General features: G+C 37.3%; 5 protein-coding genes and 1 pseudogene across 6 annotated transcripts in view; 2 read left to right on the forward strand and 4 right to left on the reverse strand.

The window, feature by feature from the left end:
* Positions 1-1873: 1873 nt before the first annotated feature.
* LOC308350011 (olfactory receptor 52D1-like) lies at positions 1874-2850 on the reverse strand (the record flags this gene model as incomplete). Its single annotated transcript, XM_080815013.1, is given in 2 exon segments — positions 1874-2832; positions 2835-2850. Coding segments are annotated over 2 exon segments (975 nt in total).
* A 10850-nt stretch (positions 2851-13700) lies between these two features.
* Positions 13701-14636, forward strand: LOC308350125 (olfactory receptor 52E2-like; the record flags this gene model as incomplete). Its single annotated transcript, XM_080815129.1, has 1 exon — positions 13701-14636. One exon carries the CDS (start codon positions 13701-13703, stop codon positions 14634-14636), a length of 936 nt encoding a protein of 311 aa, XP_080671255.1.
* An 8124-nt stretch (positions 14637-22760) lies between these two features.
* On the forward strand, positions 22761-23696 carry LOC308350126 (olfactory receptor 52J3-like; the record flags this gene model as incomplete). Its single annotated transcript, XM_080815130.1, has 1 exon — positions 22761-23696. The coding sequence occupies one exon, from the start codon at positions 22761-22763 to the stop codon at positions 23694-23696; it is 936 nt and encodes a 311-aa protein (XP_080671256.1).
* A 10834-nt stretch (positions 23697-34530) lies between these two features.
* LOC308350103 (olfactory receptor 51G2-like) lies at positions 34531-35472 on the reverse strand (the record flags this gene model as incomplete). Its single annotated transcript, XM_080815107.1, has 1 exon — positions 34531-35472. One exon carries the CDS (start codon positions 35470-35472, stop codon positions 34531-34533), a length of 942 nt encoding a protein of 313 aa, XP_080671233.1.
* An 8053-nt stretch (positions 35473-43525) lies between these two features.
* Positions 43526-44473, reverse strand: LOC308350067 (olfactory receptor 51L1; the record flags this gene model as incomplete). The annotated part of the gene is made up of 1 exon (XM_080815067.1): positions 43526-44473. One exon carries the CDS (start codon positions 44471-44473, stop codon positions 43526-43528), a length of 948 nt encoding a protein of 315 aa, XP_080671193.1.
* A 6916-nt stretch (positions 44474-51389) lies between these two features.
* Positions 51390-60082, reverse strand: part of LOC308350878 (matrix metalloproteinase-26-like) — a 9264-nt pseudogene continuing 571 nt past the window's right edge. The window contains exons 2-9 of the transcript in view: positions 59902-60082; positions 59702-59791; positions 55339-55461; positions 53806-54026; positions 53114-53262; positions 52210-52333; positions 51566-51731; positions 51390-51488 (exon numbers count right to left, since the gene is read on the reverse strand). The exon at positions 59902-60082 is cut by the window's right edge and continues 19 nt beyond it. The product of the transcript in view is annotated as a matrix metalloproteinase-26-like (transcript). The remainder of the gene's footprint in view (positions 51489-51565; positions 51732-52209; positions 52334-53113; positions 53263-53805; positions 54027-55338; positions 55462-59701; positions 59792-59901) is intronic.

Consider the following 60082-nt stretch of genomic DNA (forward strand, 5'->3'; position numbering starts at 1 on the left):
TGTTACTAAGAAAGATGATATTTTCAATTCACATCTTCCATGTCTTTCTTCAATCTCAATCTTTTTAGGAATCATATGGAAAGAAAGGATACATTGATTCTGTGCACCTCTCAGACTCTGAAACTGTTTACATACTTTGCTTTAGTCATTCCTATATCCCCAGTGAATTCTGTTCCACAAGTAAACACTAGCTAAATGGATCTAAATTGAGTGTGGTTATGAAGAATGCAATGACCAGTAGCAACAATTATGACAGCTCACCTATGAGAAGCTGTGTTCCTAGGAGTCCCATTGAGTGATCTGGCTGCATATGGAACCATTGTGAGATTATAAGAAAATTATGGCGTTAGAGCTAGACAGACTTCTAATCCTAGCACCTCTAAACTAGCCATTGAATGAGTTTGTCGAGTTTACTTATCATGGGAGTATTTATGTTAATTTATTCTACAATATATTGTGAAGGTTATGTATTAAAATCCACAATAAAGAGATTAGAATGTAGGGGTGCCTGGGTGGCTCAGTGGGTTAAGCCTCTGCCTTTGGCTCAGGTCATGATCCCAGGGTCCTGGGATCGAGCCCCACATCGGGCTCCCTGCTTGGCAGGGAGCCTGCTTCCCCCTCCCTCTCTGCCTGCCTCTCTGCCTACTTGTGATCTCTCTCTGTCAAATAAATAAATAAAATCTTAAAAAAAAAAAGAGAGAGATTAGAATGTAGTAAATGCTTAACAAATGTTGATTCTCTTCACAATTCAGCTTGAAAGATGAAGTACTTGACTGAAATACTCCCTCTGTGGTCAACTAATGTCTCTGTTCCCCAACTTACACAGCCAACAGCTCAGTTTTAGCTGCATTTAAGAATCACCTACAGGACCTTAAAACATGGATGCCTGAACACTATCTCCACCCTACTTTTCCTTCCCTAGAGTTTCATTTAAACAGAATCACAGGTATGTAATCTTTTCTCCCTTGCATAATACCTGTGAAATTGACCCATGTGAAACTACAGAACACCCAAGAAATCAATAGGATCTAATGACAGTCAGACAGAAAAGATAATTACCTACAAATCAATGACAATTTGGCCAACAACAGTTTTCTTCAAAGTAATAATAGATTCTAGAAGACTGTAGGATAATGTCTTCAAAAAACTAAGGAAATGTTATAACTGGAGAATGGAACGTGTAGCTGAAAGGTATTATCATGAAGACGTAAAGAACTCATTAAATACAGAACACCGAAGTTAGCATCAAAAACTTTCATTAAGAATGTGGTGAAGGGGCGCCTGGGTGGCTCAGTTGGTTAAGCGACTGCGTTCAACTCAGGTAATGATCCTGGAGTCCTGGGATCGAGTCCCGCATTGGGCTCCCAGCTCCACAGGGAGTCTGCTTCTCCCTCTGACCTTCTCCTCACTCAAGCTCTCTCTCAAATAAATAAATAAAATATTAAAAAAAAAGAAAGTGGTGAGGTATGTACTTGAGAAAGAAGGACATTTAGTTAAGAAATATGACTGGGGCAAAAAAAAAAAAAAGAAAATTTGTAAATCTGGTAGTAAGTCTTAACTGGTAAACCAAAGATAGGTAATTATATATCATGTTAATTTTAAATATCTCTTGTTTTTAGCCACAGATGATTCTAAATTTTGTTTGCTTGTTTTTTGTATTTTAGGAAATAACATTCCAATATTGTAGTAAAGAGTCATACTCAATAATACGTAATTATTGTTACCACATAAAATATATTTTTATGGATGAATTACTTCCCACAGAAAAACCCATGCCCTCTGACCATTAAAAGAGGAGCCTCATGAAGAAGTCATTCATTCTAAGATAGATGATATTTGTTCATATATTACTCATCAACCCAAAAGACATAACTCAAGGCTTTGAAAAACTGAAAAATTTAAGGAATCTGTCCCTTATCTTCTTGGTCCTTACCCCATAGATAATAGGGTTCACCATGGGTGGGACCAGAAGATAGATGTTGGCCACAAATATATGGACATGGGGAGCCACATGGTACCCAAACCTGTGGGTGAGAAAAGAGAAGAAGGCTGGAGTATAAGACACTAAAATGACACAGATATGGGAACCACAGGTGCCCAAGGTCTTGAGTCGGGCCTCCTTGGATGGGAGGTGGAAGACAGTGTGAAGTATGAGAACATAAGAACAAATGATTAATATGAAGTCTACCCCACCAGTAAGGAAGGCAACAATGAGGCTGTAGGCTTTACGGATTCTCGTCTCAGCACAGGCAATCTTGATGAGGGCCATGAACTCACAGTAGGTGTGGGAAATGATATTGGTTCTGCAGTAGGGAAGCCAACGCAGCAGGAAGGGGTGAGGACTGAGAAGTGCTATGCCCCGGAGTACTATACCTAGGCCCATCCCCCTGATCACAGCATGTGTCAGAATAGCTGAATGTCTTAATGGGTTACAAATGGCTACATAACGGTCAAAAGCCATGGCCAGGAAGAAGCCAGATTCCATGGTGGAACAAGAGTGAATCAGGAAAACTTGAGTGAGGCAGGCTTCAAAACGAATCTCTCCATCATGGAACCAGAAAAGACTAAGCAGTTTTGGTACAGCTGTGGTACACACAATAAGGTCAGCCAGAGCCAGCATGCAGAGGAAGAGGTACATTGGCTCATGGAGGCTGGTGTCTGTCTTGATGATAAACAGAAGAGAACAGTTTCCCAGGAGGGCCAAAAGGTAGACCATACAAAAGGGGATGGAGATCCAGATGTGGGCAGTCTCCAACCCAGGAATGCCAATGAGAATGAAGGTTGATGGATGGACATTGGTCTTATTGTATGCTGACATAACAGGTGTCACAATTTTAGCTTTCTCTTCATGAATTTTTCTCTACACCAAGTAAAAATAATAGCTTACAAATTTTCAAACCTTTGATGAGTTAAGTCAACCAAAATGCAGAGAATTGTAGATCAGGGAGTCATTACAATATCTATCAATATTTATAAATTATTTCACCATCATATCTGACTGTCAGATCTTATTTCACAGTTGTAATTTGTAATATGGCTGATCTGTAGATGCCAAATGAGGGAAAATACGCAGGTACCAAAAATCGGAGCTAAATGTATGAAAATCCAGTCTTCTATCCACTGAGAAGAAAATAACACCAACTGAAATCTAAAAAATGTGTAAGACTCTCAGGTGTATAATTCAGTGATTCAGTATTTACATACAATACTTATACTACATTGTATGTTAACTAACTGGAATTTAAATAAAACCTAAAAAATAAGGTAAACACAAGTGTAGATGCACAGTGGAATAGCTGTATGCTTAATCATAGAAACTTCACTGTATGTAATGAATATCTCCTTCAACTAACTTCTTTCATTAAGATACATGTATTTGTAAAAATTTACGTAGAATCATATGGGAAAATGTGTAAGAGTCATGGGTTTGCAGGACATAGAAACAGTTGTAAGACATAGATTACACAGAGAGAAGGAATGACAGGAAGCTTTGAATAGAAAATGTACCTTTAGAAAAATATTTTAGTCATCCTAGTCTGGGACATGCAAAGATGCCAGGTTATAGGGTGTAGCATTGAGAATGAAATGCCAAAGTTCGGAGGATGTGTAGCTTGCTTTTGAATGACCAGAAGGAGGTTATTCACATCAACCTGGAACTCAATCGGCGTGATGACAAGAGTGGGGCTGATAACAGTGTGTCAGGAAGTGAACACCTCATTGCATTGTTTGTGACTCTCCGTTGGTGACACCTTTGTGTTTACTTTTGATTTCACAGGCAAGAATTACAAAAATGTGATTATATCCACTAATATAAATTTCCTTCACTTCCTTACACGCATCTAGTTAGTCAAATTACTCTATGACTGGCTTTCCACTGGCTCCCTTTATAGGCTAATTCATCCAAACTTACCCTTGTGACCTTTCCTTTCCTCTGCACACTTCTCTTGCATTGGCCGACCCCTTCTCCACCCCATGTTTGTGATTTGCTGATGACACTTCTTCCATTTCTTAAGATTAGTAGAACATTTTGAAAGCCACACTGGTCCCATAATAAACAGATCTTTTTCCTTTCTTCTTCTTAGAAGCACAATTGACACCATTCCACGGACACTCCTTTTACCACTATTATAGACAGTTGAAGATTAAAGAGTGTTGTGATCAGGAAAAGTAATCCTTAAGCCAGTATCCACTGAAGCTGGGATTGGAATATGTATAGCACACTGGGCATCAGTCTGGAGTGAGAGTGATGACATGTGTTTTGCTCTTACTCTGTTGAAGTTTCATACCCAGAGTTTCTGCTTGCTGGGGTTATTTGGCATTCCAGAGCCTTAGAGGTGGATATTCTCTTTTGAATACAAATACAGCAGGATAGGTGGGTCAAGGAACCATGGGACATTTATGTAATGACATTTCTGTCTGAAGCATGCTATGAGTTGGGACAGAAGATAAATCCAGGGCAACCAATCCATTGGGGAGTTATATAATAATGTAATAGTTAAACATTTTTAAATCCTTGATGTGAGTCAGTTCTTTTCCTGAAAACATTCCATGTATTAACTCATAAATATTATTAGGTTTATTAGAGTGGAGGGGGAGTGGGAAGGATGGGGTCCCTGGGTGATGGACATTGGGAAGGGTACATGTTATAGTGAGTGCTATGTATTGCGTAAGACTGATGAATCACAGACCTGTACCCCTGAAACAAATAATATGTTATATGTCAATAATAAAAAAATGAATTTTATGTCCATTTTAAAATGAGAATAATTTAAGTAACTTCTATAATTTTAAATAGCTGGTAAATGATAGACCCTTTTCTAGCCACACACACTGATTCTAAAGACCTTATTCTTTTTGTTTGTTTGTTTGCTTAAGAATTTATTGGTTTATCCGAGAGAGAGAGAGATCACAAGCAGAGGAGGGGCAGAGGGAGAAGCAGGCTTCCTGCTAGGTAGGGACCCTGATGTGGGACTCGATCCCAGGACCCTGGGATCATAACCTGAGCCAAAAGCAGACGCTTAACCAATTGAGCCACCTGGGTGCCCCTAAAGCCCTTATTCTTAACTGTAGTGATAAAAACTGCCCTAAGAATGTGACAGTCTATTTGCAGTTGTGCATATAAGAAGAAGAGGAGGACTTGTTCTGTACCTAACAATAAAGAAAACCATCACCATTAATTTGATTACGAATACTGTTCAAAAGTCCCCAACTATTATATTCCATAAAGGAACTGGTCCAAATCCAAGGCTTTCTCTTCTTAACTAACCCTCCTGCACTTTCAACAGATGACCTCTCAGCGGGAAAATTAACCTCTCAACCTCAGAGACAAAATTAACATTTGCCACCAGACAGGTTTGCACAAGCAGGGGAGCGGCAGGTGGAGGGAGAGGGAGAACCAGGTTCCCCACTCAACAGAGAGCCTGATGTGGGGCTTGATCCCAGGATTCTGGGATCATGACCCGAGCTGAAGGAAGATACTTAACTGACTGAACCACCAAGGCACCCCTCTCCTTTATTTGTAATTTATTTATTATGTTTATGTACATGTAACACATTGAGCTAGTACATTTTCACAGACTCTCCTTCCTTCATCCTGAAATGAAACTTCATGTCCTTTTACCCATATTTGTAATTCCATCAACATTCTTATCTTTCTCATGCACTTTTCCTTCATTTCTTCTACTTGCTCTATGCCATTACAAAATTGAAACATATTTTACTGACAGAAAACATGTGGACAGGTGTGCCTGGGTGGCTCCGTTAGTTGAACATTTAACTCTTGATTTTGGTTCAGGTTATGACCTCAGGGTCCTGAGATGGACTCCCAGGTCAGGCTCCATGCTCAGTGGAGAGTCTGCTGGAGATTCTCTCCCTCTCCCTCTATTCCTTCACCTCTTGTCTCACTTTCTTTCTCAAAATAAACAAATAAATATTAAAAAAAAAAAGAAACTCTGTGGACAGATTATGTAGAGCAAACATTCACACTGAAGTAAATGCAAATGTTCAATCACATAGGCTTATTCTTACTGGAAATCAGGAAATTACAAATTAAATGAATAGATACAATTCATACAGTATTATATTTTTAACCAACAGAATTTCAAGATGGATGATGATAAGCATTAATGAGGTTTGGGTTAAAGTGTGATTCTTATGCCCAATTGATTAGAGAGAATTACTCTTGGAGGAAAATTGCATAGTATTTTTCTCATTAAAAAGAAAGTTCTGGGCAGAGCAATTTAACTACTTGCCATTTAGGGAATAATGTTCACAAATACATATGGAAGTATATACAGTAATTCTCATTGTAAAAGTGCCTGTGATAGAATTAATAGTGAATCATTCAAAATGTCCATCAATAAAGTAATACTGAGCTTACAAATCTGTGTTATCTCTATATTATAAAAGAGCTTAGAATAAGTAAGGAATATTTATATAAACTGACATTCAAATTAAAAAAAGAAACAAAAGTTTGATTTTTCCATTAACATTGACAAATTATGCAAAAATTAAGAGCATACTGTATGTGCATACATGCACATTTATAATGCAAATTTTATAAACATAAGAACTACCTTAAAAGTGTACATAGCCAATGGAGGAGAGATCTAAAATGTGGAGTGTATGGAAAGAGGTATAGACTGTATAATTGAGCTGTATCTGTAAAGCTTGACATTTTTAAACAGTGCCAATATATTTTACATATTCATGTATTACATGTATAGTTAAGGCAAGTAAATAAATAATGCCATTACAAATGTTATTTACCAGAAAATAGTACAAACCAAAAAATTACAAAGAAAATGTGGCCTTCCATGTCTTATAAAATATTAGCAAACTTTCTAACCTCTTGAAATATGTTGTCTATATCTCTCTGCATATAGAGAACTGGTCACCTACTCAATTCATGAAGGTAGTAACCTGTGTCTTTGTTTGTTATGGCATTTCTTCACACATGCAAACCCTAGGCAACCTAGTTAGCGTTGAAGATTCTGCTCACATATCAGCTCTTGAGAGAAAATTTTTCTAGGAACTTTGGACCTTCATGGATATCCATCCTCAAGTGTTCCACTGACATGTGTACTTACCTATCTTCTATATCTTCTCATATTGCATTTTATATATCTGCATGTTTTTCTCCTTTATTATATTGCAAGTTCTTACTTGGCAGAAGCCATGTATTCTCATATATCCATTTGTTCCAGTGAATGAATAAAAAGAGGAAAGGAGAAGACAAAGGAGTGTTCTTAATTTTCTGGTAAATAATTTCAGCATAAATTTAAGACAACCAGGGGAATCACTATAAATTTATTATAATCCACACTATCTCCAACACTACAGTGCATTAATAGTTTTTCTGATTCTAATATAAAATCTTTAAGACATACCCAGGGATTAGCTTCTAGCAAAATCAAATTCTCTCAGCATTTGATTCCTTGTCTGACTACACAGCATGGAAAACAGGAGGGACTGGAAGGGGAAAAAAACCTCACATCTGCTTTTGGGGAGGAATAAAATGGAAAAAGAAAACCCTGTAACGTTTTTGGGCTAAATTCTACACCCCTATTCATCCCTTTACAAAAATACAATAGATCAACATGAACTGGCATATATTAGGTACATATAGTATTTATATTGCAGACTTTACCAGGTGTTCTGGGAGGATGAGGATGAGCACCTTGGTCTGAGGAAGACTTTCCTTCTCTCAAGACTTTTAAGGTTTCTAGATGAGCCCAGTTATAGACATGTCTGCTGATTTCTAAGGCTCTCATGGGCATAGAGTGGGGACGGTCCCCCACCTGTCAAGAAACCACTGGGGGTTAAATTTGAGTTCAGAACTCAGGTTCTAGGTCTTTAGAGCTAACCTTTTAGTAACAGGGGAATCCCAGAAGGGTGAGGGGAAGGCAGGAGAGTTTTTTCTGAACCGTCTCTGGGGCCTTCCTCTCAGCAGGATTGATTGAGTCTCAGAATTGATTGTTCTTAAATATATCAAGTGTATGTATGAAGTAAGGATAGATAAGTGTCTAGTTCCTTCATTTTAAACAATGCCTTTTTATCTTTATTTTTATTTTTTTTAAATTTTATTTATTTATTTGACAGAGAGAGGGAGAGAGCACAAGAAGGGGAGCGGCAGGCAGAGGGAGAGGGAGAACCAGGTTCCCCACTCAACAGAGCCTGACGCCGGGCTTGATCCCAGGATTCTGGGATCATGACCCGAGCTGAAGGAAGATACTTAACTGACTGAACCACCAAGGCACCCCTCTCCTTTATTTGTAATATAGGAAAATATAAATTAAAAAAACAAACAACCATAATGTCACTTTGATATTTGGTTTATTTTATTCCATGATTTTCATATTCATATAATTTAGAATATTTAAATCATATTAGACTTTAACATTTATTTTATTTATTTATTTAATATTTTATTTATTTGACAGAGAGAGAGAGAGATCACAGGTAGGCAGAGAGAGAGGAGGAAGCAGGCTCCATGCTGAGCCAAGAGCCTGATGTGGAGCTCGATCCCAGGACCCTGAGGTCATGACCTGAGCCGAAGGCAGAGGCTTTAACCCACTGAGCCACCAAGGCACCCCAGACTTTAACATTTTATCTCATAGTCTAAATTTCATATTGTGACATGTACTGCATTTTTTCATAATTCATCAGAATAAATTTCACAGAGAATTTAATTATGTGAAATTAATCAAAATGGGATTTTGATGAAAGTTGAGTTGCATCTAAACATTACTGTGGACAATGTGACATCTTTAAACATGCAATCCTTTCAGCCATCTAGATTTATTGTGTTTTTACATGCATTCCAGCCTCCTTTGAGAGCTTCGAACAGTTTTTAAGTCATTTTGGGTCAATCTCACCAATATTTAAATTGTAGAAGTTGGAATTCTATCATATTATTTTTACATTTATTTATATGCTTTATGTATGATTTGAGTATGAATCTTATATATACACAGTGGGGCTCTATCATATGTGAATTCCATATTTACTAGTTTGCTTACTCCATAAGATTTATTTGTAACCCCAAATAAATTCTCATGGCACTTCAGCAGTCACTTGCCAGCGTGCAAAGAGATGTGAAAAATTTGAATTGCCAGACAATCACATTCTCAGCTGAGGCTAAACAAAGTGAGATTCTGACTTCTCATTTCAGCTATAAACAAGCATTTTTACATTCAATTTAAGGCCAGGTTTTTCTTATTTTTTTCTGCTTTTTGTTGATTCCACTGTTTAACATGGCCCTCCAGGATAGTGCTGAAGTGCAACACAGTAAATAAATATCTTGTTATTTATTCATGGAGTGTATTGCAGTTAAATAATACTTTTCTAGTGTTCCTAAGTGCAAGATGGTTGTATTATACTTTATGGAAAAAATAACCATGTTGGATAAACTTCATTCAGGTGTGAGTTAAAACAATGTTGCTTGTGATTCAAAGTTAATGAATCAAAAATAAGATACACCCAGACAAAGGAAGAGGAAGTTCATCTCTATATGAAGCCACTCTGGAGAGTCCTAAAGTAACATTTGTAGCATGTGATATAAATATGGAAAAGATGAAAAAGAGGAAAATTTGTGGAGTCATGAGATGACAACTAATAAAAAGTGCAATGGACAACATTGTGGTGAGCTCAAAGATGGTTACAGTTATATCACCTGGGGTCAGAGAAAAAAAAAATCAAGCTCTTGTTGGATAGCACTGGGTTTGCTAGTACATTTCAAAAAGCAACGAGGGATATACAATATTAAATTTAGAGTCAAGGCAGATTCTGCTAATTAGGAGGCTGCAGAAGAGATTTTAAAGTGCCTACAAGTGTACAGGAAAAGGATTATGTAGAAATCAGGTTTTCAACACTAATGAGACTCTCTTGTATACAGATGTTGGTGAATGAAACACAAGTGGCCTCCAAAGGTCCTGGCTTTCGATCATTTAAAGGCTGCACGATTAATCATAAGAGCCATGACCAACCTGTAAGAACTATGTATTACAGAAGTGTCTCTCACAGAAAAACACACATTAAAAAAGTTATGTATTGATTGTTTGACAAAGATGTTGTGCACTTCCCCTAAGAGCAAAGGCACCAAATTTCCTAATTCGGTGTTCAAGGTGAACTTTATAGAACACAGCTACTGAAGATAGTGAGGAATTCAGGGACCGAGGGAAGCTCTCCTGGGGCAGAACTGTGCCAGGCTCGGGTAGAGGGGATGTGGGTAAAATCAAACTTTTCTTCGTATCCTTTTCAATTTGTCTTTTCTTATATGTACTACCAGGGTCCTGTAATCTCTCGTCCAAATTCTGGAACTCTCATAAAGGCCTTTCCATCCATCAGTGCTTGTTAAATCTGTGTTTTTGTACTGGGAGGCGTACTGGGTCCTCCTGTCATCTTGCTGACCTAAATCTCACTCCACTGCCTTCATTTCTTTCCAAGCCAGGGACCCCTAGTGGTTCTCTCTTTTTGAATCAGGATTAGACACCAGAATCCTCAGAGACTTTGTGTCTTTTACCAAACTGGCTCCAGGGAATGTCCTGTTGCAAGCTCCTCCCAGGTAAAGAGCAGCGCCCTCATAAAGACTGAGTGGGTGAGGATTCCATGCTGGTGCTCAGTCTGGTGAGTCTTCCCCATCTCCCAGCTCACGGAGCATCCTTACTTCACAGTGAGGGGTGAAGGGAAAGAAGGCGGATAGGGGAAGAAGAGAGGAGACACGGGAAAAGTGTGGGGCAAAGAAGACTAAGACTGGTGCTTAGAGGAGTAGGATCATGTTAGGAAAAGCTATCCAATCCTAGTGAAAGCATTTGGATTTTAGCCTGAATCCAGTCAATGTGCATTTTAAAAATCAGTCTGCTCAAAGATATCTAAGGAGTGATGGACATCCAGTCTCTTTGGAACATGCTTCAAAGTGCTTTAAAAAATTATCAGTTTAAATCTAACAACATACTTAAGGTTTTTATCATATTACCTCTATTTTATGATGAAAATATATTATGATGAAAGGTACTTGTTATTTATTTTCCTTTGATTACAGAGTGAGTAATATATGAAGCTGGGTTTCAACACAGTTGGTCGGACTGTAGAGCTCTTGCTTTAAAGCAATGTAAAGTACTGTGCTGTAATCAACCTCCCAAAGGATCCCATTAGGATGGAGATAAATGTAAAGATTTTAAAGATATTGAAAAAGTAGAATCAGCATTTTTGCTTGTTTGTTTGTTTTGTTTTTATGTGTGAAAGAGAAGGAGGGTGGTTTTCAGACTTTTTTCTTTTTTCAATTTTTTTTTAAATTTTAGAGATAATTGACATAGGACATTATATTAGTTTCAGTTATACAACATCATGTATAATTGGTAAATGATCACCACAGTAAGTCTGGTTAATATCCATCCCCAAACAGCGTTAATCAGATTTTTGATCTAGTGAGTTCACCAAGTGGTAATGATATAAGCCAGACAACTACAGAATTTCATTGCTGTCTATGTCTTCTGACTATTTCTACTAGGCTATTTATATCACAGCCTCTCTACTTCGGTACTGAGGCCTCATGGTAGATTATAATTATCTGAGTTGAGAAAAACACTAATTTGTTTGTCTCACTATTTTATTCTATTTTTTTTTTTAGATTTTTATTTATTTATTTATTTATTTGACAGACAGAGATCACAAGTAGGCAGAGAGGCAGGCAGAGAGAGGGGGGGAAGCAAAGCAGACTCCCTGCTGAGCAGAGAGCCTGATGTGGGGCATGATCCCAGGACACTGGGATCATGACCTGGGCCCAGGGCAGAGGCTTTAACCCACTGAGCCACCCAGGTGCCCCATCCCACTATTTTATTCTTAAACAAAGAACATAATACCATCTGTCTCTCTATCAGTTTGAGGATGAACTCTATACTATGAGCTAAAGTAATTTTCTTCTTTACTGAGAATCTATTATGTACGGGTGTGATGAAAATAGCAAAGCATTGTTTTTATAGCTTTCCACAACTACTGTGTACATTCCTAATCTTCAGAGATGTTATTGAGGAGTACAAAAAAATTTTTAATAAAATAGTCTGCCATTGGCACTTCACCAATATTGATAAATCACAGAAAATTAAGCCCCCATAACTGAATTCTACCTTTTATCCTTGGGCAGGTCACATCATACCTTTTCAGACTATTCACTATTCCACTACCAGGCCAGAACATTATAGAAGAAAAACTTTATTTTTATGGTCATTTTGCAGTGTCTCCTACAAAAAATATCTGTTGTTTTCAACTTCCTTTCTTTTCTAATGTCTGCCCTTTCTTCCTAGGACTTCCAGCTTTCCCCATCCATATTGTATTACTCCTTCTAGTACTTGTTTATCACGGACATGACCCTCTTCTTTCTGGCTTCTTTCCCCTATTACAGTGTCTGGGAAAGAGCCTAGTTGTCTTACTGAAAGTGTGATCATCATTAGTAGTGCTCCCCTGGAATACTCCAATGAAACAAAATGATGAAAAGATGCTTTTCACTACGAAACAATTACATATAATGAATGAGCAAGTGATTTGAAAATACTATAACAAATGAAGTAAATAAGGTACGTAAAAATATATTACAGTTTGGGGAACTTTGAAAATGATAGATTCAGCTCACTCAGAATATGCTACCTAGTCTTTTCTTCAATATATTTGTCAGGTATCTTCAAGTCTTAAAATTATGACTCCCTCAGATTCATAATGAAAACACTGATATCTTTTATTCTGATGGATGTGAGTTTAAAAGAAATTATGTTTGTGTGACTGTGCGTGGACGAAGGGAAGCTGTGTGTGTCTGTCATGACTGAGGCATGAATTAGCTTTGCCTTACTATCCGTTCTTTCCATTTCAACTTTATGATTTCTTCTCTACTTTCTTTCTGTCCTTCTGTAATTATAAGCACTTGAAGCATTTGGTGAGTGTGTTAAACTATTTTCGGTTCAGACCCATATGTGAAAACATGGTAACTGTTTCTCTCCATGTGTTTATAAAGATCTGAGCTGATACTTGCTCAGGTTCTGACAACGTGGAAAGAGTCAGGACCTTAATGAATGGCAGTTGCTGCTGTTTTGATCAAATTTCTTCTTCTGTGAGAAGAATAATGAATGACTGCTAACTAATGGATTGATTTTAATCCCATAGACTTATTTTTAATAGTTTAGACTAATTTTAATGAGTCTGTGTTCACTAACACTTGCTACCTATCTTGTGTGTTAATACATATATGTTACCATCTAACCAAATAAAACCAACAGAAATAACTATTTACAGGGGCTGTCATACCCTTTCATATGCCAGAATGGAAAGTAAATTATATGGGTGATGATAGAAGGTAATTAATGAAGTAAGTAAGTATTAAGGCAAAACCTTAGCATGATTCTAGTGGTAAGACACTTACAAATTAAAAGATTGGGGTTGACGAAGATGAATATATTATGTAAGATGTTTATTGCAATCTACTGATTTACTTCTTCCAAAGGCTTCTTGCTGAGAATTCACTTCATATTTTTCTGTATGGATTTCTGTTTGTACATTTCTAATTATATGGATTAACTGAGGAAGAAAATGTACACAATTGTATGATGTTTTTGTTTTTCTTAGGTTTAAAACGTTGCAAAGTTTTATCCAGGGTCCCACAGATTAGCGAACACACATCTATAAGAACATGGACTTATGTATTACCTAGCAGGATGTCCCTTCCCAATGACACCCAGTTTCATCCTTCCTCCTTCTTATTGTTGGGGATCCCAGGACTGGAAAGAGTTCACATGTGGATTGGCTTTCCCTTTTGTGCTGTGTATGTGATTGCACTCTTAGGAAACCTCACAATTCTGTTTGTGATCCAGGCTGAGAACAGCCTACACCAACCTATGTTTTACTTCCTGGCCATGTTGGCTACTATTGATTTCGGTCTGTCCACAGCTACCATCCCCAAGATGCTCGGGATCTTCTGGTTTAGTCTCAGGGAGATACTCTTTGATGCTTGTCTCACTCAGATGTTTTTTATCCACAACTTCACTGGTATGGAGTCAGCAGTCCTGTTGGCAATGGCTTATGACCGCTACGTGGCCATCTGCAACCCACTCCGATATAGCACCATCCTCACCAACAAGGCTGTTTCTCTGATTGGTGTGGGTGTGTTAGTGAGATCGTTCATTTCTGTGATCCCATTTGTATTTCTTATCTTGCGATTGCCCTTCTGTGGGAATCATGTTATTCCCCATACCTACTGTGAACACATGGGTCTTGCTCGCCTCTCTTGTGCCAGCATCAAGATCAACATCATCTATGGATTGGGTGCTATTTCAATCCTAGTCTTTGACATCATAGCCATTGCCCTGTCTTATGTTCAGATACTCCGTGCTGTTTTCCGTCTTCCTTCCCGTGAAGCCCGACTCAAGTCCCTCAGCACATGTGGTTCTCATGTTTGTGTCATCCTTGCCTTCTATACACCCGCCCTCTTTTCCTTCATGACACATCGCTTTGGCCGAAATGTCCCCCGCTATATCCACATACTCCTGGCCAATCTCTACGTCATAGTGCCACCAATGCTCAACCCTGTCATATACGGAGTCAGGACCAAGCAGATCTATGACCGTGTGAAGAAAATATTATTGCAAACATAAAGAATTTAAAAGGAATAGCACCTAATGTATATGATATGGAACTTCTGAGCAGAGAAACACCTTGTTATATTAAGTAAATGTACTTGACAATAATGTTCATTTGGGGGGGTTCTATAAATAGTTTGATGAATTCAGAGAGTGAAAGCTTAAGCTTGGCTATCCAATTCGTATGGTAAGTGATGGCCCATCCATCTTTATATGTGATTTTTAATCTCTGGTGTCAGTAGAGGTAAAATAGAATTTACAGGGTGTGCTGCCTTTTTTGTGTGCTAGTGACCTTACCTCACTCACAGGCTTTCTGGATGATTCTTCTTCTTCTTCTTTTTTTTTTTATCTCTAGGCATCCTTGTCTCTTTCTCTCTTCTTATTTTGCATCCCCTTCTTATCTCTCTTTCATTTTCTTTTTCCCTCTCTTCAGAAATTAGTCATTTTCTTTCCATTATAAGAACTATATTGTGATATCCTGTGATTTCACCATAAATAGTGTAAACATCCAACATTTTGTAGATTGAGTCCTTATTTTGTGCAGAGAGAGGGAGCAAGGAAATGAATGGTGCTACAAAAAACTTCACCCTAAATTTTTCTGTAGAGTTTGTTACAAATACATTTCGGTTTTCATTGACCCAACTCTGATGTACACATAAAGGAAGATACTGCCTGCAGCCTGCGGACACTTCTTACTGTCACCTTGGTTCTATTGGTTTCCTAACTTACTTTTAGACTCATTTTGTAGATGTTTCCTTTGTCCTGTTTTTGCATATATGATTTTCACAGTAAACAGAACTTGAGTATATTCCTGGTTCTAACATTAATATATGTATTTCAATGATTCTCAATTCCTTTACTATCTAAATATAGTCATAGTTTTATTTCAAAGGATTAAGCATGAAGACTTAAATTATATGATGTTTAAGTCATCAGCATAGTGCCCTGGATGTTGGTTAGAGTAAATACAAAATAATTGTTAGTTGTTAGTATTACCATCATTATTTGTATTACTGTGCTTCATTTATTATTCTCACCCTTGACAACAGTGCTTCTATTAGAGCTGTTTATGGGTTTTATTTTAATAGCACCCTTGCAGAAAATACCCTGAAGCTGAAGTGACATAAATTACAATAAGTCTCAAATATAATATATACATTATATATGTACATTACACACACACACACACACACACACACACACACAAGATACTAATGCACAGCCAATTAGTTGACATTTTATAAAAACTTGGTTTTCTTAAAGTTATTTAAGGGAAATTTAAAAAATGCTCATTTCCCCTAAGTCCATCACAAATGACCTTTACATTATTCATGTATATATTCAGCAAATATGTCTCAGTCTTTAAAACAGAAATCTTTAATTTGGAAATAATTATTCATATCTTTTATTCTTCTCTTCCCCTGTGTATAACACAAGGGAACTAATTTCCACAATCTTGTATCATATCAGCTCATATTTATTAATCTCACTCATGTTCCTTTTCCTATCTGTAGCCTGATCTCTTGCACCAACCACATGATAACTCCTCTCTCTGAAGTACCTCTATTGCCAGCCAGCTCCAGTCTTCCAAACTAGCAAATTTTATTTTATAAATATCTTTCAGATATTTTATTTTCTGTTTCCAATAGTACCATCTTTACTTAGCATTTCTAGTGACCAGCATGTGATCTTAGGAATTTTGCTATGTTCCCCATGCCAGACATCCTCCTAACTTCAGGTTCCTAATCACAAGCAACATCCTTGGTTTTTGTTTTGTAGAGCTATGGCTATTCCTTGATAAACTCCTCTCTGATGCAAATACACCTACTTCCTATCACTTAGTGCCTTTCTCTCCCTCATTCACTGAGCAGTAATGGCACATCAATTTTCTGGTATTTGAACTTGTATTTTTAAAATCTACTATTCAAATAAAACCTTATTTCAGGGAAAGGTAAACATTGGTTCACACAGGAGTGAATTTTTACATATCTGCAAATTTTAAGGAAACTTCTCTCACACTGTTGAAGGTAGAGCAATACTTACTTTTCTTGGTTTACTTAGTTTTCTTGGCACTTATGATCTGTTCTCTTACAACTTGATATTATAATGACTTGTAGTGAGTGCATTTCATTTTCTCTCCTCCTGGGTCATAAAGAAATTGATCTTACTTTATGTATCCACTTAGTTATTCACAGGGTGAATCACTCATTTACTCAATAAATGTATGCTGAATGAATCAATCTAGGAAAGGATAAAATAACTTATGTGCTTGCTATTAATCATAGTATAAGAAAGCTGTCATTAGATGTATGTGGTGGTGTAAGCTACCATTGTGAAATTTTTTAAAAAAATGATATAACTGATATATTCAGTGAGAATATCATCTCCCAGTCAATGGTTTCCCTAGTGCATTACCATCCTAATAGAAACTATGGTAAGTAGTGTTCTTATATTTTTCTATGATTAAGTAGTGTAATTTCACGTCTATTTTTTATTCATGATGTTGAAGAATAAATTTTGACTTATTATTTCATAATATTAGAGTAAAATCTTTCCTTTCTTTGACGTCCATGTATTTCATCTCTTTAAGTATATTTTATGTTATTTTATTTTTGTGTTAAATTAATTTTTATTGACTTTTACTATCCAGCAAGGCTGTCATTCAGAATAAAAAGAGAGATATAGAACTTCCAGGACAGACAGAAACTGAAAAAATATGTGACCGCCAAGCCAGCCCTGCAAGAAATATTAAGGGGGATCCTTTAATTGAAGAGAGACCCCAAGAGTAACATAGACTAGAATGAAACAGAGACAATCTACAGAAACAGGGACTTTATAGCCAACTCAATGGCACTAGATTAATATCTTTTGATAGTTACTCTGAACGTAAGTGGGCTCAATGCTCGAAACAAAAGACACAGGGTACCATATTGGATAAAAAAGCAAGACCCATCCATATGTTGTCAAAAAACTCATTTTAGACCTAAAGCCACCTCCAGACTGAAAGTGAGGGGATGGAGAACAATTTATCATGCTAATGGACCTCAAAAGAAAGCTGGGATAGCAATCCTCATACGAGACAAAATAACTTCAATCCAAAGACTAATAAGAGATGAAGAAGGACATTATATCATACTTAAGGGGTATATTCAACAAGAATATCTAACAATATAAATATTTGTGTCCCAACATGGGAATAGTCAATTTTACAAACCAATTAGTAACCATAGTAAAGACACACATTGATAATAATACATAAATAGCTTCATGAATACATGAATGACTTCAACATTGCACTCATACCAATGGACAAATTATCTAAATTGAACATCAACCAAGAAATGAGGGCTTTTGAATGACACACTGGACTTGATGGACTTCAAAGATATATACAGAACATTCCATCCTAAAACAGAAGAATACTCATTCTTTTTGAGTGCACATGGAACTGTCTCTAGAATAGATCACATACTGGGTCACAAATCAGGTTTCAACTGATACCAAAAGATTGAGATTATTCTCTCCATATTTTCAGACCACGATGCTTTGAAACTAGAACTCAACCAAAAGGAAAAATTTGGAAGGAATGCAAACACTTGGAGGTTAAAAAGCAACCTGCTAAAGAATGAATGGGTTTTTGATTACTGCTTCCATTTCCTTGCTGGTTATTTGTCTATTCAGATTTTCTATTTCTTCTTGTTTCAGTTTTGGTAGTTAATAAGTTTTCAGGAATGCAATCATTTCTTCCAGATTATCTAATTTGTTAGCGTATAGGTAATCTTAATATGGTCTTAAAATTGTCTTGATGTTGATCATGATCTCTCCCCTTCCATTCATGATTTTATTAATTTGGGTCTTTTCTCTTTTCCTTTAGATAAGTTTGGCCAGAGGTTTATTGATCTTATTAAGTCTTTCAAAGAATCTCTTCTAAATTCATTGATCTATTCTACTTTCTTCTGGTTTGTATTTCACTGATTTCTGCTCTAATTTTCATTATCTCTCTTCTCCTGCTTGGTTTAAGCTTTTCTTTTTTTTTTTTTTTCCTGTTTTTTTCTCCACCTCTGTTAGGTGTAGGGTTACCTTGTGTATTTGGAATTTTTTTTAATTTTTTGAGAGAGGCTTATATTATTATGTACTTCCTTCTTAGGACAGTCTTTGCTGTATCCTAGAGGTTTTGAACTGATTTGTTTTCATTATCATTAGTTTCCATGAATTTTTAAAATTCTTCTTAGGAATAAACCTAACCAAAAGGTAAAGGGTCTATACGTGAGAAACCACAGAACACTTATGAAAGATGTTGAGGAAGACACAAAGTGATGGAAAAATATTCTATGCTCATGGATTGGAAAAATAAGCATTGTTAAAATGTCTATGCTGCCCAGAGCAATCTACACATTCAGTGCAATCCCCATCAAAATATCGCTGGCATTTTTTACAGAACTGGACAAACAATCCTAAAATTTGTATGGAATCAAAAAAGATTCCAAATCACCAAGGGAATGTTGAAAAAGAAAAACAAAGCTGGAGGCATCACAATGCCTGACTTCAAGCTATATTACAAGACTGTGCTCATCAAGACAGAATGGTACTGGCACAAAAACAGACAGATCAATGGAACAGAATAGAGAACCCAGATATGGAACCTCAACTCTGTGGTCAACTAATCTTCGACAAAGCAGTAAAGAATATCCAATAGAAAAAAGACAGTCTCTTCAATAAATGGTGCTGGGAAAATTGGACAGCCACATGCAGAAGAATGAAACAACCATTCTCTTATACCATACACAAAGATCAACTCAAAATAGATGAAAGACCTGAATGTGAGACAGGAATCCATCAAAATCCTAGATGAGAACACAGGCAGTAACCTCTTTGACCTTGGCCACAGTAACTTCTTGCAAGACACATCTCTAAAGGCAAGAGAAACAAAAGCAAAAATGAACTTTTGGGACTTCATTAGGATAAAAAGCTTCTGGACAGCAAAGCAAAAGTGTTGCAGAAAGGGAGGTGGTGAGGGAATTGGGTAACAAGTGATGGGCATTAATGAGGGTACGTGATGTGAGGAGCACTGGGGTGTAATACAGAACTAATGATTTATTGAATACTACATCAAAAACTAATGATGTACTATATGTTATTTAATTAAATTTTTTAAAAGATTTTATTTATTTATTTGACAGACAGAGATCACAAGTAGGCAGAGAGGCAGGCAGAGAGAGCGAGAGGAGGAAGCAGGCTCCCCGCGGAGCAGAGAGCCGGACAGGGTACTTGATCCCAGGATCACGACCTGAGGTGAAGGCAGAGGCTTTAACCCACTGAGCCACCCAGGGGCCCTATTTAATTAAATTTAAATAAAGAAGAAAGCCAGTAAGGCTAGCAGTACATAGAAAAGAAACAAGAAATTTTGTCTTATTTGCTAGCTATGATATATTAATAAATTATTGAGATTCCTAAGACACAGGTATGGAGAGGGGAGATACATGTATTGGTCATTAATGTTCTAAATCTGCACTGTTATAATATCTAATAAAATCAAGATGCAAAATTTATGCAGTAAGAGATTCTGTTCACTTCATATTCCATATGAATATATTTGGTAGCATTCGTTTTGCCCCTCTGACTTCTTACTGACAAGAGGTAGGTGGAGAAGGTGGGTGTATGTCTGCAATCTCTTTATCTCAGGTGCAGAGAATGGGATCTTTCTCAGGAGACTCTTGGGTATTAGTTCTGGTTCATGCAGGGAATTTGAGTTGGCTTTGTTTTCAGACAGGCCCCCAAGGACCCTAAATATGGGTAGTATAAAACCTTTTTCCCTTTAGTAGATATACTGGAGCTCTCTAGCCCTATTACTGCTGGAGGTGAGTTTCCTATTAAATGTGTGATGGAGATGAATAGTGAACAGAGACTCTTGTCTAACAGTTAAGGAACAGACTACAGTTAAATTTATTAAGCTAATATATTTTATGTCACTACTGTAGAAAGATCTTCTGACTGAAAGAAGTCTTACTGTATTACACTGAGGCAATTTAAACTTTTAAAATAACCCTCTATAGAAGGAACTTAAAGTTGTGGTACAAATGATCTCAATTCTCAGTGATAATTGTGTATTAGGGCATGGTCTTCCAAAATACTAATTTAAAAATAGGCTCTTCAAGGGCCCAGAGTAAGTCCAGATTTATAAAATTGATTGCAAAGAGGAAAGCAGAGACATAAGCAGCCTGCAGATGAACATTATGTACAGTCTTGCAGGACTTACTTAGTTGGGGAATCTCTGTTTTTTAAATGTTATTAATAAAATATTTCCCCAAATTTGGATGTTTCTCTGTCACTTTTCTCAAGAGTAAATTAGAGTTGAGATGACCTTCTTTCCTACATTCGTTCCTATCTTCTTTCCCTTATGATTCCTTATGTTTCTCTTTCTTGTCTTTTTTTTTTTCACTTTTCCTCCCCTCTTTTCCTGTATTTTTTATACTTTCCTTTTTTTTTCCTATAGTGATATCTTAGCTCTGCTTTTTTTTTTTCTATAAGGAGAAAGAAAGAAAGAAAGAAAGATAGAAAGAAGGAAGAAGGATGGATGGAAAGATGGAGAAAAGGAGAAAGAGAGAGGGATCATAACTACAGTGTGGTAAATCAGGAGCATGTATTTCTTAAGCCTGATGTTGACCACCATGATTGTAATTGGAAACAAATCTTTACTTCTCTCAAAGCTTCTTCTTTCAAAATAGATTTTCACTATTCTTCCCCCAAATCTCCCCCCTCCCCACACACACTACAAGGATGGGTAGAATTGTTGGATATATGGGGACATTTTTGAAAGTTTGGCAACCAACAAAGATCTTGGGATTCTTTATTAATTCCAATGAGAATGTTATAACAAAGAGATGTGTTTCTCTCCTGGAGGTAATTTCTAGCTGTGGAATTTTATTATTTTTGTGTGTCTCTTTTCATATCTGATGCACAGTACAGTGTACGGTGTGTCTATCCATCTTTGTGCAACTCTTATTATATCTGAGCTTCAGCACAGCATGTCTGTGGGGGCATCTGAGTAAATATGGAGAGATCCAGTCATCAAAATGACCATATCATTTTGGATCTGGTTTTCTAAATATATATCAATGTATACTGAATACTGAACAAAACGGTTGGTGAAATCTTATTGTATTTACTATCATTCTATAGCTCTAGGTACACTTATATTCCTTTTATATTGTCATATTCTGTGTGCAGTGGTCTGTACTGTTGCTTGGTGATGTTGTGTTGATGTGTTTAGGTAAAGTGAACTTTGTCTTCGAAGAAGATTGATATTTCAGTATAAATATAAGTCATTTTATGTTTTTAAAATTCATTCCAGGTTTTATTTGGGGCTTCAGCAAAGGAATATAAGATATTATTGTCCAAAACTTGAGAGGATGGGGGACCTTTTATGAAGTTAATGATCCTTCCATTTGAAGAGTGCTAAGTCTGTTCCCACGTATTACTTTGAACTCCTTTTAGCTTTAGTTTTTTTCTTTTTTTTCCTTTTCCTTTTCTTTCTTTCTTTCTTTCTTTTTTCTTTCTTTCTTTCTTTCTTTCTTTCTTTCTTTCTTTCTTTCTTTCTTTCTTCTTTCTTTCTTTCTCTTTCATCATAGAGAGAGAAAGAAGAGAAAGGGCAGAGAGAGCAGGAGAGAGAGATGCTTAAGCAGGCTCCATGCCCAGTCAGAGCCCAATGTGGGCTCAGTCTCACAACTGTGAGATCAGGACCTAAACTAAAATCAAGAGTTGGACACTTTAAACGTTTGAGCCACCCAGGCACCCCAGCATTAGCTTTTTTTTTTTTTAAACATTTTTTAAAAGGTTTTATTTATTTATTTGACAGACAGAGATCACAAGTAGGCAGAGAGGCAGGCAGAGAGAGAGAGAGGAGGAAGCAGGCCCCCCGCTGAGCAGAGAGCCCAATGCGGGGCTCGATCCCAGGACCCCGAGATCATGACCTGAGCTGAAGGCAGAGGCTTTAACTCACTGAGCCACCCAGGTGCCCCAGCATTAGCTTTTATAATAAGAAAACTACAGATAAAAATTAAGCCTACTGGAAAGTTTTGAGATATGCTCTTGTTTTTCCTTCTAGAGTAGTCAACTGCTTCTCATCTCATCCGTGGCAAGATGTTCCACACAAACACTTCCACTTTCCACCCAGACACCTTCTTTCTTACAGGCATCCCAGGACTTGAGAGTTCCCATGGCTGGATCTCCCTGCCTTTTTGCTCCATTTACTTAATGGCTCTGTTGGGCAACGCTACGATTTTGCTGATCATCTGGTCTGACCGTACTCTGCGGGATCCTATGTTCCACTTTCTAGCCATCTTATCAGCCATAGATCTGGCCCTCTCCACCACCTCAGTGCCCAGAATGCTGGGTATCTTCTGGTTTGATGCACATGAAATTGGTTTTGGAGCCTGTGTGGCTCAGATGTTTCTGATACACACCCTTACAGGAATGGAGTCCGCTGTTCTGCTGGCTATGGCTTTTGACCGCTATGTGGCTATCTGTGTGCCACTCCACTACACAACCACCCTGACGCCCCGAGTGCTAGCAGGCATTGGTGTGGGTATTATAATGCGCCCTGTCTTGCTTATGTTGCCCATTCTTTACCTAACCTATCGTCTGCCCTTCTGTGAGACTCGAATTATTGCTCACTCCTACTGTGAACACATGGGCATCGCCAAGTTGGCCTGTGCCAGCATTCAAGTTAATGCCATTTATGGGCTTTTTGTGGCTTCTTTTCTTATTTTAGATGTGGCATTGGTTGGAGTCTCTTATGCCTACATCCTTCGTGCAGTTTTCCGCCTCCCATCTCGAGATGCTCGTCGCAAAGCTCTGAGTACGTGTGGGTCACATGTTGGGGTCATGTGTGTTTTCTATACTCCTTCTCTCTTCTCCTTCCTCACCCACCGATTTGGCAAAAAAATTCCCCGTTATGTCCACATCCTGGTTGCCAATCTCTATGTGGTTGTTCCACCTGCCCTCAATCCTATTATCTATGGTGTGAGGACAAAGCAGATTCGTGAGTGTGTGATCCGTGTTTTCACCTCAAAATAGAATCCCTTGTTTCCTTAGTTCCAAACTTTGGAGAATGCTTTCTTTTCTTAAATCTCAATATTTCCTCTCCTGGTTGGTGTTGAGTGCTTATTCCTTTGAATATAGGGTTCGACTACAGTATGGATAACAACCAACCAAGAGCCTTTTACCTTTAAAGTATGGAGATCTAGTGAACCTCCGTCTCTCTGTGTTTGAAAATAGGATAGTATTCCAGCTGGCACACTTAGTTTAAGATCAATCGCCATGCTTTCCTGAAACAAAGAACTAAATCTGAGTGTAAAATAAGTAAGATCCTCATGGATTTCTGTTAAAAACTTAAATATAACTGATTTCACTGGGGAAAATCCTGGGATATTTAGTGTAGTTTAAAAAAATGACTCCAGCTTTAACCTTTCATTTTAGCATCTTTTCCCTTATTTTTCATAATACCCTGTAGGTACTATGTGCCCTCACTGTGCCACTACCACCCTTTCTGAAGAAACGTGAAATGAATGTACCTGAAAACAATACTTGTGTTAAGGAAGGAAAATCCTTGTTTCTAAGAGAAGAAGGTATAGAATTCTAACAGTGGTTTTCAGTTATGTTTCATTAAATTGTTTCCTTGAAAGAGTATATGTTGTGTGTGTGTGTGTGTGTGTGTGTGTGCACGTGTTAAGTGTATTTAGACAAACTTCTGTCTAAAGGACATTTCTGGCTCGCCAAAGCCCTCCTTCTTTGTGGACTGCAACATACATGCATCCTTTGTGACTTCAGGCTTTGCAAAAGTAGATGAATCTCAGACAAGTTCAGGTAGAAAATAAATTTTCAAAATCTCCTACTTTTACAAGAATTTGTTGGATATCCTTACAAGTATTTTCTGTATTCCTATAGGGACATATCTCCTCCATGATTCCTGGGGATCAAAGATCTATTATTCTTCCTGAATTTGTTGTGAGCAGAAATTGATGTGTACATAAAAAAATCATGAGAAAGAACATAAAAGCAACTGCTCAGGAGGCTAGGAATGAGTTTCCCGATATCATGTTTGCCATCTGATGGTACAAAAATGACTGTACAACTTTGCAACATGGCTGAGCCAGAATATGTACCTTCAGGGTTTGGAAGTATGGAAGGTCATCTTTCAGCAAGAAGCATGGACTAGAGATATTGGTGAAAACTTTCTGAAAGGAATTAATGGAAGGTGACACAGGGATATCTAAATACAATTATCTGAAGAATTTACCTCCTGGGAACATCTTGAGCATATTAAAAGCTCTTTTCTCTTAGAGACAGAAAGATGTACATTCTAAGTTATTGATGGCCTCTTTTTTTCAAAAGAACAGCAACAGTGTTCTTCCCAGTGTTTACCTTAATTGGATGTTGTGTTTCATTTTAAGCACAACTCAAATTTAGTATTATTTAAGAACAAAATACATAAAATAAAGATTGATATCTTTCTATTTATAAATTATTTTTATAAGTTGATTTTAAGTCTCCATCCACGATGAGGCCACCTATCTTGAAAGCCACTCAGGATTACTAATAGGATTCCTCAAAGAAACTAAATTCAGTGTCCTACCTTTTGAGGGAAATTTTGTACATATTTCCAGTTGTCTCACTGATAAGATTCAGATATGCCAATCTGTAAGTAATGATGTTTGCTATTAATTTTAACAGCTACTAATATATATTTATGTTCTAACCATGTCTTTTATAGTCCTAATGTTCACTGTCTACAACCATCTCCCAAGGTTCCTTTCCATAAATTCCATACAATTAAAAAGCCAAGCAGAGTTTTGCAACAACAGCATTGAAAATATCTTTAAGTCCTACATATAGGGTCAGCACCCCCAAACCCTATGTTGGTGGGTCTTGATCCCAAACAACACAGAAAATGGAGCACTGTTCCCCCACCCCCATGCAGTCAAAAATCCACTTATAACTTTTGACACCCCCAAAACTTAACACTAATAGCCTACTGTTGACTTGAGCTTTAATATAAACAGTCAGTTAACACCTATTTTTGTAAGTTATATGTTTTATATATGTATTCTTATGATAAAGTAAGGTAGAGAAAATAGAATGTTATTAAGAAAATCTTAAGGAAGAGAAAACACATATATAGTATTGTACTGTATTTAAGTGGATCCGCATAGTTCAAACTCATATTACTCAATGGCCAGCTGGATATATACAAATGATATAAAGCCAAGAGAAGAAAATTTGCAGTTCTAAATACCTAAATATCTCCATATTTATTAAATAAGTTGCATAACTAATTAATAACCTTCCAAAACAATCAGGTTCTGAGGGTTTCACTGATGAATTCTATCAAACACTAAAGAATGAAATTACATCAATTCTTTAAAACCACTTCCAGACTACAGAAGCTAAAAAATACTTATATTATGAAGCTGGACATACCTTAATACCAAAGTCACTTAAAGATGTCCAAAAAATATACATAGAGACTATATCTATCTATCTATATATAGAGACTATGTATCAAAATTATATATCATGAATAATTTCAAAAATGCTCAATGAAATATTATTAAATTAAGCTAACAATTTACCAGAATAAGTAAGTATACATGGAGCAATCATGTTTATTCTTAATATGCAAGATTGATTCAATGTTCAAAAACAATGTAACCTAGAACATCAGCCTAAAGAAGAAAAGTCATATTGATCATATCAATGGTTAAAAAAATATATTTTCTTGGGGTGCCTGGGTGGCTCAGTGCATTAAAGCCTCTGCCTTCAGCTCAGGTCATGATTCCAGGGTCCTGGGATCGAGCCCCACATCAGGCTCTCTGCTCTGTGGGGAGCCTGCTTCCCCCTCTCTCTCTGCCTGCCTCTCTGCCTACTTGTGATCTTTGTCAAATAAATAAATAAATATTAAATATATATATATATATTCTTAAAAAACATGACAACACACAAAAAATGACAACACATATTTATAATAACACACAGCAAACAAGGATTGAAGAAGAACTACCTCAATTCATGTGGTAACAGATTAGAGAGTATGTTTAGATAGATGATAGATGATAGAAAGATGATAGATAAATAGATGATAGATATTTATAGATATGTATACATACAGAGGTTAACATTTCCTTGCTTTTCCAGCTGAGAGGGTCTTAAATGAATCACACCCCAGTAGCAAAGTACATCCAGCACCCAAAAATTTGTTTATAATACCATTATCCAATTAAAGGTATCAGTAATTTTCAGAAAAATATCACATCTAAGATTGAGGCACCTGGTACATGGGATATGCCTATAGCAACTTGGGGTCCCAGAAAGTAAGGACATGACCCTTCCCACCAAAAAAAAGGATACACAATTATGGGGGTAAGTAAAGGGACACAAGAGGTAACTGAAAGAACTCCCAATAGCCAAAGCTGTTCAATGTGACAAAACAAAGGAGTATTGGATTACAACCTAAAGTATGAAATAAATATTTGAGTCCATCTGGGTAAAAATGGAATACATAAACAAATGGGGGAATAGATTATCTCTCATGCAAAAACAAATACCAAAAGAAAAAAACAACAACAACAAAAAAAACAAACCAACCAAACAATATACGAGGATGTTCCATGTCCAAGGAAGAGGAGCGTAACTACTCACTGTTTAATTTGTGGGCTATATACTGTAAATTAGTTGCAAAGAGAAAACTTGGAAATGGAGGAGAAAGAGACCCCTGACATGACCTCAGCAGGTGATAAATCTGAATATCAACAGTGATAAACCATGTTGATAGTATGTACTTTTGATATATTTTGAAATAAATAGGATTTTACCTCATTGATCTTCCCCAATCAAATAACTCTGGTCTAGTCATGGGGGAAATAATCAGACTAATTTCAATTGAGAGATATTTTACAAAAACCTGACTAGTACTACTTTAACAGAAAAAAAAAAAAAAAAAAGATTTATTTGAGAGAAAGAGTGTATGCACAGGGACGGGGAGGAGAAAGGGCAGAGGGATACAATCTTCAAGCAGGTTTCCCCACCAAGATGAGAGCACACTGTGGGGCTCAATTCCAGTACCCATTCATGAACCTGAAATGGAAACAAGAGTCAGATGCTCAACCAGCTAAGCCACCCAGGTACCCCTAAAACCTGACTAGTATTTCTAAACACTGTGAAGTCATCAAAACTAAGAAAAGCCTCAGTAACTGTCACAGTCAAGAGAACCTAAGAGACCTAACTAGATAAAACTAGTCAATGTAATTTGGTATCCTGAATGGGATTCCCACTAAAGAAGAACATTAGGTACAACTAAAGGATTCTGAATAACATGAACTTTAATAAAATATGAACTTTAGTTAATATTATTTCATTAATTATAATAAATGACCATACTAGTGAAAAGTGTTACTGATAGGGGAAATTATGTATACATTTATATGAAAGCTCTCTGTACTATATTTACATTTTCTATAATCTACAGTTCTATAAACATTTTTAAAAAGCATATGGAAAATCAATTGGCCAGAAATTACTATAGACCTAGGAGAGAGAAACAGGATATGCTCTATGAAATATCAGCAATTTTAGTATATTGTTATATTTAATATTTATACATTAATTGTAATTTTATATATTAATTATAATAATAAATATTCTATTATTATTACATTATAATATTATATTAATATTTAGTATGTTGTTGAAATTATGATAAGAGAATTCTGATAAAAGAATTAACAAAAAAGGTGAATACACTGAACAGAGAATCTAGAAACACATATTTTAATTGTCACATGACAGTGTTGACATTGCATACCCCAGTTTCTGCTTAGATGATCTATCACTGAGAGTGGAGTGTTGAGGTCTCCTATTATTAACATATTATTATCAAGATGTCTCTTTATTTTGGTTAACAGTTGGCTTACGTAGTTGGCTGCTTCCGTGTTGGGGGCATAGATACTTAAAATTGTTAGATCCTCCAAAATTACTTATATCTCCAAAACTCAGGAGTTTCCTCGCAAGTCTCTGCCCCTCCAACCAAAAACCTTAGCTTTTGAGGTAAGTTAAATTTGGGGGGCTTGAGAGGGCAAAGATTGTTAGAAAGCCCAATTTTCCAATTTGGATGCACAACTAAACCAAGAAATACTACACAGCTTTTACTCAGTAATAATGCTGATGTTCTAAAAGCCATTTATTGTACTCATATGTTTTATTCTTTATTGGCAATAAATATAAGAAGGAAAATGATGTCACATTTATCAACACCCCTGTAACTCCAAAAATGAATCTGGGAGACATCTCCATGGCAACTCCTATCAGTATGAACTTCCACAAAATATGCTTGCCTGGGAATACTGTTAGTTAAGTGGTTTAGATTATTATCAACAAATCATAATAAATTTTTTACTATACATCAGGAAATGTTTTAAGTGTTATACAAGTACTAGCTTTTTAAATCTTCACAACAATGTTTTCCACTAGATATTACCCTGCTTATTATAGAGGAGGAAATGGAGACACAATTTCTTTCCCAAATTCATATGTCCATTAAGTAGGGAGAAAGGATTTAAACCCACATGTCTGTCTCATAGTTCATCCACTTAACCAATTTTCAGTATCTCACATTTATTTCCTTAGATCCCTTTATACCATAAATTAACCCCTCTCTTATTTTACTATTAATAAGAACCAGGAAGCAGAAAGGATTTGTGTTCAAAACATCTGGTCTTTGTTTTATTATATTATCTCTCCCATCAAAGTTCTAACAAGTACTCTACTCCGTGAAATGATAGATATTAGCTGGGCTTCATTTTTTTTCTTGATAGTATTTAACGTTGAATTGTGTTTAGTATGGAGGTGAGAGGGAGAGGTAAGTTTTAGAGAAATTGACCTGATAACAGCAAGGTAAACAACATGGTAATGAAAAAAAGAGCGAGAATGACTTGCCAATCCCATACACAAAATCATCCTGATCTTCTGTGACCTGGCCTTGTACATAGGGCCCATGAGAAGGAATCTAGAACTAGAGGGATCTTGAAGAGAAAGAATGTGAGGTAAGCCCTCCTCCTCATAGATATTCCTGCCTAGAGATGAGCCAATTTATCACAAGCCATCCCAAGTTTGGGAAACAGTATTCAGAATCAGGATATTTTCTTCTTTCTTTCTTTCTTTCTTTCTTTCTTTCTTTCTTTCTTTCTTCCTTTCTTCTTTCTTTCTTCCTTCCTTCCTTTCCTTTCTTCCTTCCTTCCTTCCTCTCTCTTTCCTCCTTTCTTCCTTTCACCAGTGATGCTTTGCTTCATATTTGTTTAATAACATATAATGTATTATTTGTTTCAGAGGTACAGGTCTGTGATTCAGTAATCTTATATAATACCAAGTGCTCATTACATCACATGACCTCCTTAATGTCCATCAGCCAGTTATCCCATCCCCCCACCACCCCTCCCCTCCAGCAACTCTCACTTTGTTTCCTATGATTAAGAGTCTCCTCAGGTTTCATCTTGTTTTATTTTTCTTCTCTTCCCTTATGATCCTCTGTTTTGTTTTTTAAATTCCATACCAGTGAGATCATATGATCTCAACCCATGGAATGGGAGAAGATACTTGCAAGTGACACTACAGATAAAGGGGTGATATCCAAGATCTATAAAGAACTTCTCAAACACAACACCCAAAAAACAAATAATCAAGTCAAAAAATGGGCAGAAGACATGAACATACACTTCTGCCCATTTCTTGATTGGATTATTTGTTCCTTGGGTGTTTGGTTTGATAAGTTCTTCATAGATTTTGGACACTAGACCTTTATCTGATTATGCCATTTGCAAATATTGTCTTTCATTCTGTAAGTTGTCTTTTGATTTTGTTGACTGTTTCCTTTGCTGTGGAAAAGCTTTTTATCTTAATGAAATCCCAATAGTTCATTTTTGCCTTTCTTTCCCTTGCCTTTGGAGACATGTCTAGCAAGAAGTCTGCTCCAATTTTTATTGCTTCTCTTCTCCTGCTAGGTTTAGGCTTTATTTGGTGTTCATTCTCCAGATCTTTTAGGTGTAAGGTTAGATTGTGTGTTTGAGAACTTTCTTGTTCCTTAAGAAGGGCTTGTATTGCTATATACTTCTCTCTTAGGACTGCCTTTGCTTTATCCCAAAGATTTTGAACAGTTATGTTTTCATTTTCACTTGTTTCCATTAATTTTATTTAATTCTTCTTTATTTCCTGGTTGAACCATTCATTCATTAGTAGGATGCTCTTTAGCCTCTATGTATTTGAGTTCTTACCAAATTCCCTCTTGTGACTTCCAGTTTCAAAACATTGTGGTCTGAAAATATTCAGGGTGTGACCCCAATCTTTTGGTACCAGTTGAGACTTGATTTGTGACCCATTATGTGATCTATTCTGGAGAATGTTCCATGTGAACTGGAGAAGAATGTGTATTCTGTTGCTTTAGGGTGTAATATTCTGAATATATCTGTGAAGTCTATCTGGTCCAGTGTTTCATGCAAAGCCCTTGTTTCTTTGTTGATCTTCTGCTTAGATGATCTGTCCATTGCAGTGAGTAGGGTGTTAAATTCCCCCATTATTATTACATATTAGTATCAATATGTCTCTCTAATTTTATTATTAATTAGCTTATACAATTGACTGGTCCCATGTTAATGGCATACATATTTACAATTTTAGATCTTCTTGTTGGATAGACACTTTAATTATGATATAGTGGGTGTCCTGCCTCATGTCTTATTACAGTTTTTGGCTTAAAATCAAATTTGTCTGATATAATAATTGCCACTCCAGCTTTCTTTTGATGGCCTTTAGCATGATAAATGGCTTTCCACGCCCCTCACTTTCAATCTGGACGTGTCTTTGGATTTAAGTGAGTCTCTTGCAGACAGCATATTGATGGGTGTTGCTTTTTTATTCAATCTGATACCCCATGTCTTTTGATTGGTTCATTTATCCCACTTAATTTAGTGTCATTGTATTACCTGTAAAGTGACTATTCCTGTATATTGTCTCCGTTACTTTCTGGTCTGTGTTACCTTTGGGCTCTCTCTTTGCTTAGAGGATCCCTTTTAATATGTCTTGTAGGGCTGATTTGGTGATCACAAATTCTTTTAGTTTCTATTTGTCCTGGAAACTTTTTGTTACTCCTTCTATTTCGAATGACACCCTAGCTGGACAGAGTATTCATGGTTTCATATTTTTCTCATTTACCATCCTGAATAAATCATGCCAGTCCCTTCTGGCCTGCCAGGTCTCTGTGGTTAGGTCTGCTGCCAATCTAGTGTTTGTACCCACAGACCTCTTGTCCTGAGCTGCTTTCAGGATTTTCTGTGTGTATTTGAGATTTGCAAGTTTCACTATTATATGTCAGGGTATTGACTTATTTTTATTGATTTTGAAGGGGGTTCTCTGTACTACCTGGACATGGATCCCTGTTTCTTTCCCCAGGTTTGGGAAGTTCTCTGCTATAATTTGCTCCAGGATACTTTCTGTCCCTCTCTTTCTTTCTTCTTCTTTGGGATCCCAATTATTCTAATAACATTTTTTCTTTATGGTATCACTTATCTCTCAAATTCTCCCCTAGTGATCCTGTAGTTGTTTATCTCTCTTTTTCTCAGCTTCTTTATTCTTCATCATTTGGTCTTCTCTATCACTAATTCTCTCTTCTTCCTCATTTATCCTAGCAGTTAGAGCCTCCGTTTTTTAATTAACATATAACGTATTATTTGCCTCAGGGGTACATCTCTGTGAATCATCAGGCTTACACATTTCACAGCACTCGCCATAGCACATACCCTCCTCAGTGTCCATAACCCAGCTACCCCATCCCTCCCTCCCCACCCCCCAGCAACCCTCAGTTTGTTTTGTGAGATTAAGAGTCTCTTATGGTTTGTCTCCCTCCTGATCCCATCCTTTTTCATTTTTCCTTTGCTACCCACAACAACCCCCTGCCCTGCCTCTCAAAATCCTCATATCAGAGAGATCATATGATAATTGTCTTTCTCTGATTGACTTATTTCACTCAGCATAATACGCTCTAGTTCCATCCACGTCATGCAAATGGCAAGATTTCATTACTTTTGATGGCTGCATAGTATTCCATTGTGTGTGTGTGTGTGTGTGTGTGTGTGTGTGTGCGTGTGTGTGTGTGTGTGTATACACATATACCACATCTTCTTTATCCATTCATCTGCTGATGGACATCTAGGTTCTTTCCATAGTTTGGCTATTGTGGACATTACTGCTATAAACATTCCAGTGCACATTCCCCTTCAGATCACTACATTTGTATCTTTAGGGTAAATACCCAGTAATGCGATAGCTGGGTCATAGGGTAACTCTACTGTCAACTTTTTGAGGAAACTCCATGCTGTTTTCCAGAGTTAGAGCCTCCATTTTTAATTGCATCTCATGAATAGCCTTTTGGTTTCAAGTTGCTTAGATTTTAGTTCTTCTATTTCTCTAGAAAGGGATTCTCTAGTGTCTTCTATGCTTTTTCAAGCTCAGCTAATGTCTTTATAATCATTCTAAATTCTAGTTCTGACATCCTACCTATATCTGTACTGATTTGGTCCCTGGAAGTCTGCCCCTTGTTCTCTTTTTTGAGGTGAGCTTTTCCATCTTGTCATTCTTCCAGAAAGTAATAATCACTTTTCTATTTGTAGACTTGCAGGAATTCTTTTCTTAGGTCTCTGGTTGAGCTCACAGGTGTTCAGAATGTTTTGATAGCTATCTAGCTGAATTCCTGGGACCAGACAAAACTAAGGTCTCCTACTCCTCTGACATCTTGGAAAGTCTCCCTGTAAATGTATCTTAAAACACTGAATTTTATACTTTATTTTTTTAAATAAGATTTTGTGTATTTATTTATTTATTTGAGACAGGGAGAGAAAGCACACACATGCCCATGAGTTGGGAGGAGGAGCAGAGGAAGAAATAATCTCAAGCAGACTCCTCACTGAGCCCAGAGCCCAAGGTCAGGCTCGATCTTCACAACGCTGAGACCATGACCTGAGCAGAAACCAAGAGTCAGACACCTAACTAACTGCAATACCCAGGCACCCCAAATTATATACTTTAATTGAATGAATTATATGTAGGTGAATTATATCTCAGAAAGCTGTTAACATTTAAAAAAAATACAGTACTTAGCAAACTAGTCACCTAAAATATATATTGAAGTAAAGGGATGGAGATAGATATACCATGCTAACATTAATTAAAAAAAAAAAAAACTAGAGAAACTATATTAATTTCAGAAAAGACAACCTTTAAAGTGAGAAAAGCTATCAAGGATAAAGGGCATTATATTTTGATAAAGTGATTTCCAAGAGACATAACAGATCTTAATATCTATGCACCCAACAGAAGAGAATCAAAATACCTGAGGTAAAAACTGATAGAATGACAAAGAGAAATAGAAAAATCCACTCATATTTGGAAGCTCTAACAGCTCTCTTTCAGTAACTGACAGATCAAAAGCCATCTTGAAATCTATTCTTCAGAAATTGAGGAACTTCCCAAAGTGTAATGAACAACTTCATTAGACTGCTGAGTTCATGACTCTTAGTTTCACAAACATTTACTGCTAATTATTAAAAGAAAAATTGTAATTCTGGTAAGAAGTACCTAACTTAGGTTTAGTGACCATATTCCCTAGTTGTCAACATAAAGACAAAACAAAACCATGTCTTTATTCTCTATACTGAAAATACAGATTTTACTGCTATTGAGGTTTATATCTACCACCTTGAAATTAAACTATTATTAGCAAAATTTAATTCAAAATTCAACATTAATATGAAATACTCTCATAAGTATAAAGGAGAGGGGGAAGAAATATGTCTTTTAGGTTCTCTCTCACTTAAACTTTCTGTTGCTTGAATTTCCAGAGGATTCTATCACGGATCTGCTTGGTCTTGACACTATAGACAATGGGGTTCATTAGGGGTGGGACCAACAAGTAGACATTGGCCATAAGCACATGGACAATTGGGGAGGCATTCTGCCCATAGCGACGGATCATAGAGAGCCCAATCATTGGTATATAGAAAGTGAGTACAGCACAGATGTGGGAGATGCAGGTGTTGAGGGCTTTCACCCTCTCTGTCTTGGAGGCTATACTCAATACTGTGCCAAGGATGAGGATATACGAGAGGAGAAGAAGCACTGAATCAAGTCCCATGGAGCAAATGACCACCATGAGACCGTAGATGCTGCTCACTTGACGGCTGGATACAGTTGTCTTTATGAGGTCCTGGTGTAGGCAGAATGGGTAGGATAGAATATTGACAGGATGATATTGAAGCCTCTTTAGGAGGAAGGAAGCTGGAAAGACCAGAGCCAAGGCCCTTCCAGCAATTGCCAACCCAATTCCAATGATTATACCATTGGTTAGAATGGCCACATAGCGCAGGGGCTCTCGGATTGCTATCAAGCGGTCAAAGGCCATGGCCAACAGCACAGCTGACTCAATAATTGAGAAAACATGAATGAAGTACATCTGGACCAGGCAAGCATTAAAGGAGATCTCCCGGGCATGGAACCAGAAGATGCTGAACATCGTAGGCAAGGTAGTAGTGGATAGGCCCAGGTCAGTAAGTGCCAGCATTGATAGAAAGTAGTACATTGGTTGATGGAGGGAAGGCTCAGTTCTGATGATAAACAAAATGGTAATGTTTCCTGAAATTGAGGCGGCATAAACCAAAAAAATGGGGATGGAAATCAAGCTATATCTGCTTTCAAGGCCTGAGAAGCCTGTCAGGAGGAAGCGAGGGTACAAGGCAGAGCTATTGAAGACAGACATTGTGGTGATGGAGGTGCCCTCAGTCTAAGTGGGAAGACGAGAACCTGCAACAATTCATGTACAGTCAGTATTGCAAGAAGAACCAATGTTCTGATGCATGCTGCTCTGTATAGTCTTTCTAGTCATTCCTTTGTTCATTATATACAATTACCACCCACATTTATTATCTTCCCAATTAATCTATTTCATCACTGTACATTTATTGAGAATATATTTTATAAAAGGAAAACTGGTAGTGCTAAAATGTAGAGAAATATATAAAAACAGAATTTAAATACTTATAGCCTAGTAAATTGAGAGATCTAAAAACCCCTACAAAACACAGAAAGAGGAAGTTAACCTGACCCAAAGATGTCAGGGAAGATTTACTGAAGGAAATTTATTTATTTATGACCTGATTCAAGACCTGAACTCAGTCTTGAATTAGGTCTTCAATGACAAGTATGAGATAGAGGGAACAAAAGGCTGTGTTGGTTATTCTGTGCTGATTGAAAACCAGGTAAATGCAGAAAGATGTTAGCATTATACATGTAAATGAATGCAACTGAGCAAAACAGTAGGATAGGGTGATTTTCAAATGGTTATCAGAGTGAAGATTGAATAGAAATGGACCAGAATTTTGAAGGAAATTATATATAAATATAAAGAGCTTGGACTTAATCTTAGAAGACACAATATAGTCTTTTAATAAAAAGTAAACATTATGACCAGATTTATACTATATTGCCATCAAACTAGAATCATTGGTAAGAATAGACTAAAGGTTGGCAATAGAAGGCAGGGAAATCCTTTAGAAGGTTATCATAGTAATATTTAAAAGTGGATGAAAGTAAAACGTGGGATGATAAAGAATAAATAGATATAAATGTTATATAGGGAGAAAAGATACTGGTTGATGATCATATGGTAGGAATGTGAAAAAGAAAAAAAAAACAAGGCAATTTCAGTTATTTGGTAGACTATGGTGTCATCTATTGAAACAAACAAGCAAAAATTCAAGAGGACCTCATGAAGAACTTGTGAAACTAGCAGATAAGATTAATTTAGTTTTATTAGGATAAATCTGAGGCATGCATGTCAAGGGAGCAATGGTATATTGGGTTCCATAGGGAGTTGTCAAAAAGGAAGTTACTCCTACTCAAGGAAATTTGGAATGATGCCTAATAGGGCAAGGATACACAGAAATGCATTCTTAAAAAAACAAAAATGACAATAACAAAAAGAACACCTGACATTTTATAAGAAGAGTGTAAGAGTTTTAGTGCTCACGGCTCAGGTCCCAATAGATGGAATGCACTGTAGGGAACATAAGAGACAGAACTGACCAGGGACTGGGGAAGATGAGGCATTATAGAAAGAACCCTAAGGACTAACTACTTAGACATCATGGCCACCCAATTCCCGTTACTTTGGGCATTAAACATAAATTCTTTCTCTACTTAGCATATTTAATGTCACAGTTTCTCCAAAATTCATGTGACCCCCAATGTATCTTGCTCCAACAATACAATTACATTCCATAGTTTTCTCTGACAGACATAATAAAAATAAGTAATTCCCTCACTCCCTACAATGACAGCAGGAGATTTTCCACTTTGATACCATCTTCATTGCATTTTTGGAGAGATAACAATGAAGAGAAGAACTGCTTTACATATCCTCATCCTGTGATGTATACACTATACTATTCATAACATATTGGGCAATTCTGGTCTTTATATACCTCTCTAGTTATCCTAGCTTTTTATAGTCACAAACTTCTGGTCTGCTTCAACATCACTTGAACAATAACCATCATCGTGTTGACACTTGAGCACACTTATTTTCTTCTTCCTTGACACCCTGCCTCAAATCTTTCAAAATCTTGAGACTTCATCCTGGCCAGGTGTGCCAAGTCTTCCCTCTGAGATCACTTTCTTCTGCTACCTCATATTAAAGACTCCTCTGACTTAGGATATTCATAATCCATCTTCCACAAATGGGTCTTTTGGATGTAGACACAGCACCCTGCTCTCAGTAGTTACTCTTCTAGAGTCAGAGGAAGTCTGATGACAACTGTCATTCACGATCTCTATCACTTTGGAGAGATTACTAAACTTCTTTGAGCATAAAATCTGGGAACCATATTACCTTACTTAAGAGACTATGTAAGAAAATGTAGCTAAAGATCTTGCACAGAGTCTGAGACCTTTGGGCTTAAGTGAAGCAAAATGTTAATGGAGATACCAAAGTACCCACAATCTTAAGTGTACCAATTTTAAGTGTAACAGGAATCCAAAGGCAGGTGTGACCTGGAGTATCCAAGTTATCACTTATAAAGATATTATACTTCAGGCCTTCTCTTGAGAGCTATTTTGTCAAATTTCTTTTTTGGCTTAAAATACTGCCAAGTGTGTATGATACATGGGAGAATGAGATAGAGGAGGTACTCAAATCACCATGAACATTATCATCATCACTTTTAATGGTATAATTTTTAGTTAGTATCAGATACCAATATTTCAAAGAACAGAGATTTCAGTACATTGATTCCTATCATGTGTACTACCTATATCTGGAGATGAGTTTACAATGGTATCCCATCCTAGGGCTCTTTTGATCAGCCTTTGAAGATGATACTCTGGCTCACTTTGGGGGAAATGACACACTATACCTCTGACATCCTAAAGCTGTGAATTTGCATGAGCAATGACCAGTCTTACCTCTTGACTTACCCTTCTACTGCTTGGATTCTTCAAATATTTTAAGTACTTATAATTTCTTGCCCATTTTGCTCACTTTTGAGCCCTTCCTTTAGGCATACCTGAGTCCTCAAGTGTGGACAGCCATCTACCCTGCTACAGATTTGCTGGGCTCCATTCTGCCAGGCCAAGGGAATTGTTGCAGGTAGAGAAAGCCACTGAATATGGACATAAAAGAAGACTAAAAAGCACAATGGCAGGTAGCTCTCCAAGGAAGAAGTATAGATGTCCTGAATTAGGCATCCGTTTCTCCTTCAGCAACTCCAGAGCCAAGATAACATGTTTGCTTTCAGTGTCTCTGACTCTATCCAGCTAGGTGCTTTAGCCATACTACACTTCTTGGCTTTAACTACTTTAAACTGCATTGCCCCTCTCGACTAGCTATCCCCTCAGGAACATTCTTTTTTTTTCTTAATGTAAACTTCAGAGAGGATAAATGCCACTGGAGATTTTACTCCTGCTCGGAGAAAGGAGATGATGATGCCAAATTCCCGAACTGGGAATCCAGATTTGGCAGCAACTGAGCAGTGTCCTTGGGATCGTCTGATGGAGTAAAACAGTGAATTTAGTCAGAATAGTATACTAGAAAAAGTTTGTGCTCTGACTAAAAGACAAAGACAGCAGTTATTTACTAGCAGTTGCATGTTGGGAAAATTACAGTAGTTCCTCCTTACTTGTGGTTTCACTTTATGTGGTTTCAGTTACCCAAGATTAGTTGTGGTCTGGAAGCAGATGATCCTCCTTCTGAAGTATCATCAGAAGGTCAGTTGTGGCACAGGTTTCAGTGCACTAGAAATATAAACCATAGCTTCTTTCCTCATTGCACTTTATTTGGTGCCTTGATCAAGCCTTCGTTGAAATAACCTTCTTCTAATGTCTAACGTGTGGCACCAAAAGAAAAAAAAAAAGATGAAAATGAAAACAGACAAATAGAGCAAAGAATAATTAACATGTGAGACATTCAAAGGCTCTAAAGATACGTGAAAGAAGAGAACAACACAGAACCAATATCTGAGGGACAATGGCCCAGAAATTTCCATCTGAAACTAGTGTTCTGCAGATTATCAGGAATTCATGTCTTTCTTGAAACCTTATTTGAAAGTTTTATAGAAAGAAAATCCCAGGCCCAGATAGCATTTTTTTTGAAAGATTTTATTTATTTATTTGACAGACGGAGATCACAAGTAGGCAGAGAGGCAGGCAGAGAGAGGGGGGAAGCAGGCTCCCTCCCGAGCAGAGAGCCCGATGTGAGGCTCAATCCCAGGACCCCAAGATCATGACCTGAGCCGAAGGCGAAGGCTTTAACCCACTGAACCACCCAGGTGCCCCCCAGATAGCATTTTTAATGAATAACTTAAAACATAGAAAGAAGAAGAAGAATAGAAACCTTACATATGTATTTCTAGAGAATATAAAAAGAGGGATCACTTCTTTGATTTTTATGAGGCAAGTATAACTGTATGCCATTACCAGAAAATGACATCACAGAAAACAAATATCAAAGAGCAAAATACTCTGTAAAATTGATTATAAAATTCAAAACCAAATATTAACAACTGTAATCTACTGACTACATGCACACGCATGCACCCACCCACACACACACACACACACACTATGATCCTGTTGGATTTTTATGATAATCATAATCAGCATTAAATTTAGTCAAATATTTCTTCTTCATCAGTCTGGAGTAACAAATGATTTTCTCCTTTTTGTTTGTTTAAGTCAAGCATCAAAGTTGTTTTACATGCAAAAATCACACAGTGTAATTAACTATATGTAATATAGTGAATAGGGCATATATAGAAAATATAGTGAGTATAGTATGTATAAAATATAGTGAATAAAAGGGACAAATCACTTGGTAATGTAGATTGATGAAGAAAAAATATTTGACTAATACTGATAATCCTTATTAAAACATATTAAACTAAAAAAAGAACTTTCTTGATCTGATTTTAAAAAACAAAAATAAACTTGATGTCCAGTTTCTTCTGGTTCCTCATGTCCTAACAATGAGGAAAAAATTGAACAGACTGAAAATCAACCATCTCTTCTTGGATCCATGAAAGAAAGGACACAGGGCAAAACAGTCCCACCAAGAATGGAGAGTCAGGGAATATAGGGAGTCACAGCTTACAGAGTAGAGGCTCACAAGAAAGATGGCTTCAGGAGACACCACTAGTGTAGGAAAATCTGAACCAAATTAACAGGTTACTGGAACCTCAGTGTGGACAAGTCTGACAGTTAAAATCCGCAGGGGGACTCAATAATGGCAGAGGGTAGGGAGTAAAATATTGTGATATTTGCTTCCAGAAACGCTGGAGAAAAATTTTCTCATGCTCCAAGCACGGAGAAGGGGAAAGGAACCATTTTGAAATATGCCATGGCTCTCTGTTCATTTTCACAAGGCCTTAGGAGAAATTAGTTAATCAGGGCCTAACCTGCTAGAGTATTAGCATCTAACTGACCTTAGGAAAGCAAAATACCCAACTCCAGCCCTCTCTAGCTTGTTCATGTGGGAGATGGAAATACCCAACTCCAGTCCATGCTAGCTATCCTATTTCATCTAAGGGGGGAGAATTAAAACAAAACAAAATAAAACAAACTGAGAAACACCTGTGAAGTTCAAATTTCAGGGGTATAGATAGGCTCACTGAAAGACTGAAACTTAATCATAAGACTATAGGATGCTTCTGCCCACCCCCACATATCTTCCTGTGTATTAATAAAACCCTATTTAAAGTAGTTCTTTTTACTTGGTACATCATGTCCAGCTATTGGGGGAGGGAAGGAGCTTCCTAAAAGGCTGAAAATATAATTTGAAGAAACAGAGCAAGCATCAGAACTAAGTATGGCAAGTATCGTGGAATTATCAGACCAGGAATTTAAAAACCTTATGATTGATTAACATGCTAACAACTCTAATGGATAAGATAGAAAGCATGAAAGAACAGATGAAATTTCCTTTTCTCAACCTAGCCAAATGAGAGCCTCCACAACCCTTTCCTGTCTATACTTACACACAATGCTTAGGAGTAGAGGAAAAAGAATTATGTACCTTCTCCCAGGCTCATACACTGAATTTGGCCTTTTCTTAAGGCTTAGAATAAAAAATCATGTCTATCTGCTCTTACTTTGTTCCATCTTCCTGCACAAGGATGTCTCTGTGAGAATTAAATTTCATCTTTCATCTTTATCACAGTTTTTCTGGGAACCTCTCATCCCAGAGTTTCTAAGAAAGCAAACTTTGAGATAAAATGTAGTCTGCAATGTGTTTCAGATAGAGAGTCCTTGGGATAAACACCCTAAGATGAAGAGGAATAGAAGTAGGATTGTCAGAAGGAGAAATTGAGCTGTGAGTCATATCTGATGCTATCTATGGTCCATATCACAGAAAGTTCTAGGGGTAAAATTGTCCAAGTGAATTGTTTTGCATTGGGCCAAAAAGGTCAGGGCTTTATACCTTATATCTCAGTGGTTGGATAGGTCCTGACCTTGGGTGAGGCTCATATCTGCAACTGAGGAAATTCTTGAAGAGGCTGAAAGTCAAAGGCTCTTTACTGACGGCCCTTCCAGCAGCTGAGGCTACAAATCCTTTATTGAAGTGGGATCTGAGCAGGGGCATGTCCATGGCCATTACAACTCATTTCAGAGTCATTTCTTTTCTTAGGTAATGTGAGATAGTTTGGGAAAGTCTCAAGTTTCTCCTGGAGATGGGGGTATATTGCTAACACATGCTCTTTCTACAGTCTTTCTTTTTCTTCATGCTACCTCCCCTTCCTGGAATACCTTGCCTAGTGGGGTGCTGGTAAATGCTTAACAACCAACTCTCTAGGAAAATGTTTAAAAGCTTTGGTATATAGTGTTTACCGATTTCTGTTGTGTATTATATAATGTATACATGATGTATTTCCATCATGACCAGTTTCAAACTACCAATGTTTTATAGAACATGGATTTGGAACAAGATTTTGCACAATTGGCTTTCATAAGCCAAAGAAGCTAGCTTCAGCACACCACTTTCTTTCACACTTAGTCTAGATGGCAAGAATGAATTTGACCCACTAGACACAGCCAAAGTGTCGATTGCTTCAATCTCAATCTTTAATAACAATATTGTACTATTTATTTATTTCAATGATAGTATCTGTTAACTTTAATAATCCTTTTATAAATGTGTCTCTGCTATTAAACATTAATTCTTTAATATTAAGACCATGCATTCTATATTTTATATATCCACTGTATTGCAAGCAGTGAGTGCCGCAAAAGGTATTTCATTTTTCTCAGTATGTTTTACTTGGATGAACAAATAGGCAATATCATTTACACTTATGAGTACACATGATGGTTGGGGGAGGCCAGCCCCAGAGTGATGTGTTAGTGTAGCAGTCATGATAAATAGTAAAATATCACTAATGAAATCATATGTGTAAAGCATATTAGTGAAAAAGAGAAGTCACAGGTTATTGACAATGAAGAAACTGAGAAAGACAATAATATTAAAGATCTACATAGAAATGTAGAACAAGAGGAGAGCATTTTTATTAAAAGATAATGATGGCTATTCTGCACAACTCCCAACCTACTCACTGAGGAAGACATGAAATTCTGTGCTGTTGAACAAGGAATCTACACATTTGCCTGGAGGTTTAGACTGTCAGGCTTTCTGGAGCAAATCCCATGTGTCTTCTTCAGTATTTGCTGATAAACTGAAGAAGCTGATAGACCTGCAGCGGCCAGGGGAGAAAAGATGCATCACTTTGTGATGATGAGGTGAAAACTTAGTTTATAGCCAACAGCCACAGTAGCAGTTCAAAGTCTTGTCAAAAAACTCAATTTCCAAACTTGCCCCAAAAAGTCAGAAATCTTTTCATTAAAAAATATGACATTTTGGCATGAGAGACACAATATGGGCAAATGAGAGAGATTTATTTCTGGATCATAAACATGAGGAATTATATAAACAGTTGTATTTTATGAAGAAAATTCTTGTTATTATTGTCATTCATAGTAATAATCTAATGATATCAACAAATTTGTAGTTTTCAAAAGTAATCTTTTTTACACACATTGTCCCTTGTAAGTCTCAATTATTTGGAGCATAGAAAAGAACATACTTAGCACAATTTGGTTATGAAAATTCTGAATCTCATAAGGGTTGATGATTAACTGAGATCACATATCAAGGGAGTGAAAGAATTATATATTTAACCAGATGACCAAGACCCAAGTATTTTACTTCTCATCTACTCAAACAGCTGCCCCAAGATTTTTCAGTGGGAAATCTTGAGGATAGAGGTTATTTAAAACCTCCTCCCTAGTCCAAACTTGTGAAGAATTCTTAGACGAATCTGCTTTGTCCTGACACTGTAGACAATAGGGTTAAGTACTGGGGGGAAAAGCAGGTAAATATCGGCCATGATAAGGTGAACTATGGAAGACAGATGTTTCCCAAAGCGATGGACCATTGACACCCCAATAACAGGCACAAAGAAAATGAGCACCACGCAGATATGGGACACACATGTGTTGAGTGCCTTAAGCCGCTCTTCATGAGATGCGATGCCCAGCACAGCATTCAGAATCAGAACATAAGAAAGAAGTATGAAGACTGAATCCACGCCCAGTGTGGTGATAACTACACATAGTCCATAGACACTGCTGATTCTGGCATCTGAACAGGATAATTTCAGAACGTCTTGGTGCAAACAAAAGGCATGTGAAAGGACGTTGATATGGCAGTAGTGATAACGTCTCAGGAGCAAAGGTGTAGGAAGTACAACTCCCATGCTTCTTAGCAAGCAGGCCAAACCAATCTTGCCTATTACACTGTTCGTAAGGATTGTGTTGTAGTGCAGTGGACGGCAAATAGCAACAAAACGATCAAAGGCCATGGCCAATAGCACCGAGGACTCCAGGAATGTGAATGTGTGGATGAAGAAGAGCTGAGCATAGCAAGCACTTGCCTGGATCTCCCGAGCATCCAGCCATAACACAGCAAACATGGTGGGAAGTGTGGACATGGACATACCCAGGTCAGTCAGTGCCAAGATGGAAAGGAAGTAATACATAGGTTGGTGGAGTGAGGACTCTATCCAAATGACAGAGAGGATGGTGACATTACCAATAAATGCTACCAAGTACAAAAAACAGAATGGGATTGAGAACCAAGAATGGACATACTCCAATCCAGGAAATCCCCTCAGAATAAATATGGGCTCTATAGTGTTATTGTTACTCCAGACCGCCATGGTAACCTTTGGCAAACAGTGAAGAATGTTTTCCTTTTTTTCCCTCAAAGTTATCCCTTGTGAACATGAGCAGTGCAATCAGGATACAGTGTATCTTTCCTCCAACCTCACAGAGATAGGAAGGATGTACTTCTTATAGTTCTTACATGAGAATCAGTTCCCAGTAGAGCACCAAATTCCAGAGCAAAAAGTGTGTACCACACAATCTGGTCATCTCTGACAAGAAAGCTGATGAATTTGCACTGAGGACACTAAAAATTAAAGCGGTAAAAGAGTAGACAAAGAAATTTTTATCAAACATTATAAAAATAAAACTAGAGAAAAGTCAGAGTAAATGTCTATGAATCTGCATTAAGTTTCCTGTCAGTGATGTTCTTGAGTTAATCTTTTGTTGCTTCTATGCAGTCTCTTAATTCATAACAACTGAACTGTTCCCAAGGACTAAACATAATTTCCTTTCATATTTAGTTTTATTTAATACTTTATAATGTTTTAAAGATTGAGAATATTTAATATTTTAATAATAAAAAATAAATACCACTTTATATAAAATGGAGACATGAAAAAGAGTAAAGTCCATAATCCTAGCACACTTGCATATTTTTTGGTGTTTAATAAAGCAATTCTTCCTTCATCTAAACTCCTCACAGTAGCAGGAAAAGTATTTATTATGATCAATATATCATAAGATCACAATGTAACTACTAAAACTCTTCCTATATCCCTTTCCACAAAATAAAATTAAAACAATGTATTTAAATTAGACATCTGTTAGTAATAGTGGATAATATCTGCTTCATTTCTATTGATCTTTTCTTGCATTTTTCTCTCCAAATGATGCCTATAATCATATTTTTTAAAATGTTCAACTTAAATATTAAATGTTTTTCCAATTTTATGACCCAGTTCATGTACCTCCATGAACCCAGAGCAACCCCAGAGATGTCACCTTTAGCATCCACCGTCAATACCTCTTAGAAACAATCATTTTTTTTTTCCTTTTTCAAAATAGAATTCTAATGTCTGGCCTTCCTTCCTCTGATCAGTCTTCACTGTGATCGCCTCTGCTGATGCTGGTCTTGCTATTCCCCAGGCTGATAACACTGGTCACAGTGGCTAAGCCCTGTGGAATTCTCTGTCCCTTCAGTTCTCTTCTTCCTTATTTTAGCCCTGTTTAATGTCATTGACTGTCCTTGAGAAAATTCTTCACTTACCCCATTTTTTTTTCCCTCTCTCATTATAGAAAGAAAGAGAGAGAGCAAGCTTCACCAACTGAGCCACCCAGGTGCCCTTACTGACTCCAACCCTTAAGGTCAGACATCTCTTCTGCAACATCTCAGCATCTCCCTTATCCTACCTTGAAGACACTTAGTCTCTGAACTCTTAAAAGTCTAACACAGATTTCAGCTCTGGCCTGAAATGAAGATCTTTCCAAATGTAGCCCCAGATTGATCATTGGTTCCATTTGTCCAGTACTGACATTTTATTGTCACTATTTTATCTCATAAAACTTCTTTTTTTTAAATCTCCCCCCTTGGTGGATTCTTATCTGCATTTTTTTATAGTGTTAACACTGAAAGTTCTCCAGCCTGAACAATCTATAATTCCAAAGAACACTTCAGCTTAGAATCTACAATCTGGAGAATGGAAGGAAATACCAAGCCATCCTCTCCATGTAGTAAGACAGACTTGCTATTTTCTCCTTTTTCCCCCAAGCCCAGGCATCCCATCGTCTAGGAGTGAGACACCTCCCTGGTACTCTTCTCCAGTCCCAAGGGGCCCAAACTGAACTTTCACTGGGGCCCTTGTCTTGGAGAAAGCAGTCAGCTAAGCAGTTCTGCATCTACCAGGCAAAATACCAGTTCCATGCATTTCTTTTTCTTTACCTCCAAGCAACATTTTTCTCTCTAGTCTTCAAAATCTACTAAAAGTCCCTAGCTGCCTTTCTTTTTTCTTTCTCCTCACTCAGAAATATTTCTTCTAATTTCTGTTCTAAAGCTCAGCTCGTGAAAACCCTCTAGACATTAACATTGAAGTATACAGCATACATGGGCATGTGTGTGCACACACACACACCCACACCCACACACCCACACACCCACACAAAGAGATTGTATTGTGGCCACAAAAGGTAAGTAGTTTACTCCATGCCAGGAAATCATTCTATGCTTTCTCTTTCAACTTTGGTATAAATCACATTTTCTTTAATTCTCAGAGGAGTTGCAGAAAATAAAGTGGATCACTGGTATTTAGAAATGGTTTTCTCCCTGATCTGAGCCCTTTAAATTCAGATTGCAAGGTTTAGAAAACTTCAGTTGCAGGCCTGGGCATGGATTTAAAGCTCAGACATTTGTGCTCTTTCTTGTCTTTCTCTCTCACCAAGTAGCTGTCATGTCTTTCACTCTTTCTCAGTCCCTTTATGATTGTCCTTTCTCGGTTCATTCTTTTATCACTCTATGTCTATGTCATTCACAATGATTCTTTGTGGTTCTTGACTTATTTTAACACAACTTAGTCATGGTAAATTGAGAAAGAAATAGTCGAAAGAGGCTGAGACTGATTTCAAGGCATTTCAAGGGCAGAGCATGAAAATACTCGCATCGCATACTCACCTATTCCAATTAAAGGAGAGCCGCTGAGGGTGAGGACGCCATTTTACCACAGCCTCTCTGGGGTCTTGCTGTGGTTCTCAAAAACTTCCTTCTCCCCACTGACTAGCCTATATTAAAATTGTTGGAAAAAGACATTATGATAGGTCATACATTTCATATTGTATTTAAACTTGTTCTAAAGAAAATGACACTCACTTTCCCCTCCTGCATAAATTGTGCATTGTCTGAATGATTTTACTCTTTAGCCTTTGTATAATAACACAAATTGTGCCAAAATCTACCTGCTATTTATTTGTAATTCAAAAATTACACTTACCTGAATTTATAAGATAATCACATCAGTATGAATGCTTCATCACATAACCAGGAGCCATTTTTCCCAAAGGATCCAGTTTCCTTGTGTCTTTCTCTGCCTAAACTTTCCTCCTTTGGAGGTAAAATCATATTCTCTTTCTGTTTCTGTCTCTGGGGCTTTCTCTCTCTCTGCCACTTAGTTTACTTTCTAAACATCTTTATCCTTCTTAATCTGCCCCCTGCTGCCATTTTCTTGTATTTTATTTCACCTAAATCTGTGTCCTTTCACAAATTTAGGAAAAAACAAGTGGAACTATCTTTTTCCAGTCCTTTTATTGCCCTGTCTTCTCATTTCTCTGCTTTTAGTTCTGTTTCAGTTTAGCCCTCACCTGAGAAGAACTCCCTTCTCTATCTGAAAGTCACTTGTGTATTGGTTACAGATGGTACTGTTGTGATTATCCATGAACCTCAGGTCCTGAAAACCTTTGATTCCATGAATAGTGAGGCTCGAATACTTTTACTTCTCTATAAATACTCCTGGTTTCTCCCAGGATAGAAAAGTAGGGTTGGTGTCAGAGTCCGATGGGTCCTCAGAGATGAAATTAATATAAACAACCTTTAAGCACAGCTGTTGCAAGAACATATGATTATGATACTGGAAATTGTATAAATGGCTCCCTCCTTCTCTCCACCACTCCCCGTCCTTACTTTCAAATGTAACAGTTTTCTCTCCTTGAATGAGCATTTGAGAATGAAAAAATAACTACTCCATCCCAGAGGGGTATTGAAACTTCAGCTTCATTAGGGACATCCATATAGAACTGTGGTAATTAAGTGCAGAGAGCCCTTCTGTTACAAGGTACTTACAACTTCTCACTGAACAGGATGTTCATGGGGTTATGTACTTAATAATCATTTATTAAGCAACAACAGGATTCAAGTCTTCATACTAACTTCTGTAAAGGCAAAGCAATTATCTAGTTCATCACTACTTCCACTGTGCTTAGTACGGAACATGACTTCTTAATGCATTCTTTTTTTAGCTTATACCTGACAATCCACCTCTTTGCACTTCCTTATGAATTTTATAGACAGCTTATCAATTTCCATCCACTAAGATCTATATTGGGACTTTCATTGTGAATGTATCAAATCCATAGCTCTATTTTGGGAGAATTGAAAGTTTTAGGTCACCAGGTCTTCCAATCTGAGAACACAGACCTCAATTAATTAAGGTCTTTATTTTTTCTCAGTATTGTTTTATGCTTCTAAAATAAGAACTATTACCTATCTTACATTATATTTATTCTTAGCTATTTGATACTAATTTATGCTAATATGAATAGCACTTATACATTATCTTTTTCTAAATCTTTAGTTCTGACATATATATATGTGTATGTGTGTATATATATATGTATATATATACATACATATATATTGCGTGTATATATATATATGTACATATTGCAGTCATTACTGCAAGATGCCTTCAGCAAGAACTATTAGCTATCTTTGAGGGAAAAAATAAAAGGTTTATTACTTATAGGACCAGGAAATTACATGGCACACCTGGGGCAACATAGCAAGGTGTGGGGTGGGGGTTGGGGGAGGGGAGAGAGCCCACTTCTGCACAGGTGCCTGGGGTTCTTCTCCTATTGGACTAGAGTTTCTTGGGCTCACTCTTTATTAGTGACTTTTTAAAATTTAAATTCAATTAATTAACATATTGTGTAGTATTATTTTCAGGGGTAGAATTTAGTGATTCATCAGCTGCATATAACACCCGGTGCTCATTATATCGAGTGCCTTCCTTAATGCCCGTCACCCAGTTACCCCATCCCCCACCCACCTCCCCTCCAACAACCCTTAGTTTATTTCATAGAGTTAAGCATCTCTTATAGTTTGTCTCACTTTCTGATTTCATCTTATTTTTTCTCTCCCTTCCCCTATGTTCATCTGTTTTGTTTCTTCAATTCCACATATGAGTGAAATCATATGATAATTTATTGGTGAATTTAAAATTTAAGAGCTGGAATTTAAAGAGAGAGAAGACAAAAGCATGTGGCCCAAATGGTCAGTCAACTAAGGAGACTCAGAGGGAGTGGGGAGGGAGGGCATTGGTTTAGGTGACCTGGTTCTCAGTCTAGTTGTGTGGCTGGCAGAGTGTTTACCTGAAAGAGTCATCTTTGAAATGGATGTCTCTTTAAAGTGGAGGCTTAATCAAAGCTTAAGTCAGGTACTTGTATCACAAAAAAGAGAAACCAACTGTCAGGGTTTACACTACAATGTATTCAGTGCACTGGTTAAGACCCCTGGTGCCGTGTTGAGCAGAAGTGATGAAAGTTATATTATTTTCCCTTTGTTGCTCTCACAGGTAACATGCTCACCATTTCCTTATTAATGTATGTCTGCTAGGACTTTTTTTTGTAACACTTTTATCAGAGAACATGTTACTTTCTCTTGTTTATTTGATCAAATATTTTACCCAGAATAGATGTTGAATTTCATAAAGTTATTTTGTGTCCATTGAGATTTGTGATTTTTTATGATTCATATGATTTTCCTTCATTATCCTATTAATGTGATTAATTATATTGATTGATTTTCAAATATCACCTTTACATTTCTGGAACAAACCCAACTTGGACATGTTACTTGACCTTCCCTTATTTATTAGCAGGTTTAATTTGTTAATATTTTGTTCAGGAGCTTTACATCTATGTTCATCAGTGAGAGTACCCTGAAATTTTCCTTACTTATAATGTTTTTGTCATGTTTTACTGAAAATAACCTTTCATGTTTTCATGAAAATAACCTAAGAAAAATTTTTTTCCAACTGGAATATTTTGCATTTGGTTGGCATGATGTCTTTATTAAATGGCTATCCGGGGGTAGTTTTTATGTATAGTTTTGATAGATAATAGTTAAAAGACAGTTCAGATTTTCTTCTTTTCAGTTTTGAAAATACTTGTGAAGAAATATAATTATAGATTATATTTTTAAGCATTTGTAGGGCTACTTGGATTTTCTAGTTCTCCCTTTGCCTGTTTTTATAAGCTATGTTTAAGAATGTATATTTTAGGTATGTATTTTGATATTTATTAACTAAATTAAATTTTTATTAAATTTTTATTAAATATTTTGATAGTTATTAACTAGAAATTACTCATTACATATCTTTATGATTTTTCAATGTCTTCAGGAGTATCAAAATATTGCCTTTTTTCTTTACTGATGTTGGTTTTATATGCATTGTCTCTTTTACACTTGCCAATCATACCACAGATAGTTTCAGTGATCTTTCAAAAAGCCAATTGTCTGAAGTTCGGTTCTCAAAAGTAAATATTAAGAGAATTTGGGATGTAAAGTGTAGGTACTTTGTCTAGAAAGCATGAAAGCTACCTACTTTGGTCATTTCTTTGGGTCTCAACTTTATCATTGCATCTCCATGTGCATGTAATTAATCTGTTTTCTTTCTCCTTTAGTCTCTCTCATGTCAGTTTCATTCTTAGAACAAGAAATTTAAAGTTTATTTAAATAAATTTAGAGAAATTAAAGAAATTTGAAGAAATTTTAAAAACTGAGTTATAAGGAGGTTAAATATATTTACTGAAACTTTCAGAGCTAATAAATGGATAGGCCACCATCCTAACACTTTGTCTCTATAGCTATAATCTTCAATACAGCATAAACAACATTCCTCAAATGCTACCCATGTAATTACATATGAAAGACTTATTCCTATTCTTATTTTTTTCTTACCTTTTCAGCTAATTTGAGACTTCTATGGCCATATCTGTTAGAGTTTTCCATTCTAATATACTCTTCTCTCTTGCCTTGATCACGATGGAATATATGAAATGCTGAGATATACCAAATTGTAAGAACAAATTTTTACTCTTGAAAACCATCTTTATTGGGACCCAGAAGTATTTTGAGCTTTGACTCAGCTGCCTTAAATAGAATCCATTCTTTAGGGGTTAGTTCAAGCAGTCCCCAATGCTGTGTTAAGGCCTTGAATTCTTTGATCTTCCAGTGAAGCCACTAAAACCCAGGTTGAATGATTCTTCTGTGTTAACTTTGGGGCATCTCAGATGACTATCTTTCTCCTTATGAGGACAGAAGAAAACAGTAAACTCCAAGTGGAATTTCCTGTCCAGATATCCTCCCTTCCAGCAGGCACAGACCATAGGGTTGCTGGATTATTTTGATATCATCACCATCAAGATGGAAGGTTGTAGGGTCCCAATTCACATATCTGGGGTACATTATGGAGTTCAGACTCTTGGAGTGCAGCAGGCCCTGAGGATGGCCAAGCTCATGAATAGCAACAAGGAACAAACTAAATCCTGAAAAGGTACAGACAAATGTATACATATTAACTATGCATAAAGAAGGCAGAAAAAGAAGGGAGGAAAAAAGAACAGAAAAGGAAGAAATAACAAATATTAGAGAGCAAGATAAAGGCAAGCAGAGAGGGAAGGAATCTAGTGGGAAACAGAATGGCAGAATAGATGGACAGATAAACTGGAAGTGAACGAGAAGCATGGAGAAAATTGAGACAACAATAAATGGAAACAAAGTCATAATAGAGAAAAAAAAATGTGACAATGTGTTCATGATACAAGCATCTTTGTTCAGAAATGATCCCAATTGCCCCCACTCAAATAGGAAACCCAGTTCCTCAACCAAACCTTCCCACCTCACCCTGGACACTGAGTCCTTCACTTTACTCTCCTCGCTGCATTCTAAGCCCAGGTGAAAACCATCATTACCAATACCTGTGCTCCCAGAGAGTTCCGGCATTCCTACCAGGTAGGTCTTTACTTCTGTCTGAAGTTGACCGATGTTCTCCTGTCAAAGTAGATAACTCCTGGAGCTCCAGAATTTGGTAAAAAAGCATGACCTAAGACACCATCTGGTCCATCAAAGGGCCAACAATCTCCATGGGCTGTGGACAATGACAGAAGTTATTGTCACAATGGGGGATCAGGGAAAGGGCAGGAATGATCCCAGTAAGCCTCAGTGCCTTGGAGTACCATGCAACTGGATAACACTAGAGGAGTGAGAGGGTTAAGGCACCATCTAAGCAGAGGAATGGGGTGTCTTATCTTCTGTGGTAAAAGAAGAGAAGATGGCAGAGATTGAGTGAAGGTTATACGTTAGACACAAAAACTTCCCAAAATGGAAGGAAAATGGAGAAGGAAACTTAGACACTGCAGTGTTTTGGTTGGTTTTTTTTTTTTTTTTAATTTTATTTATTTATTTGACAGACAGAGATCACAAGCAGGCAGAAAGGCAGGCAGAGAGAGAGGAGGAAGCAGGCTCCCCAGTGAGCAGAGACCTGGGCCTCGATCCCAGGACCCCGGGATCATGACCTGAGCCGAAGGCAGAGGCTTTAACCCACTGAGCCACCCAGGCGCCCCAACACCGCAGTGTTTTATAAATAGGTTGGATTAACTTTGAATAGCATTTCAACAGATTTAAAGGCTACACAACTGCCTTTTGACAGGCAAATGTATAGTCACCATCCTTCACTCTGTTCACTACACAGTGCATCTCCTCCCCTAATCTCCTGCTACATTAGACTGAAGATGTCTTCTCTGTGTTATAGATTTATCAATTTCCATTAGCTTTGATTTTTTTTCAAAAGCTGGATGGTTGGACTGGATTGAAACCATTTGCCCTTTACATGGGACAATATGCCCTCCCTCCCATGTCAATTTCTTACCTAAATCCCAGAAAGAAACCTTGATGTCTGCATCTTAATTTTTCACTTGTTGGAAAATCAAGGGGGTTGCATTGCTCCAGATGGAAAATGCATCTTGCTTAATATCTTTCACCGTGGATTGGCTTATATCTCTTGGGTAATTGATAATCCTGAAAGAAGAAATCTTTAGGTGGAATAGCTCAGAGGTATGGGAATTATCCTATGTGTAAAAAAGAGCAAGTCTACTTTGGGGCAAATCACTTAATATTTGGGGGCCTCATTTTGCTCATCTGTAAATTAAATTCCCAAAGAATTAAACCTGCAAAATATAGATTCCTAAGAATTTAGACATTTGTTAGATTTCTGAGAATTTTATCAAATTCCCCACCTTCTTATGTAAACTAAAGTCTGGAAACCATAGCCCTACAAAATAATTATGAAAAAATAAACAATGTGGACTCAGTTGAAAAATGTGCAGCTTTCTATATAGATTAGTATTGCTTGGTTTCAGATGTCTCTAATATGCTTTGGATCTCCCCATAGAGAGAGTAGCCTAGCCAGGGAGCAAAAATACATCAAAATTCTCTGCTGTAGACACCCCCCACCACCAGGACCACCACAACACATTAAAAAAAAAAAAGATTTAACTAAGCAGAAGTCAGTAGAAGTGCCTCCAGGAGGCACCTATCACTGCTGGCCTTAACAACAAACACCTGTAGGTCAGAGTGTGCGTCTTCCCTTTAGAACTTCCTGAGAAAGCAGAGTCATTAGCCCTATCAATTACTCCACAGTGGGGCTTGTGTGGCACAGTCAGCATCTGCTCATTCTGTAGGTCTGTCTCATTCAGATGAAATGGTGGCAGGCACTGTATCTTTTCTGTCTGGGTGAAGAGTGGTGACTCTTTCTTGGTCTGGAAAATCTGATGGAAATAGTCCTGAGTGAAAGACAAGGAAGGGATAAGTAATAAGAGAGGATAAGGGCAGACTTGCACCACCAGCAACCGGGGGCAAAGCCTCATTTGAGGTTCTGGGAAGGATGGGGCTTTGTGTATCTGACCTTCCTAAACCTCCTGTTCTCAGTTGAATGATGAAAATTATCCCTCATTTTCTGTCACAGGGAGACAATAGAATAAAACTGACCTGGATAGCCTGTTAAATATTCTCCCAAAATAAAGCATCCAGTGTCAGGATAGAGAGGCCCAAGATTAAAGGTCATAAGGTACTAGGTGGCACTTGCCCAGAGGAGTTGGTGTTTGTCTTTCTGACTGATTGAGGATTGAGGTGTTCTCAGTCAGGACAGAATCTATGACTCCCATGACATAAAATTTGGTCATTTCTGCATACCCAGTTCATTTACATTTATTCATTCTATTCCATTAAAATAATTTTTTAGAGCTTATTTATTAGCTACTCCCTGTCTCCATTAAATTTCTTACCATCTGATACTGAATTTCAGCTCCTGGGGGGGAAAGTACACCTTATATTATAGTTGGGCTGTATCTGTATCTATGTTTGAACTCTAATACTTTAAGAGCAGTACTTATCCTATCATAACTAGGCCTACACCACAGTTCTTACAATAGTACTTGATAGAAACTCATGATTCATTTTTACAGTTCGTATAAAATTACATGCTTATGCCTTTATTTTATTGTGGACTTGGCTGGGCACTCAGAGGCATATGATATAGCATATTTTTCTGGACTAAGTATGAGCAGGAAATTTTACCCAGTCCCTGAATATTTACAAAGTACACAATTAACACCAGTTTCAGTTATTTTGGATGCCTAAAAAGTCTGGAACAAATTCACGGTTTCTTAAGGAATTTGAAAGTGTAGAGTAGGCAGTTTGAGAGGTTTCTCCATCCACAGGAAGAACATATTTATTAGTCCCTTTAAATGATTTCTCCTGATTGCTTACCACCTGCCAGACTCAGAGATGCCAACCCTGAGTGTTCATCCTATGCCCTTCCAGAAGGCTAGTGGGGAAGGGAAGCACTGCAGTGAATTATTCACTAGGCACCATTAGCACAGTACTTTTAGGGGCCCAGAAATGATTTCATTACTTCTAAAATCAGAAGAAAAAAAACCTTCGAGCCTGAAGAAAATGAAAAATGATTTAATATATAATATTAATATATTCATTTCTGTGCCATGAGGTAACTCTATATCTATGGATATATCACATAGTGGAAGAATAGCCCACAGTAGTCATAATGTGACAACATGGTCTAATTGGCACACCAACCTTAATAAAGTCCAGTCCTTTAAGGTCTGCAGCAGGGGGCACTGGGAAGGCCAGGCACCAAGGCAGGAAAACAGTAACATTTTTATGGCAGGCTACATGGCAAATGCTCGTTTCTCCCCCTGCCTGAACTCATGTACCTAACATTGATCATGGAGCCTTTATAGCCACATCAGCTACATCCACTGACTCATGCTGCGAGTTGCCATTTCTTTGCACTGGTTAGTGTTGTCATTGTCTTTCCCGAACCGAAGGCCGAGTGGTCAGCCCAGCAGGGTGATGACAACAGCCATGGGATTTATTTTCCCATTCACTTCACACCTGATGGCCCTCAGGATACCTGGCCCAGCACCATCAGAGGAAATAGTGGTATATCTCAGGTTATAGGGGACATTATTATTTAAAAATGTAGGGGGAAAAACTCAAGAAATAGGAGACATAGGGACAATTTATTACAGCTTTACATATAGAATAATTTCTTTACTTGTCACAGGCATATATTATCTTCCTCCAGAAGCAAAAAAGAGAGAGGATTATGAAAGTGAGGAAGAGGGTAGCATCCACGATCGTGAAAATTTAGATCAGAATATGAAAAATCTCTGAGACCCATATAGAAGAGTTATAGGGACACATAGAATGAGAAAGTTGCTAAAAATATGTTTGAGAAAATAAGGCAACTGACAATACATTGAGAGAGACACAGATTTATATATACAGCAAAAGATTTCAGCTCATAGTCTTTGGAATCATACAAATATGAGTATGAATATTAACTCTGCTACCTAAAAGCTGATCTACCTTAAGCAAGTTATTTAATACTGTAAAGTCTCTGTCTCTTTATCTGCAAATTAAGGAAACTAATAATATTCACATAGTTTGATGTGTAAGGAAGATAGAAACTGATCACTGTGCTTGGTAACAGTATTCACAATTGGTAAGAGCTGTTTTACAATTATTATTACCTTGACCCTGACACAAAAATTAAGGAGAAACAAAGACCTGGAGACACTGAGAGAGAATACTTCAAACACTTGAGCACTTTCTGAGTATCCAGACCTGAAATTGCCTCCAATGAAGAAGACACAGAGTGAATGGATGTGGTTCCATTTCTTGCTATCAGGAGCTAATCCTTTGGCAACCACAGGGACACCTGCTACATGCCTCTCTCCCTCCTATTCCTGCCAGTTCCTTCCGATAAATGAAAGACGATAAGATGACTCTAAAGAGAATGGAAATAGGATAGTGAGTGGATGGAGCAAAGATGTATTCATTACTTCTGACTCACCTCTAAAACTCTAGATCCCCACCTCTACATCAATTCCTTCTTACAATTGATCTTAATCAAATTTCTCTCTTCTTCTTCCAGGGGTGCCTACTCCCTAAACATGATACCATCCAGTCACTGTCCCTGCAAACACAGGCTCAATAAGTCAAATGGTTTGCCTTCTCCTATACTCTGAAAACATGCCCTTCTAGGGCATGTAGTGAAACTTCCACTGGTGCTCCTTTGGAGATGTGTAGCCCTCTGCTCTGTCTCCCCATCCCTCTCTTCTTCATGGCTGGGAAAGACACCATATTTGATTGAGATTTCACTGCCTTGGCAATATTTGGCATTGAGAAGTGGTGAAAGACAGAGGGTGTGAGGACTGTGCCAACCATGATCTTGACATAAGACCAGGCTCACAATTTCATTAAATGTTAGCCTGATAGCAAGACGTGATAGAAGCCAGAGTTCTAGGACTGGGCCTATAGTAAAAACAAAATCAAATAACAGGTGTTAAGTATGGGAACTGAGGATCACATAAGGACATGTAAAACAGGGGCACCTGGGTCATGATCTCAGGGTCCTGGAATCAAGCCCCACATTAGGCTCTCTGCTCAGCAGGGATACTGCTTCCCTTCCTCTCTCTTTGCCTGCCTCTCTGCCTACTTGTGATTTCTGTCGAATAAATAAATAAAATCTTAGAAAAAAAAAAGAACATGTAAAACATAAGCACTTATTGAGGCCTGATTAAACAAGTCTGTATTTTATGCCTTTGGGGAATATTATAATAATTTTACAGATTAAAAGATAGGACTTGAAAATGAGAGATGTCAAGTAGTCAAGTAGTTAAAGAATAAAGTTAGTTTCAAATTCAACACTGAAATGTTCCACCAATAATCGTGGACAAAATTATATATAGATGACAGATAATTGATCAATCGATAGATGATAGATAGGTAGAGGATAGCAGCCCACTACTCAGCAACAACAGGGAACCAATTACTGACACATGCAACAAAACAGGCAACATCAAAAACAACTTTGAGCTAAAGATGTGTGATTATATAGTAACATTTCTGGGAAGTTCTAGAAAAGGCAAACTAATTTATGGAGAGAAAACTGAACAGGGATTTCCTTTGTGGAGGGGAGAGAGGATTAATGGTAAAACACACACACAAAGGAATTTTCTCAAATGATAACACCTTCTATTTCTTGACTAGAACCTGGATAATACAGGGGGATTTACTTCAAAACTCACTAAACTATACTCAGTTATCTTTGCCTTTACCATATGCTAATTATACTTCCATAAAAATAAGTATTATTTATTTAAATAAATAAGAGAACTTGTAGATCAATAAGGTACCAGATGTTACACACACTTCATCCTGTATGATATGGGACTATTACCATTATCCATATAAATGGTAATATCTGTTGTTGGGAGCCATGAGGCCTGGTCGAGGGCATTGCCCCACTAGGTTAAGGTTTGAACTGATGCAGGCTGGATAGACCCACAGATAAGCATGGTCTGATAGCCTCTTGCCTTTTTCTCTGATCCCCGTATCTCTCTCAAATTAAGAGCCCCTTGCTCATCTGCCGCAAACATCTCTCAGTCTTGTGGGCCGGAGCAACTTCAAGGAGGTAAATTATTCTGTACCTAGGACAATGGAGAACTTTAGATGTGTACCGCAATAGACGGTTTCCTCCCTAGGTTGATGTTTGTCCAAGGTTTCACAGCCGAGCCATTGATAGACACCCTGCCACCTGCAAAGCTAATTCCTTCTCATTCCTACTTCTCTCCTATATACTTAGTTTCTCCAGATAGCTTCTCGTTTTCTGTTAACCTGTATCCTGTTTTCCTGCAGTTCCTTACTATCTAGTTTATCCCTAAAGCTTCTCATTTTCCATTAACCTATATCCTTTTTTCCTTCAGACCCCAGAATAAGTTACCAAAAAGCACATATCTGTGCTACCTCCCCTGGCTTTCTGAGGGACATGATTACTCAAGAAGAAAGACCTTGTCCCCCATCCCTGGCGTCAGTCTGTACCATTATAGCTTAACTAGAATAACATGTGCTGAACAAAGAGAAATTGTCTGATGAGTGCTTGAGTCCTTTGATGTCCTTTGCACGAATGTAGCCCTCTACCCCAAATAAACTGCTTATATAAGAAACTCACTGAATGGTGATAAACCGGAGATGCCTGACTACTGACCAGAACTCGCTGTGTGGCTCTCTCATTTCTCTCGCTGATGCCACCCTTCCTTCAGGGACACCTGGGCATGCTGAGGCTGGACCCCCGCAATCTGTGGTCAAATGAGCATATATATATAATTATGTTGTATTTTTTTAATGTGAAAATGCTATAAACTAGTTAACATTCTAAGAGAAGGAAATTATATCCTAAAAATACGGGTAAGTAAATAATGAATAATCCAACAGAAGAATTAATAAGATTGGAAGTATTTGTGGTAAACTTGGAGAAGAGAATATTCTAAATCTGGAAAAGGCAAGGTGGAGTTAAGATTGTCTATAGACCAGAGGTGTTTACTATTAGGCAGGTATAATATAAAGACAGTGTCTTTATATGTCTTTATATGTCTTTCTTTTTTTTTTTTTTTTAGATTTTATTTATTTATTTGATAGACAGAGATCACAGGTAGGAAGAGAGGCAGGCAGAGAGAGAGGAAGGGAAGCAGGCTCCCCGCTGAGCAGAGAGCCTGATGTGGGGCTCAATCCCAGGACACTGGGCTCATGACCTGAGCCAAAGGCAGAGGCTTTAACCCACTGAGCCACCCAGGCACCCTAAGACAGTTTATTTCTTATAGCCTCTTTCAAATTTGTAAAACATGATTTTGTTCACTGAAAGCTCACAGTGATATAGGCCTTAATCTTCATTTCCAAGATGAATAAACCAAGGTTTAGGAAGTAATACAAACCTCTCCATAGAAATGGTATAATCCACAAGAGTTACATCTCTATCTGGTTAACTCTAAAGCAAATTCTGTTAAATGGGCATGATGTCTATCTTTACTAGCAGATATCCATCGTTATACCATCAACACATCCTTGTACTTTCAACCAGAATAAATTCACAAACCTTGAGGCCTAAGCTCAGGGGAGTCACAATGTTAGAAATAATGCCTAACTGTGAAAAGTCACTAGAAGTTTTCCAAAATGCTTGGCAACACTGAAAAGAGAAGCACAAAATTTTTGAACCTCTTATGTCTCCGTGGTTACTCTGAAATACCTCTTTTTTAACCCATCCCACTCATCAATCCCTGAAGTGCTCCTGCACACCTTCCTTGTCAGTTCTTCATCCCTAGTTTCTTCCTTACTCTCCTGCCCCTCAGAAGTGGCCAGTTGGAGGTTGGCTTCTCCATCGAAGTTAGATATCTCCAGGAAGTAAGAAGTTCGGTCCTCCCTGACCCTTGACACGACATGATCAGAGTCCCCCATAAAGGGCAGTTCTTCAGTTACT

The sequence above is a fragment of the Martes martes genome, assembly GCF_963455335.1.
Source record: "Martes martes genome assembly, chromosome: 10".
Lineage (NCBI taxonomy): Eukaryota > Metazoa > Chordata > Mammalia > Carnivora > Mustelidae > Martes > Martes martes.